This window comes from Melozone crissalis, unplaced genomic scaffold (assembly GCF_028551555.1).
Source record: "Melozone crissalis strain CALT ecotype California unplaced genomic scaffold, PUWL_Pcris_2 ptg000034l_1, whole genome shotgun sequence".
NCBI classification, from domain to species: Eukaryota; Metazoa; Chordata; class Aves; order Passeriformes; family Passerellidae; genus Melozone; species Melozone crissalis.
Window position 1 is genome coordinate 25,354,877 of NW_026535812.1, and position 69,610 is coordinate 25,424,486.

Sequence of the window (69,610 nt, forward strand, 5' to 3'; positions counted from 1 at the left end):
TTTTGTGAGGCTCAGTAAACATAAAGGAAGCAGCATTTTAATCAAAATGAGGAATTGCATCCTAATCACCCCTGAGCACATGCATATTTCATAAGTACATGTTCTGCAGAGCAAAGGCTGTGTAAGGAAGGGGCTGCTGATGCTCAGCTCTCGTCTCTCGGCTCTCTGAGCCCTAGCCAGGCTGGCTCTGCACAAACCCAGCCTGATGGGAGCCCTGTCTGCTCGTGGCTGTGGGAGATGTTTGATAAAACAAAATCAACCAGAGCAGCAGCCGGGCTGTGGGGAGCGATGCTGGGGAAGATGGAACAGGAAAGCCTTATAAATATGATTGTCTGGCAAAAGATTTTGAGAAATGGAGACTATAAGTGAGATTGAAATGAAAGTAAGCTTTGAGATCCCTCAGTTACTGAACAACTGGAAAACAATGGGGTGGCCAGCTGAAGGTGATCCCCTTTGGATGGAACAATTCCCTCTGCTTGCAGACAGGCCCAAGGGTCAGAGCAGACTCTACAGCTTGGCAGAAGGGGCCCAAAGAGGAGTTTTTAGGGTTTGAAATGTAACACAGTGTGGTGATGTAGTGATTCTTATAGGCTGTATGGAAATGCTGTAGGATTTGTGTATTGTACTAGATTGGTTAGTGAGAATTAGAATATTCAACACAGAAGAAGATTTATTGTATTGTAACAGGAACCTCGCTCTCTTAGCTCTTGCCCCTCTTACTCTTTTACCTTTTTTTCTCTCTTATGCTTTGGCTCTCTTGCCTTTTTTGCTCTCTTACCCTCTCGTCCTCTCTCCCCCTCTCTTCTCTCAGGCCTGCTCTGAGCTGTGGCTGCAGCTCCCACAGGGCCCTGCACCCAGGCCCTTTGCAATGAACCCCAAGTTCCAAAACCAGAAGATTTATTGTATTGTAACAGGAACCTCGCTCTCTTACCCTTTTACTCTCTTACATTTTTGCTCTCTTACTCTTTTACTCTGTTACCCTCTCATCCTCTCTCCTCCTCTCCTCTCTCAGGCCTGCTCTGAGCTGTGGCAGCTCCCAGCAGGGCCCTGCACCCAGGCCCTGTGCAATGAACCCCAAATCCCAGCAGGGCCCTGCACCCAGGCCCTCTGCAATGAACCCCAAATCCCAGCAGGGCCCTGCACCCAGGCCCTGTGCAATGAACCCCAAATCCCAGCAGGGCCCTGCACCCAGGCCCTTTGCAATAAACCCCAAATCCCAGCAGGGCCCTGCACCCAGGCCCTTTGCAATAAACCCCAAATCCCAGCAGGGCCCTGCACACAGGCCCTTTGCAATGAACCCCAAATCCCAGCAGGGCCCTGCACCCAGGCCCTTTGCAATAAACCCCAAATCCCAGCAGGGCCCTGCACACAGGCCCTTTGCAATGAACCCCAAATCCCAGCAGGGCCCTGCACCCAGGCCCTCTGCAATAAACCCCAAATCCCAGCAGGGCCCTGCACGCAGGCCCTCTGCAATAAACCCCAAATCCCAACAGGGCCCTGCACCCAGGCCCTCTGCAATGAACCCCAAGTTCCTGACCTGGCTTCAGAGATCTCTCATCTCTGTCTGTCCTGACCAAGCTACCCCCTGACACTCTGACAGAGCAGCACAGAGCTCCGTGCTGCCAGAGCTGCTCCCTGCCCATGCCTGGGCAGGGCAGAGCTCCCAGGTCCCTCCCTGTCCCCAGGTGATGCTCCCAGGAGGGGCTGGGTGTCCCCAGGGATGGGGACTGGCTGTCCCAGGGATGGGGACACTGCTTTACCCACAGTGACACTGATGGACTCCACTCCCCTGTGAGCACAGAGCCCAGCTTGTCATCAGCCCCAGGGAATAAGATGAACACATGAATTGAAAAGATTCAGTGTTTGAAAACACTCTGCCTCCTTCCCAAGCATGATTTCTTTAATCTTTCTCTGAAACCTTCGTCTCTGGGGCAGTGAGCCATGGTTTCCATCTAGGCTGGTGAAGGAGGGTGTTTGTGGCAGGGCTTTCCATGCTGACACACTCTGTCCAGCCTGGGCTGGCACCCAGCCTGGCTCCTGCAGTCTGTCACTATCTGAGTCCCAGAAACCTCACATCAGAGAGGCTGGAACCGTCCCTGCAGCCCAAAGGCTGTTTGCTAAGTGTGATTTTATCGTCTTTGGGACGTTTCCCCTCACAATCTCATTAAAGTATTCATGAGTTCTTTCTCTTGACTGGAATCATTAATAAATAGTTGATGTCGGAGGCATAGCTCTGCACTTCCTTTCTGGATGGATCTTTCTGTATTCCACTTGTTTAGAATCTGACACCTCCTGATCAGGGTGCAGAGCTTTGTCTTGTATATATCATATATATATATATGTATAATTATATATTATATATAATATTCCACATGTTCCGAAGTTGACACCTCCTGATCAGGGTGCAGAGCTTTGTCTTGTATATATCATATATATATATATGTATAATTATATATTATATATAATATTCCAAATGTTCCAAATCTGACACCTCCTGATCAGGGTGCAGACCTCTGTCTTGTATATATTATATTATATATAGTATTCCACATGTTTCGAATCTGACACCTCCTGATCAGGGTGCAGAGCTTTGTCTTGTATATATTATATATATATATATGTATAATTATATATTATATATAATATTCCACATGTTCCCAATCTGACACCTCCTGATCAGGGTGCAGAGCTTTGTCTTGTATATATTATATATATATATGTATAATTATATATTATATATAATATTCCACATGTTCCCAATCTGACACCTCCTGATCAGGGTGCAGAGCTTTGTCTTGTATATATTATATATATATATGTATAATTATATATTATATATAATATTCCACATGTTCCGAATCTGACACCTCCTGATCAGGGTGCAGAGCTCTGTCTTGTCAGGTGTTCCTCCCCTGAGCATCCCTTCCTCAGACACACGTGGAACTCCGCCCCTGCCAGGGCACTTCCCAAGGCACAGATTCCCAGGAATTACAGCTGGGGGCAGCCCTGGAGCCCAGGCTGAAGGTTCCTTATCAAATGCAGGGTGTAGGTAAGAGCAGTGCTAACCAGCAGTGTTCTTACACATGTTCCTGGTTCTCCAGAGGCAAAATTTGATTCCAGACCTTTCAATCTGTTGTTAAAACTCAATTTGATCACACTCCTGGGGCTGAGTTTCCCAGTCTGCTCCCTGTGCCTTGCTTGGAGCTGGGTGAGAGAGAAGGTGGTGGGGGAGTAAAGATGGAGCAATGAGGGGCTGAGACAACCCACGGCAGAGCTCCTGGGAATGCACAGCAGGCAGGGAAATGTGCAGCTTTACACATGGCTCTTGCAGACATCAATTTTATCGTTATTGGAGAAGGTCCCACGTACACAGCTGATTTTCTGCTGCTTCCAGATGGGGTCACAGCTGGGTCACTCCAAGCATATGCCCTCTTCTATTTTATTCCCTCCCTTCAGAAAGGGATAACTGTTTCCTCAGCAGTGTGGATGCTACCTTTAATCCTTCCTGTGCAGTTTCCCACCGTGGTGTGCTGTCACAGACTGCACAGCATTGTCTTTTTCTCCAACATGCCCCAGACATTTTGGAGCCTCCACAGCAGGAGTGGTTCCTGAGCAGTGTGGCATGGCTGGGTTTGCTCAGTGCCGGGTGTGACCTCGCTGCCATCCTGGGCTGACATCCTGGGCTGATAACCATGGCAGTGACATCCTGGGCTGGTATCCTGGGCAGTGGCATCCTGGGCTGCCATCCTGGTCTGATATCCCGGGCTGCCATCCTGGGCTGCCATCCCGGGCTGACATCAGCCGGCATTGCTCGGCGGAGGTGTGGCTTGGCGGGGACACTGATGCTGCCGCTCAGCCGGGAGGGGCCGGGCTGGCAGCGTCCCTGCTGCCGCTCCATCCTCCGGCACCGCTCCATCCTGCGGGCACGGCTGCTCCCGGCACGGCTGCTCCCGCTCCATCCTGCGGGCACGGCTGCTCCCGCTCCATCCTGCGGGCACGGCTGCTCCCGCTCCATCCTGTGGGCACGGCTGCTCCCGCTCCATCCTGCGGGCACGGCTGCTCCCGCTCCATCCTGCCGGGCTGGCAGCACCGCTGCTGCCGCTCCATCCTGTGGGCACGGCTGCTCCCGCTCCATCCTGCCGGGCTGGCAGCACCGCTGCTCCCGCTCCATCCTGCGGGCACCGCTGCTCCCGCCACAGCTCCCGCAGCTCCCGCAGCCTCTCCCGATGCTGCTCGGGCTGCCCCAGCCCGGGCACGGCCGCGCTCTGCCCGCTGCAGCTCCGGCAGCTCCCGCAGCCTCTCCCGGCGCTGCCCGTGCTCTGCCCGTGCTCTGCCCGTGCTCTGCCCGTGCTCTGCCCGCCGAGCCGCGCTCGGCAGTGAGGCAGCGCCTGCCATCCGCCACGGGGACACCCGAGCGGCCCCAGTTCATCTGACAGCACCGGAACGATCTTGAAGAATTCAATTTCTTTTTTTCAGCGCCTTTGCTGCTTCATTGTTGCCTGGCTTTTTGACAGCATGAGTTCTGGTGATTAGGGGTGATGCCACCCGAATATTTCTTCATCAGATGCCGCAGGAGAGAGTCTAGGAAAACAAAGAAACTTGCGATGTGGAGCTGACAGTTCTGGTTTCAGCCGGTGAAAACTTGCAGAATCGGTGAGAAGGCAAAGGAAAACATGCCCAGGACAATGTCAGTGACTCCTGGTAATTTGTCACTCAATGGGACGAGCTTCTTGACGGAGCATCACAGCATTCTGGACAAGCCCAGTGAGCAGAGAACTTGGAATGTCTTTCTGTTCTGCTTGACTCTTGCCATTGCACTCCCAGCCCTTCTGGGCAGCATTTATTCACTGGTTTCCCTGCTGAAGCTGCAGACCAAAAGCACGGTTTCGTGGATTGTGACCTCTGTGGCAGCAGATGATCTGATCAGCATCGTGCCAGTGATTATTTTCATGCTCATGCAGTGGTCAAGTGAAGTCCTCCCCCAGCCTCTGTGCACCACCTCCGCGTTTTTGTATTTATTCCAGGGCATTTCTAGCAACCTGAAAGGGTCTCTTATCGTTTCCTACAACTTCTACACCCTCAGCACGCCGGGGACACCGAGCTGCAGCTCCTCCAGGCTCCGTGTGAGCGCGGCATGGGCCATCCTCGCCATCTGGACCGTCAGCCTGCTGCTGTGCACTTTGCCTCTCTGTGGCTGGGGCAGGTACATCCCCACGTCCTGGGGCTGCTTTGGGGACTGCGGCAGCTCCCACACCCTGTTGGTGCTGGCCGTGTACTCGCTGTGCCTCTCGCTGCTGGCAGCGCTGGCCGTGCCCCTCTCGCTGCAGCTGCTGTGCTCAGGTGAGCCCCAGGTGCTGCCCACCGGGCACCCGCGGGGCTCTGCGGGCTGCGGCTGCCCCGGCACTCCCTGGGGCTGCGGGGCCCCTCGGCTGCCGCTGCTGGACCCTGGGGACAGAGCCCCGGAGCCCTCCCAAGCCTCGGAGGTGGTGTTTGGGAAGGGTGCGGCTGAGAGCAGCACCCAGAGCCGGAGCTCCACCGTGGGCTTGGCCCAGAAACGATTCTCCCTGATCCTGGCACTGACCAAAGTCCTTCTCTGGCTGCCAATGATGGTAAATTCTCCGATGGCTTCACTTTGCAATGCTCACTTACATTTCAGTGGAACGTCACCTGTGGGCCATGGATTGAAACACGAACGGTGGCCAGTGCAGCTGTTCCTCGTAGGGTAGCTGAGCCAGCAGAAGGGCTCTCCAGCAGGCCTGTGTCACTGCAGGAGTTCCACTGGTGCCAGAGGGTGTGACAGAGCCTGGTTCATGGCTCTGACACTCTCCCATCACATCATTCATGTCACAGGAACACCAGGGCAGTAAGGTCCCCCTTGGGTACTGCCAGCTGTGGGACAGGGCTTGCTCAGCATTCTGGGGCTGGGAATTGAGCTAAGAGCCCCTCTGTCCTGTCCTCTGAGACACATCCTTTGGGTTAAAAATAGGAGTTTTGGCAGAAAAATGCAGTTTGGTGGCACCTTTGCAAACCCTGTAGTGCTGGGGCAGGAAGGAGTGCTGCTGTGGGCATGTGTGTGAATTTGGGAACAGGAACCTGAGAAAGGGATCTGCTGGGAATGGGGAGCATGGGGAAAGGGATCTGCTGGGAATGGGGAGCATGGGGAAAGGGATCTGCTGGGAATGGGGAACGTGGGGAAAGGGATCTGCTGGGAATGGGGAACGTGGGGAAAGGGATCTGCTGGGAACAGGGAACACGGGGAAAGGGATCTGCTGGGAACAAGGAACATGGGGAAAGGGATCTGCTGGGAACAGGGAACAGGGGATACTACCCCTGCCCCTGGCTGTGTGAGGCTGGGGCTCCTCGGTGCCACATGGGACTGGCTGGCTCAATGGGGCTCAGCAGCTATATTTAGCTTCAGTGAGGGTTTTTCTGAGAAATGCAGTGTGAGAGGAGAGCAGTCAGTGTGTTTGCTGTCTGTTGGAGCCACAAGTGTTGTCCTCAGCCAACACCAATGACAATCTGTGTCCTACAGTGGTGTCAATCTGCAGCGAGATGTTCTCCTTGTTCCTGGAAGCGTCTCCTGCGCCCAAAGTGATTTACATTTCAAAATGCTCTGCCTTTCAGATACACATGGCTGTCCAGTACATCACTGGGCTGCAGAGCCTCTCTTTTGAGGCCCTGAGCTTCCTGCTGACGGTGCTGGCTGCTGCAGTCACCCCGGTGTTTGTGCTGTCCCAGCACTGGCTCCACCTGCCCTGCGGCTGCATCATCAACTGCAGGAGCAGCTCCCATGCAGTGTGCTCACCAGGGGCCCAAAGTAAGTGTGCAAGGGTTGTTGGTGTGACAGAGCTTGCACACCTGCCCTGGTAACCTTCCTGGCATCTGCTAGAGCCCTGTTTTTCCTTGGGCTTTGTGCAAAAACAGCTGCAGGAACAGAGGGGGTCAGGTGGAAGAGGCTCACAGGGATCATCTGGTCTCAACTGCAAATGTTAAGGGCTAAATATTTCTGAGGATGTGGGAGTTGTTTCCCATTCTCTGGAGTGAAAATCCCCTACCATCAGTGGACAAATTTCTGACTTTCCCTGCTTGTTCAGGGAGAAAGAACTCCTGAATCTTAGAGAAAAGCCATCCCCAGTGCATGGCTTTCACCTGCTTTAAACACATCTAGGTGCAGAATGGCTTGTGCTGCCCCTGCTGCCCTTCTGGCCACTTTCCCAGAGAGAACGACTGCAGTTCATCTAGAAGGCAGCTCCTTCTCACAAGTCTTTCTTCTCAACAATTCATTTTTGTAATGGAGGGAAAATTGCCTGTTTATTCCATGTTTTAACATGTCATTTGCATTATGTTTGCAATCTCATTTTTCTTTTTGATCCCAACTCCTAATGCAGTTCCTCTCCTCCCTGCCTAGGCAAGCGCGGCGGTTTTGAGTTCAACCTGTCGTTCCAGCAGGGCTGTGGCATCTACAGGATTTCCCTGGAGAGCCCTCCCCATGCCAGCAGGGGTGGCAAACACTCGTCCTACCCCAGCCTGGTGGGCTCTGCCTGCGGGGAGCCGGGCAGAGGCAGGGACAGCCTGGGACCGACAGGGACAGGGGCACAGGGACACGGGCACCAGGGCACCAGGGCTGGCACAGCGCCCTGCCAGGGCACCAGGGCTGGCACAGAGCCCTGCCAGGACCAGCAGGACACCAGCCCCGGCCCGCTCCCTGAAGAACCAGAGTGGAGGCTGTGCCACCAGGAGAGCCCCACGCCCGAGCTCTCGGACTGGGAGTGGTGCCGGAGCAGATCCGAGAGGAACCCTCGGCAGGTAAAGGAGCAGTTTTCTTCTTTGCTGATAATAAGGGTTTCCTTATGAAATAGTAATGATTTTCACTGACACTGATACTTCTATTAATCCCATTTTTCAGTAAAACTCATACATGGCGCTGAATAATGTTTAGTCACCACAGACCTATTTGCAGGTGTTGATCCTGCGATAATTTCTCACTTGTCTTCTTAATCATGGGGTTTTCTTATTTTGTGTGCACCTGCATGATTTGTGTATGGTAAGAAGTAAGTATGAATTATGTTACTTTAATGAATAGGAAGTTTCTCTCCAAAAGATGATATTTTCCAGAGAATTCCACTGTGGAATTCAGTGGCCATTGGGCATTGCTGCAGGTGGGAGTGGGGTAAGAGCCCAGGTGAAGTCTGTGAGACAGGAGCTCTGGAAGGCTTCATTAGGAAGGGATCTCTAATCACCTAATCCAAGCAGGGTGATTTCAGAGCCAGATCAGCTCATGCTCAGCCTCTGCCAAGCACAGGAGATGCATAAGGTGTGTTTTGTATTCAAATATGGGCTTCTCTCTCCATCTGATAAACACAAGTTTATCATCTGAGTCACAGGAGGAATTTGGCTGATATTTCAAATGGGACTGATCATCCCTTTCATAAAAACACCACTGCTCACTCTGTTGCAGTGTGCAGAGAAGAATTCCTGCGTTTGGGGGCAAAAGGGAGTGGTGACTCAGCCTGGTTTTAATCTACCAGTCCTTGCCAAGGCCTCATGTGCCACGTTCAGCTTGGTTAATAAAATCACTGTGTCAGGTTCATAGCTCCTTGTAGGAGTTTCCAGATGATTTAAAACAAAATTATAAAATTCCTTTCCCCGTGTGCCCTGGTGCCAGTTCAGCTGCAGCCGTGGGACTGCAGCAGGTGTGAGCAGCTCTGTGTGAGCTGCTCAGTGACCTGGGGTGCTTTATGTGCCCTGGGGCCTTGTATGGCACTTTGGGACATGCTCTTCCCTTCCTGCATTACAAAGAGTCACAGCTCATCCACTTCTGACACCCTCCCAGGCATAGCCCACTGCCAGGCACTGCAGCTCCCGTGGGGTGAGAGCTCCAGGTCTGCAGGCACAGCTCTGCTGGTTCTGGCATTCAGCAGGAGCTGCCGGAGCTTCACAGCTGACATTTGCTTTGCAGCTGGGAAAGGGCAGGGCCTGAAACCCCTGCGAGCTCTGTAAAAATAACTTTAATGCATTGTTCAGGTTTATGCTGGATGAAAGATCAATTTGGGCCACACATTGATAAGCTGAAAACCATCTCCTTTATTCATCATGTCTGGAAGTCCCAAAGTCTAAGAGAAGTCACTCTGTTCTCATCACTCTGCATTTCCTACATGTGTTAAAGTGGGAGACCTCCAGCATTGACTGGCCTCATCCTTCTGCAGGAAATACAGGGGTTCTTCTGAGAATCCATAAATACAGGGGCTCCTCTGAGAGCCCATAAATACAGGGGCTCCTCTGAGAGCCCATAAATACAGTGGTTCCTGCTGGAGGGCTGCTGATTTTCTCATCACGAGGAGGAGCTGTAAGAGCTGGCAGCAGGAGGGGATCAGCCATCCCCACAGATGTGGGACCAGGCAGTCTGATGGGGTTTGGTGTTTGAAGAGCAGGTGCCAGACAGGACCCGGCATGGCTTTGGCTCCCTCTGGAAGCTGTGGGCCTGGAGAGTGGCACCTCCTTGGGGTGGCAGCAATGACTGTGGAGCTGGTTGGCTCTTCATTGCCTGTTCTGTGAGTAAAGAGCTGCTCCAGCAAAGTGTTTTCTCTGGAATAAAAGTGGCATGGGAGAATGAGGCAGCAGGGTTTATTGAATATATGATAGGATGGCTGTTATGGAGAGGGAGAGAGAAAATTGTACTTGTCATTTCCAACCCCTGCTCGGCTGCAGTTTTGAAAAATACCTTTAACATCTCATAAAATACCCGTGTATCTCCCTTCCTAAAGAGATTGAGTGTAAATATGTCTTGTCTTATTTTGTCTGTGCTTCAGTGCCCTCAGGCAACAATAATTTCCCAGGCTGGCAGTTTGTTCCAGGCTTGCTGATTATTTTTCTCTACCTCATCTGTGGGTTGCCTCGAGGAAACTCTTTGGAGAGGCTGCACAGGACCCACTTATGTGCCCTGCAAGGAAAGAGAGGGGGAGGCTGTGCAGGTGACCTCACTGAGGAGGAGCAGTGCAGGCAGGAGTGTTTAACATGAGAAACACACAGCTTCTCCCTGGCTGCAGGAGGGTTGTGAGCATTCCCTGGAACGCCAGGCACAGCACAGAAGCTGAGTTGGGGATGGCCTTGGAGGTTCCCGTTGCTGGTGGGAATCTGCACCACCTCAGCCCTGCTGGTGTGCTGAGCTCTGCCCAACAGGGCCCTTCCTGCTCAGCTGCTTGGAACGTGTTCCTGATTTCCACAGAGGTTCCTGTGGCTGGGAAATCAATGTCACATTCACCTTCACCTCCCCACCCTGCTCCGAGGCACGTGCCCTGTGCGTGGTGCTCCTGCTGCCGCTCCAGTGCCCCTGGCTCTCTCTGGGGCTGCAGAGGAGTGCTGAGAGCAGGGACACGTGCCCAGGAGGGCAAGGCTGGATAGAGCTCCCACAGCCCTTCCCTCCAAGGCGTCCTCACCCTGGGGCTCTGCTGCACCCCCTGGTACTGACAGACACAAATCCAGCTCTGTCTGCACCAGGCAGGCCGTGGCAAGTGCTGGGCTCAGCCCATCTCAGGTGAGCTTCTCTCCTCCTGCCACACCCCCGGGCTCTGCATGTGCTGCACCCAGCCTCAGAAAAGGCAAATCATTGCAGCAATTAGTTTCACTGCAGCTAATTTGCACTCTTAGGGAAGTGGAAGGCGAAGCCTCTGTTTTAAAACAAACAGAAAACTCATTGTCTCTGGAAAGGAAAAGCCAGGATCCTTACTGAAGACATTCTAAAAATAGACCTTTTCATCTCAAGCTGTGTTTGACCAGAGTAATTAGGAATACAAACTGCCCAGAGCTGTTTCAGATTGCTGGATTTCTGTTTGGGAGGGCAGCAGGGCCCAGGGGAGCAACAGGCACAGGGCACAAGCTGAGGGTGCCCTTGGTGCAGAGCCCTGTCCCAGGGAGGAGGAACAGAGTCCTGTGACCTGTACCTCACTGGGACACTGCTGGCATCCCTGTGCCTCACTGGGACACTGCTGGCACACCTGTGCTGCACCTGTGCCTCACCTGTGCCTCGCCTGTGCTTCACCTGTGCCTCACTGGGACACTGCTGACACACCTGTGCCTTGCCTGTGCTTCACCTGTGCCTCACTGGGACACTGCTTCACACGGTGTACCAGCAGAGTCTGGTCTGCTGTTTATTCCTATTTACTGCCATGGATGTGTCCTGAGAAGCAAAAATGGGTAATTAATAATGGGATCAAGGACAAGATAAAGGTCACTTTCTTTTCTCATTAATAATAGTAATTCCAGTAATAATCAGTGCTACTTGGCTGTACCTAAACCCAGGATAAATGCATTTATCCCTCCCTTGGGCCCCATAACCATGGGTTTAGTCCCAGCACTTTATCCACAGTGCTCCCCAGGGCACAGCATTGTGGTTTGCACTGATAAATGGATTCTGTACTTTAGAAACAGGTAAAGGTGTCTGGAATTGAACATTTCCACGGAGCTGTTCAAGTGGGAAATGACAGCATTCAGTGAGTGTCTCCCTGGTTACTGACTGGGCAGCGACAGAGGAGCCTTGATGGATCGTTTTCACTTTAACAGTAAATACTGATTTCTCAAGAGAAAGCTTGAGAAGACTTTCAGAAAGAGGCACTTTCAGAAAGTGATTGGAAATGTCTCATTCTCCAGACCTAGAGTGCTCATTCCAGCAAGTGGAGATTGCTCATTCTCCCTCCAGGAGAATGTTCAGTCTGGCAGATCCAAGAGTTTGATTAAACCAGACATAACCGTGCACTGAAGGAATCAGCTTTTATTTAAACTCTGGTTTTCATATTCTGTAGATTTCACAGTCAGTTACAGGCACTTGGGACTTCATACACTGAGGTGTATAATACCACAAAAAGCTTTTCACTACTCTTTCAAGTCATAATACCAAGTGTGTAAAATTCTTCAAGGAGCAGGCAGTGAGAGGAGCTAGCAAATGAGCAGACTGGCTGATTGGTGCTGGATTTTGGGCAGTCTCAGCACAGTGGCTGATTTTGTCAGATTTTGGGTAATCTCAGCACAGTAACTGATTTTTGCTGAATTTTGGGCAGTCTCAGCACAGTAACTGATTTTGCCGGATTTTGGGCAGTCTCAGCACAGTAGCTGATTTTGCTGGATTTTGGGCAATCTCACCACAGTGCCCCATTGGTGCTGGATTTTGGGCAGTCTCAGCACAGTAACTGATTTTGCCGGATTTTGGGCAATCAGCACAATGGCTGATTTTGCAGGATTTTGGGCAATCTCAGCACAGTTGCTGATTTTGCCGTATTTTGGGCAATCAGCACAATGGCTGATTTTGCCGGGTTTTGGGCGATCTCATCACTAACCATGTTGTTCCCCGCAGCGCACGGGCGGAGCCCTGGCCGTGCCCCTCTGCGCCTTCCAGGGCACCGTGTCCCTGCAGGCTCCCGGCGGCAAAACGCTCTCGCTGTCCACGTACGAGGTGAGCTCGGAGGGGCACAAGATCGCGCCCGCGGCCAAGAGGATCGAGGTGCACCGCTCCAAGAGCGTCGGGCACGAGCCCAGCCCGGGCGAGCCCGGCTTCGCGGACGCGAGCGTGAAGATTCACCTGGAGGTGCTGGAGATCTGCGACACCCCCGAGGCGCTGGACACCGTGTCCATCGTCAGCAGCATCAGCCAGTCCTCGGCGCACGCCCGCTCGCCCTCGCTGCGCTACTCCCGCAAGGAGAACCGGTTCGTGAGCTGCGAGCTGGGCGAAAGCGCCTCCTACTCGCTGCTGGTGCCGTCCAACAGCGACTTCAGCATCTCCATCCCCGACACCGTGGAGGCGCACCGCCGCAACAGCCAGCAGCAGGGCTCGGCCCGGGCGGGGTACCAGGAGGAGATCCAGCTGCTGAACAGAGCCTACCGAGAGCGGGAGGGCAGCAGCTAAAACAGCGTTTGATCCACACGCCCCGGCTGCTGTGACAGGCGGTGCTGCTGTCCGTCACTTACCCCAGCAAATACGGTATCAGCTGGTTTTGTCCTATCATGCAAATTTTGTTTAGGTGCACTGTTGAATCAATTCGAACTCTTAATGCTGTATCAAGGGGATAACAAATACTCAAGTGCTTTACAGCTTTCCACAGTGGATTTTAAGTTATTTATTTATATACCTATTTATTTGAGGCACATGTGTGTCTAAATGGAATCCTAAATAAAATCTCAAACCCCAGCTTTGGTGTTTGTTTGCACTGGGTGGCGTGTCTGCAGGAACCTGTGGAAACGAGGGAGCAGCTCCACATGTGGAAGGTTACAGCAGTTTTGATTCACTTGCAGTCCTTGTCAGTATCTAAATCGACATACTACTAGAAATACTTTTCTAACACCTGGACAGCACTGGCTGCTCTTTGTTTCACGGATTAAATCTGTTTTCTTGATTAGGCCTGAAAGTATACGAATTCAAACACTAAGAAAACGACACAAATTCCCAATTCTGCAACACAGCGGCCGGTTGGGGACTCGAACCCGGGTCCAGCGGGGGGGGTCAGGGTGAGGACTCGAACCCGGGGTCCCACGGGTGGGTTCGGTCGGCTCGGGACCCGAACCCGAGAGCCGGGGGCTGGGTTAGGTGGGGCCGGGACTCGAACCCGGGGCCCCGCGGGTGGGTTAGCTCAAGCCGGGACTCGAACCCGGGCTCCGTGCTCTGCAAGGCAGCGGGCGGAAGCACGGCGGCGGATGAGGCGGGCGGTGCCGGCGGATGAGGCGGGGCCGCGCCGGGCCGGGCCGGGCTGAGCCGCGCCGGCACCCGCGGCCATGAGCTACGAGCAGCGCCGTGACTGGGGCCGCGGTCGCGGCCGGGGCCGGGGCCACGGCAGCGATGGCGGCGCCGCCGCCGCCTCCTCCGCGGCGGGCGGCGGAGGCGGGCGGGGACGGCATCCCAGCCACCTGAAGGGCCGCGAGATCGGGCTGTGGTACGCCCGCAGGCAGGGCCAGAAGAACCGGGACGCCGACCGGCAGCAGGTGAGGGACGCGGGGACGCGTTCTGGGGCGGGGGCCTGTGCCTCTCCGCGCAGGCAGAGCCGGAGGTGTCCGGTCGTGCCCGGAGCCCCTGGTCACAGCAGCGGTGCCCGGAGCCCCTGGTCACAGCGGCGGGCCGGTGTGTGAGAGCTGCCGCAGCCGTTGTTGGTGGTGCCCGGAGCCCTGGGCACAGCAGCGGTGCCCGGAGCCCCGGTCAGAGCGGCGGGCCGGTGTGTGAGAGCTGCTGCGGTCGTTGTTGGGGTGCTCGGGCTCCCCGCCGATGATGGACCCTGTGCTTTCTGCCCTAGAGAGCTGTGGTGCGCATGGACGAGCGCCGGGAAGAGCAAATCGTGCAGCTGCTCAATTCTGTCCAGACTAAAAACGACAAAGAGCAAGAAGCCATGTCCTGGTGGTCCGGGGATGAAGAAGGGTAAAGAGATATAATTACCAGTTCATTTATTTACTTTGAATTGCACAAACTTTCCATAAGCTGTCAGGAAGATGTGTCAGAAGTGATTTCCCTTTATTGAGTGTACTGGCTCAACAAATATCCTCCAGTTTCTCCACATGTATTGTCACACTGAAATGGTTGTAGTCATTGCTGTAAAACTCTTTAATTACTGCTGAGTTTAGGGTGTTGAATTTCTACTTAAACTCATAAAACTTCTAACTCATCTCAAGGCCTACTACAGTAGATGCATGGGACTTTTCAGCTCTCTTGGCCTCTGGAATTACTCTTCCAGAGATGGATTTTGTCTTCTGTTTTCAGTTATTGTGCAGTCTTGGAACATTTTCGCAGGGTCTGTTCTGGAGTCATTTAGGGTTTGCAGGAATAGCTGGAATAGGCTGGTGTGCTGAATGAGGGGATTGGGGCTCCCTTTGGTGAGGGATCCAGTTATGGGGCAGTGGGTCAAGCTGTCCTTCTCTGATGATGCTTTGTTGCTTTGGGGCTTTGTTTGGTACAAAAGAACGTGTTGTTTCTTAGATCCTGATGTCAGGGTTTTGGTGGTTGGTAGTGTGAGACTTTATTTTGGTTTAATGATTTTCGCTGCAGTGACAGACCCAGAGCAACTGGGGCTGCCCATGGATCCCTGGCAGTGCCCAAGGCCAGGTTGGACATTGGAGTTTGGAGGACCTGGAGCAGTGGAAGGTGTCCCTGCTGTGGCACTGGGTGGGCTTTGAGGTCCTTCCAACCCAAACCATTCTGTGGTTCTCTGTTCCCATGGACTGTTAGTTCATTAACTGCTGGATGTAATTACCTGCACTCTGCGTGTGGCCAGGCACAGCTGGGGGAATCTGAAGTTCCTGTTCTGTCATTCCAGCCCTGCTCCAGAGCAGCCTGCCAAAGTGAAACCAGATGCTGAGAAAGCTCCTGTGAGACAGATACCAACCTGGGAGAAAACATCCCTGGATTTGGATGTGGAATTCCTCTGTGAAAAAACCGAGCAGGATGCTGATTTAGACGAACAACTTAAAGAAGACTTAATGAAGAAGAGATCTGATCCCAGATATATTGAAATGCAGGTACTTTTCCCTGTGTTAAGTTGAAAACTTTTAACTGGATTTTTTTAAATTAAGCTAACCTCAAAATGTAATCCCTCATAATTTACTAGAAAGTCGTCATGATGTTACTTTTGCTAAAAATTATCTTTAGAATTCATAAAATTCGTACCTATTGATAGAACAGTGGTTAAAAATTGGAAATGACAAATTTCAGAAACAGTTAGAATCTGGAATTTGAACCTGACATGTTGTTCTATTGGGTGGGTGTCTCTTTCTTTTATATGGATTGTGTCCCTGCAGTTATGTCTGAAACTGAAAGCACAGCACTGGGCTCTGAAGGAATGGCCTTTTGAAAACAGGGGTTTTGTTTTCAACAGCCATGTACAGAAAATTGTCTTTCCTTGGACACCAGTTCTCTCTTCCATACCAGGCCCTGCTCTTGCACCTGTATATACCTGCCTTGTTGTGTACTTAACTGTTGGGCTGAAATAATTTTTCTAAATTGAATGAAACTGAAACAACACATGGAATTAAAGTTATTTCCCATGGGCCTGTGTTTATACAAGTGTGGCCAAGCAGTTTGTCATTATTTTGTAGTTTAGCCCAAACTAAAGGGTGAAATCTAATAGAAGTGAAATCTATTCTATTGCTTTAGTGTTGAAAAGATGTTTAAAGAGAAACATTTTTTCTTTTTCCCCAGAGATTCCGAGAGAAGCTGCCCTCATACGGGATGAGAGAGGTGAGTGTGCATTGAGAGAGTCTCTGTGGTGCAGTGCTCCAAAGCAGGGGCTGTTATTAATTGATGTTAATTCTTAGGCTGATATCCCCTGCATGCAGTAGAAATGGAATATTCTGATATGTTTGCTTTTGCAGGCTCAGTGGGTGATCAGTGAGCTCCTTCCTGCAGTCCCTCTATTTGCCATAATGTCCTTGCTGTTAGGATTGGTTTCTTTAAATAGTCATACTGTCCTTAACAGTCCTTGGGGTGGGGAGGATGAGGCTGGGAAACTTCTTCTTGGTACAAGAAATGTTAAAATATTGTGCTGAAAACCTTTAGTTTGTGCAGGCTTGGAGTCCAGCAGGGCAAATTCTTGTGTTCAGCCTCCAGAGATCTACAGGAGCCAAGCAGGAAGCAGAAAGGTTAAAAATGTATTTCAGGCTTTCATTTTAGTTCTTCTGTGATGCTTTCATACAGGGTCTAAAGCATTTGAAGCTAGTGTTGAGGTTGAGCATGCCTTAAACCCTACACACGTGAAGTGCAAATGTGCAGAAATGGCTTCTGTGAGATTTAACGTTTTGGGTAGCATTACAGGAGGCAGCTGAGCACGTAGACACTTTGCTGAGAGTTCATCCCACAGGAGCAGGGAATTGTGAGAATCCTCCGCAGTGTGTTTGCAGCAGCAGAGCAGTAACAGCTGTGTCTCTGTGTGGCCAGGAGCTGGTGAAGCTGATCAACAGCAACCGCGTGACGGTGATCAGCGGCGAGACGGGCTGCGGCAAGACCACGCAGGTGACACAGTTCATCCTGGACGACCACATCGAGCGTGGCCTGGGCTCCACCTGCAGGATCGTGTGCACACAGCCCCGCAGGATCAGCGCCATCTCCGTGAGTGCCCCTGCCCAGGCTGCTGCAATAACAGTGCTGGTAACCTGCACTGACCGGCTGTTCACACGGTTCGGTGTCTGTGGAGCACTGGCACTGCAGCCTCCTTCTTCCCTGGCTTTAGTCATGGGGTACATCTGTGGGTTTAATGGATTTGGGCAGTGCAAATGCCCACTAAGATACAAACTAATGCAGTGTCAGGCCCTCTAGAGGTGTGTTAATGAGCAGGAAAGAATCTGGCTTTCAAATGCTCTGTAGTTACTCTCCTTGATAGTTCAGTGTCAGATGGCCAAGCTCTGAAAGGGGAATGGGCTACTAATGCCCTGTGTTCCTCTAGTCTTGTCCCTGGGTTGCTGCTCTCAGGGGAGGAGAAAAGGTGCTCTTCAGGGCATTTCTTTATTTACAAACCTCTCAGAATCAGGTGTTCCTATGGTGAGCAGCTCAGTCAGAGATCAGCCTGATTTTCTTTGTCCCCCTCAGGTGGCTGAGAGAGTGGCTGCAGAGAGGGCAGAGAGCTGTGGCAATGGCAGGAGCACGGGGTACCAGATCCGCCTGCAGAGGTGAGCAGCTCCATGGCAGGGGCCTCTTGTTATCCAAAGGAGACCATTTGAAAAGTACTTCTAAAAAGAAAGAACTGCTTTCCTGCTGGTATTTTCCCCTGAAGGAATTCCTGCGAGGAAGGGATAAGGTTTTTGAATTTTAGGAAGAGGTTTGAGTGCATTTACTATGTTTTATGTGACAGTGACTATTCTAAGTTAGGCTTTGTCTAATACGTCCTGTTTTCAGCTCTTGTAAAAGGTTCTGCTGTGGGCAGAAATAAAACTGATGTCCCTAATCAATGAATTTCAAGAAAAAATGAAAATGCTAAAGAGGAGAATGCTCCAAACCATATTTCTGTGGAAAGCCGTGCATTTGCTACACGTATTTATAGACCAATTCCCTGGGACCATGCAATAGGTGCAGGGACAGGAGCTTGCAGAGCAAAAGCTTTTACGTTTGTCGTTGGCTATAATTGAAAAATCTGAAGTGGTACCAGCACGTAAGGGAACCCATTTGTTGAAGCAAAACTGCTGGTGAGAGAGGAGAGCTGAGCCCTCCCAGCATTTTACCTGGGGTTCATAGAATCTCTGCTATTTCTCTTTGCTGCCAGTGCTGTGCGTGTGAGTGCCCTCTGTGCTGAGCCTGGAGGGCTGCAGGAGGTGGGCATCAGCACCTCAGTGTGCAGGGGATGGCACAGGGTGCCTGGAAGCCAGGGCCTCTCCCTGCTCCATTCCCCAGCCACAGAGGTGATGCAGCAGTGGCCCAATTCCTTGTGCTGTGAGTGAGGGAGGCAGCGAGGCACATTGCATCATGTCTGCAATGGCACCTGCAGCTGGGGTTTCAGGTTTTACAGCACTTTGTTAAATACAGAGGAAAACTGAGGAGTTCTTATTTTATTGTGTCTCTTTCAGCCGCTTGCCAAGGAAACAAGGTTCCATTTTGTACTGTACCACGGGAATTGTCCTGCAGTGGCTCCAGTCAGATAAGTAAGAGCTCCTGTTTAATGAGACACTGAATGCAATTATGGAATGAGTCCTGAGCTGTTCCAAACAGTCATGGCTCTGCTTTTTATTTTTTCTAAAAGCAAAAGTTTAACTTCTTCCCCTCCTCTTTTTAGGCACTTGTCCAGCATCAGTCATGTAGTTCTTGATGAAATCCATGAAAGAAATCTTCAATCAGATGTTTTAATGAGCATTATTAAAGATCTTCTGAATGTTCGGCAGGATCTGAAAGTCATACTGATGAGTGCTACTTTAAATGCAGAGAAGTTTTCCGAGTACTTTGGTAGGTGAAATGCTTCCTAGAAATGTTCTTCTTAAGTAATTTAGGCTTCTCAGAGTATAGTGCAGTTCTTGAATGATAGTATTGATTTGTATCAAAGGAAGAAATTACTTCAGTTTTACAAATACCTGCCAGCTGCTGGAGATGCAGTTTCTCTGTTTTATCTCATTGCTTCTGGTTTTGCTTTTCAGACACCTTATGGAAACAGAATCCACAGAGTGTTTTCCTAGTAAATATTTACCACGTTTAGCATTCTTGTTCTGAGGGGGCAAGCAGATTGAACTTTGAGTTGTTCAGTCTCCCAGCTTTTTCCAGTAGCTGGAACCAGTTGAACATCGTGGTGTGCAGAATACTGCCTGCTCCCTGTCCTTTTTTTATTCAGCAGCCTTACTTGGGGGTGAATGTGACACCTTCCCTGACAACTGGAAATGTCCTGTAGACATGGCAGCTATATTGCAGAGCTAGTGAGGAATGTTTATTGCTTCTGTTCATTCAGTGCAGTATTTCATCAGTGGTTTTAAAACTGAGTTCTGCCTCCCTCCACAGACCATTGCCCAATGATTCACATCCCTGGGTTCACTTTCCCAGTGGTGGAATATCTGCTCGAAGATGTCATTGAGAAGTTGAGGCAAGTGTTTTTTCTGAACATCATTTCAGAGAGTATTATGGGGGGGCTTAGCTTAGTGTGTGTATGCTCAAAGATTAACTTGGCATAAAGAACAGTTGCCTGTATTTTTCAACAGAAAACCTCCTAAAGGGTGCCCTGTACAGTAATTACAGGTGGCACACAGTTACCTGGGAATATTGGCTTGAGGGGGAGAACAGTTTCTCTGTTGCTGTGGTGAAATTTCAGGTCTCTAAATCAAGCTAGTCTTTGTTGCTGTTCACTTTTTTCCCCTACATGTTCTCATACTTACTAGGGTTGGTCCCTGCTTTTGTAAGGTTTCTGTCAGAAGAGAAACTGAAGATTTTTACACATGATTTAGCTAAAGCACAGCATACTGTCCATGGTTTGAGAACTGTGCAGCTGCTCTAAATTCCCTGTTTCAAATGGAATTGTGTTTGCTCCTGCTGTGCAAAGGTACACCCCGGAGAAGACGGACCGGCGGCTGCACTGGAGGAGGGGCTTCATGCAGGGCCACATGAGCAGGCCAGAGAAGGAGGAGAAGGAGGAGATCTACAGGCAGCAGTGGCCGGGCTACCTAAGGCAGCTGCAGGGCAGGTTGGGCCCAAGTTTCTCTTCTGCTTCCAGTTTACAGGCAGCTCTGAAGTGACAACCATAAATTAGTGCTGTATTGTGTTGCTGGGCTTTAATAACAGTGGGATAGTGGCTGCTGTGGAAAATGGTGATGGAATTGTCTCTACAGTTGTCTGGCAGCTACTGAAGTGCTTTAGAGACAGCAGGATTAGCTCCCTTTGCCTCTGAGTTGTTCAAGTTAAATTTCAGTTCGTTACCTAAATACAAATTGTCAGTCCCTGGCTCATCAGTGAGAAGGAGGGAGGTCATGCAAGTGCTTCAAAACAGTTCAGTCATGGCATGGTAATTCCTCAGCAGTTCTGAACTGACGATAATCACACTGAACTAAATGCGGAGAGCCCTTTGGAGGTGCAGGAATTGCTCAGAGAACTGAGCTGATTGCAGGTGGGTTCATGGCTGGGTGGCTCACTCAGAGCTTTACATGTCTGTGCTTTCCCTGCTGCAGGTATTCAGCAAGCACAATCAGTGCCTTGGAAATGATGGATGATGACAAGGTGGACCTGGACCTTATAGCAGCACTGATCAGACACATTGTGCTGGAAGAGGAGGTACAGTGGGACTGAGCTGGGGCAGTGCCAGAGCTGGCAATGGCTTTGGCTGGTCACACAGAAAGAAGAGAAGTTTTTGTTTGCTCTTCTAAGTAATTGAACAGTTTTGAACTACTCTTATGTTCAGATAAATACATGGAGGTAGCTCTTTTCTAGAAAAAAAAACAAACCCTTGACAGACTGTACCAGGCTGGGTCAGTGAGGTTTCAGATCTCACATGCCCACCATATGTCAGTGTGCAAGGAGCTGGCTCTCTGTGCGGTGTGTGATGTGTTCTGACCTCTCTTCCCTTCACTGCCTCTTTTCCCCGTAGGATGGTGCAATTCTGGTGTTTCTGCCAGGCTGGGATAACATCAGCACTTTGCATGAGCTCTTGATGTCTCAAGTCATGTTTAAGTCAGGTAAAACCCAAACTCTGTGTGGGACTTCTGGCAGTGGCACTGGGGGCAGACTCCTTTTGCATGGGGTTGCTGCAGTTGGGCTGGATTCATTTTTTCCCTTGTCTCCTCTCCAGGGTGTTCAGCAGTTTTTGTGTGTCTGGTGTCCTTTCCTCTGCCAACAACAACTCATTATTCTCACTGTGGGAGTGACAGTCTGAAAAACAACCTGACCTGCATCTTCTTCCTCTTGTCCTTTCCTGCAGCTGGGAGAGCTCCCATCCAAAACTAAACTCCATTCTGTGTGTGCTTCCTCTGTGCTTCATCCTTGAGCAGCTTCCCCTGCTTTGCTGATCGTTCCCTTAAGTCCTGTTGATTTGAGAATTTCTTACAAACTCTCGAGTACTCTGTGCCTGTCTGACACATTTAACTTGTCCTTTTGCATCTCTTCTATTTCCATCTCACCTGTCTTAGCTGGGCTCTTGGCTGTTCAGATGGTGACTTGCAGTGTGGTTGTGTACATTCATAGGTGCAGAATTCCAGTTCATTGGAACATTGTGTCAGTTTTTGTATTAAACTTGACCAATTATTTAATAACTACAGAATTTAAAAAGGAAGTCTGAATTACTATACATAACTTCACATATTGTCTCAACTCTTCATGTTACAGCATCATAAAAAAGGCTTTATACCTTTTTACTTTAGAATTTGCTGTTATGATACAAATACCTGTGATCTCAGAGCAAGAAGCAGTAGCCTGACTTGCAGCCTATTTTCTCTGTTCTGCATGGTTGATTTAATAGATTTTCCTGTAAAATTGGAAGTTTCTGTGCTTAAACCATATCTTATACTGATTTTTAACTTTCAGATAGGTTTATTATCATCCCTTTGCATTCACTGATGCCTACTGTTAACCAGACTCAGGTATGCTTCTCTTTTATTGCAATTTTTCACAACTACAAGAAAAAAAAAAAAAGAATGAAGCGCATGTTTGCTTTTGGCAAAGACATAAATGGGCCCTGGATAATTACAGGTGTTCAAGAAGACCCCGCCAGGAGTCAGGAAAATTGTGATTGCAACCAACATTGCAGAAACCAGGTAAGTGCCTGGCTGCCCAGAGCCAGGAAAGCTATGTGTTTAACAAAATAAATGGAAGTGATGATTTAAAGTATAAGCCTCTTTGGTGTTCCTGAAAATATGTTTGTGTTTGTGCCATTAGTTTAGAAATATTTATAGACTAAACAGAGTTTTCCTATAATTGTTTTAAACAATCCAGCCAACTCTGTTGTTTTGAACAGTTAAACTACAGGAATACTAAACAATTGCTAGAATGATTTGTACAGGATAATCTGAGCTGCCTGTCCTCTGTTCAGAATGCAAGTGGGAACTTCTGCCAGACCAAGGAGAATAAATCAGTAACATAGTTCTTAATGAAATTCCAAAGACAGATTTTTTTAATTGCTGACTCTGTTTGGGAGGGAATAAAGAGAGGCCAAAGCCAATCCTAGGTCACACTTGCAAAGGTGAAAAGTTGCTTTTTTCCCCTCTTTTTTTCCAACAGCATCACGATTGATGACGTGGTGTTCGTTATAGATGGGGGGAAAATAAAGGAGACTCACTTTGACACCCAGAACAACATCAGCACCATGGCTGCAGAGTGGGTCAGCAAAGCCAATGCCAAGCAGAGGAAGGGTCGAGCAGGAAGGTAGGAGCAGGGGGTGCTTAGGGAAGTTTGGGGATGTTGAGTTTCCCACAGTGCTGAAGGTTCTTTATTATTTGCATGTGCTGGCACAGCTGGCTCCTGTTCCTGGGCAGGGAATGATTTCCTTGCCTTCCTAGGAAGCTGAATTGACTTGTGCTGTGTTTAACTCCACAGTTTCCCTCCTATACAAGAGTGTCCTGCATTTTGTTGTAATTTTTGTCATTGCCCTCACACCTGATTTATGAGGCTGATACAGTAAAGTGGAAATGGTGTAAAAATTAATTTCTGTGTTCTCTATGCCTCTTTCCTGCTGATGGGTCTTCAGAAGACTGAAATGGGTTTTACAATTGAATACACTTCAGTTCTAATTCCTGGAGGAGTTTTGGGAAGCTCTTTGTAAGAAACAGACCCATAATGTCTCAGTTTCATTGGTAAAAAACCCCAACAAATGCCCAAACCCAAAAGAATAGTTTCTTTAAATCATTGCAGGGTTCAGCCAGGCCACTGTTACCATCTGTACAACGGGCTGCGTGCCAGCCTGCTGGATGATTATCAGTTACCAGAGATCCTGAGGACACCCTTGGAAGAACTCTGCTTACAAATCAAGGTAAAGGCAGGAATCTTCAAAAACATTTATTACCTATTTTTCCATTGGGATAAATGGTGAGAGAATAAGTTAATCCAACTGTGAGCCTAGAGTTGTTCATCCAAAAGAGTGAGAATGCCAGTGAGTCAATTTATATGGTCTCTTAAAAGAATTTTACTACAAAGTCGTTTTAGAACTGGTGTGAATTTCCTTTTTGGCAGTTTGCATTGAATTCCTTACAAAAGCAGAAGGATTGCCATGTGTAAGTGAACTGAATGAAGAATAGATTCTTCTGCTGTAAATTCCATCACTAGTAAATTTTTTGTCCTTGGTTCTTAACCCAAGAAATTCTAACTGGGGCTGTGAATTACTCACACTACTTCAATGAGCGTGGTTACTGCTAACCAGTTTTAGACAGCCATCTTTCTCCAGCTGCTGTAGGCTTTTGTTGTGATTTTTCTTTCAGATCCTGAGGCTTGGTGGAATTGCCTATTTTCTGAGCAAACTGATGGACCCCCCCTCTCGTGATGCTGTGATGTTGGCCATAAATCACCTCATGGAGCTGGTAAAGTGTTGCTTCATCTGTTCAGAGCCGTGGTACTGTGGGTGTCACCAGGCAGGGGTGCCTGCACAGCTCTGGGCATTGCAGCCCCTTCCCCTTGCACAGAGCCTTGGACCCTCACTGCACAATCCATGGTGCTTGGGGCCCTGCAGAGTGCTGCAGAGGGGCTTTGTAAAGGACTCCAGACACACACGTGGCCCTGCACTTCAGTGAGGAGCTGGAGACAAACGAGCCCGTGGGAGGAGCACCTGGTGTCATTGTTCCCTTGGCTGCTGGGGAGGGAGAGGTTCATGGCACGTTTGTTCTGCTGGCTCCTTGCTCTGGTGGTAGTTGTACAGATGAGTTGTAGCCATAGATAGGAACATCTGGTTTGGGTTTTAGTGGGGGATACCTGTGCCCCAAGGAAGTGCTCCCCGTTTCACATGGCGTGTTTTTGTTCCCTCTCTGCCCTCGTGCTGGCAGAATGCTCTGGACAGGCAGGAGGAGCTGACTCCCCTGGGGGTGCACCTGGCACGGCTGCCCGTGGAGCCACACATTGGGAAGATGATCCTGTTTGGAGCCTTGTTCTGCTGCCTGGACCCCGTGCTGACCATTGCAGCCAGCCTCAGCTTCAAGGACCCTTTTGTCATCCCTCTGGTAAAGTCTCACAGACCACAGTTACCTGTGGGAATTTAAGAATCTCAGGAGGATGCTGGGACTCAGTGAGGTGTTATAGTTTAAGAGCACTTTCGTTAATGTCATGGTAATTACATTTTTACTAGTGAGTTGCCTTTGTATACTATGAATTATCATTTTTCCTGTGGAATATTTGAAATAACTATAATTTTCATGTGTTACATACAAGGTACTGCTGTACAGATGTACCTGAGTTTGGAGAAGAGAACTGTCATGTCAGTCTAGGTATTATGTAGGTTCTGATTTTTAGGGCAAAGAGAAAATCGCAGATGCAAGAAGAAAGGAGCTGTCAAAGAACTCGAAAAGCGACCATCTGACTGTGGTGAATGCCTTCACTGTAAGCATGCTTTCATGTGGCTTTTTTCTTCTAGAATTTTAATTTTAATAATATTGATGATCCTAAGGAAAAAGCTGATCAGCTTATGCTCTGTAGGCTTTCTTGTTTGGCTTCTACAGAAACATAAAACCAAACTGATTTTCACCCTTCTAGTGTTGCATAATCTGTCTCCAGGCTCAGTAACCTGACTTCTGGAGGGCAAGTCTGAAAAAGACAAAGGAAACACAGTACTGTAGTTACCTTGCTGAAATTGTTCACTCTTGGCCTCTACAAGAGGCTGAAGCCAACTTCAGAGTGTGGGATGTTGTGCTGTACTGTGTTGTGGTGAGGAGAGGAGGAAATAAACAGCCTGGAAAACCCAAGTTACTGCCCAGAACTTTAACTTTGTTAATTCCATCAAAGGGTGGGTGCTGTGGCAAACACAGCCAGGTATCACTGCCCACCAGGGCAAAAGGAAGGCTGTGATTCAGCATGTTGTGCAGTTGTGTTTCTCTGCACTGTGGTGTGTGCACACATACAGAGAGATCAAAGGAGTTACTTTCTCCCTGGTAGGGAATATGTGACTGTTTGATGACCTCCAGTTTTGGCTGTCCTTAAGCCTGTAGGTTCACTTACAAACCCCTTACACCTCTGGTTTTCATTCCCAGGGCTGGGAAGAGGCTCGGAGTTGTGGTTTCAGGAATGAGAAGGACTATTGCTGGGAATATTTCCTGTCCTCAAATACCATGCAGGTAACAGCACCTGCCAGGGCCACACAGGATCCTGTGTGTGGGGAGAGCAGGAGCCTTTGGCACAGCATCATTCTGTGCAATGTTTGTTGTTTCCTAGATGCTGCATAACATGAAAGGGCAGTTTGCTGAGCATCTCCTTGCAGCTGGGTTTGTGAATAGTAGAAACCCCAAGGATCCCAAATCTAACACCAACTCAGGTAACCATGGAGGGAAAGGGAGCATTTATCCCAGCTGAAATCTCAGCTTGCAGAAGTGCCTCACTCACTTTGCTCTCTCCTGCAGGTAATGAGAAGCTGCTCAAAGCAGTCATCTGTGCTGGCCTGTATCCCAAGGTGGCAAAGATCCGGCCCAGCTTCAGCAAAAAGAGAAAAATGTGAGGGTTTGCTTTAAAGTTGGTTTGTATTCAGGGTGTTTTCTGCATGGCATAATTTGGCAAGGTGAAGCAGTGGCTTGAGTGAATGGCATGAATGAATCTCACTTTAGAGTTGGAGTCATGGTTGTGCATTCCTTCCTCTGAGAAGGGTGGGATTGTTGATTTCTTAACATCTGGATTCCTGCTAACACCTGAACTAACTTGTGTGACCTTCTCAAGCCATGCATAATGTTACAACACCTCAGTAGCACTGCTCTAAAGGGGTTCCACAGCAGCACTTCAAACACTGCCACTCCTGGTTCTTTGGGAAAAGAGACCCCAGGGATCCTGCTCTGTTGATTTATCACTTCTTGTATTATCAGACTCTTTTGTTGTTGTTGTTTTTTCTTTGAAGGGTGAAAGTTTGCACCAAGACAGATGGATCAGTGAATATCCATCCCAAATCAGTGAATGTGGAGGAGACAGAGTTCCATTATAACTGGCTGGTGTACCATTTGAAGATGAGGACCAGCAGCGTGAGTCAGAGCAGTGCTTGTGGGGTTCATTTGTTTTATTATCCCCTCTTAATGAGAGTGGGTCAGGGTTCAGCCTTTGTTGTGGGGCCTTCCTGTCCTAGGCCATTCCTTGTACACACCATCAGATTATTTCCTTTGTGATACTGGGGTATTGTACCACAAATAATCAACTTCTGTGGTTTAGTTCTTGGGGTTTTTTTGAGGATTTGGGTTTTTTAAGGTCTGGCAGTAACAGGTGTAAATTCTTTTAGTGTTTTTTTTTTTTCTTTTAATTTCAATACAGTCTTAACACTTCTCAATATGCTGATGTTTTTTCCTCTCATTGTTTGGAGCATCTGGTTTCATTTCACCACTGTGTGAAAGACTGAAAGACTTGGGACCATTTTTGCCCTTGTGCAATCTGATTTCATGTAACTTCTTTTTAACTGAGTTGCTTTTCTTTAGAATTTGTGAGTAACTGAGTAAGGGTCTTCTGGAAATCTGTAGGAGTCTCATTAAGGATTACTGATGGCACTGGAGATAATCTGAGGGTGATCAGAGAATTCTGTTGTTGTGCAGATTTACCTGTATGATTGTACGGAGGTGTCCCCATACTGCCTCTTGTTCTTTGGAGGGGATATATCCATTCAGAAGGATAAGGACCAGGACACCATCGCTGTGGATGAGTGGATTGTTTTCCAGTCTCCAGAAAAAATAGCAAACTTGGTCAAGGTAACTGTTTCAAAATCATGTACCTGGAAGGCTCAGTGTAACACTGGTTCTGCTTAGGGATCTCTGGATTCGATATTCCTGTGGGCCTATTGATTTATCACTCAGGGAGATGATGTTAGAAATGCACTCCCAGCAAGCAGTTCTAGCACACAGAGTAAGCAAAAGAGATTTAATTTTGCACAGATAGTGTGGGATGACTTGGTCAGCACAGGAGATATCCACACAGATGTGGGAACAGGAGAGTGGGGCTCCTCAGTTAACAGGAAGGGGTTCCATAGAACTCTTTAATATTAGATCCCAAAAATCATACTGGACTCTTTTTTAAAATTTTATTTTTATTTTAAAGCAGCCTTTTTAATCCTGAGGTGGTTAGCTAAGTGCTGGGTGGGCTGTTAGAGGCATCACTTCCAGAGGTGGTCACCTCTTATCAAAGAGCCTGGGTTTTGAGAGTGTTTGATTGTGAAAATAGCAGTGTGGAGATGAACTGAGGGGAGAAGAGCAGGTGTAAAGGTTGGGAGAACAGGGGCCCGAGGCACTGGAACCTCTGTGTTGATGCTGTGTGTAGCTCTAACATCCATCTCTTGCCTTTTTCCTTCTTTTCCTTTGTTACAACACTTCCCAGAAACTGAGAAAAGAACTGGATGACCTTCTACAAGAGAAAATAGAGAGCCCCCATCCCGTGGACTGGGATGACATCAAGAGCAGGGACACAGCGGTGCTGACAGCGATCATAGACTTGATCACCACGCAGGAGAACGAGGGCGTGCGCAACTTCGCGCCGCGCTTCCAGGGCGAGCGCTACAGCTGAGCCGACCCTGAGCGGGCTGCACGGCGCCTCCTGTGCACGGCAGCTCCTCAGCCAGACAGCCACTGCTGCAGGGGCGCTGCTGCTGTCCTGTCCTGAGCAGCAGGACCTGGGGCTGGCTGGCAGTGTGTGTATGTGCATGCGTTCTGTGCTCGCCGTGGCTTCCTGAGGGACAGAGAGGCAGCTGCTGGATGGTGTAAGGTTCTTGTCCTGCTGTAGCTGTTTTCTTTGGGATTTTCACCCATCAGGTGACAGATATTTAAAAACCCTGCTAAAATACTGCTTAGTAATACCTAAACCTAAACTGTTTCTTTTTTTTTTTTTCTTTTAATGGGGTGTGGTGAGTGATTACACTTGCTGTGTTATTCCAGCTGTGCAGCAGTCTGCTCACCAGTGTTCCACAGAAGGTAATTACAGCTTAATTTAACTAAACTTGAAAACGCTTGTTGAATTTGTATGGTGGGAGGAAACAATCTTTAGAAATTCTTCTCCTTTTCTGCATTTCATCCCATTTAATTAATCTTCGTTTTCTGTCCCATCCATCATCACTACTGACTGAAATAGCAGATTGCAGAAAGCATGGTTAGATGAAAGTCACGTTGGGTTATGTGTTAAGGTTTCATTGCATTGGAGGCTTTTTTTTGTTTTTTGTTTTGTATTTTTTTAAAGAAGTTCATGTATGGGTTATAGTATTCCATTAAGAGTCTTTTTTTCAACTCTTCTCGATGTTTTGAATGCTCTGTTTTGAATGGTCTCCAGCTATGGAAGATTATTTGAATAACAAAGTTTGTTAAGGATTTTGAGGTTTATCCTTGAGAAGAAAAACCTGGAAATACAACTTTTCTCCCATCTTTGGTGTTTTGTTGTTTTTTTTCTTTGCAGACATGACTCTAATCATCAGGTTCATGGGGATTTATGCTATATTCTGAGCAAAGCAGAGCAGCTCAGGTGAAACAAGTCAAAGTTACTGGCTGGACTGTGCTTTTCACTGGGTTAACAAGGGATGGAGGGCGCCAGGCTCCTCATTGCCACTGCCAGCTGCACAAAACGTGGTTTAACCTCCTTCCCCAGCACCAACTAACCGTTCCACCCTCAGGTGTTCTAAATGAGGAGGCAGAGGAGGAGAATCAGCCTGCCCTGGGGCTGGGGATGCCAGAGGGAGCCTGAGGAAAGGGAAGAGAGAGGAGGGAGCCCGAGGAAGGGGAGAAGAGCCCCGGTGGCTGCAGGGAGGGAGGAGCTGGCCCTGGTGCATTCTCTGGGGGATCACCACATCAGGCTGGACCCCAAGCAGCGAAGGGCACTGAAGACTTTTCCCATCTCCCTCTTAATGTGCCTGTCCCAGGCCATTGCTCCAAGTCCAACAGGTAAATGGGATCTATGACATGAGGTAGGACACAAGAGCGTGCTATTTATCTTTACAGAACAGGAAAATGTAAAATGCCAGTGTTTACTGAAGAGATTTACTTTCTCTGACAAAAATGACATTGTCAACTGGTGGCTTTATGGCATTTAAAAGAAAATCAAAACTTTTTTTTAGTAAGGATTTAAAAGCACTTTATTGATTGTTGTCCTATAAAATCATAGAAGTCTTTTAATTCCTGAAGAACTGTGTCCAACAATAGGAAAAATGAAAAATGTCTTTACAAAACATTACAGCATTTTTTGAAAAACTAGGTATGAAAAATATATACAGTGCATTAAAAAAAATCTGAATAAAATTAATGCCTGGATTTATACATTCAGTTATGTGTTAAACATCCACATGTATACAGTAAAATTTGTTAAAACAGTAGCAGTGTTTTTACTATGTTAAATAAGTCTTTGTTCAATTTACAGTTTCTCTCATTACTATTCTATCAGTCCACTTATAAATTAATTTGCAAGGCTGTATAACCACTGTCACACTGTCCAGATAAGTATTTTTGTACAAAATTACTGCCTTCCTAATGTAGCTTAAATTCTTAGAGCTACACATCTTTACAAACAGTTCACTCCCCACTCAAATCAGCATCTTACATAAAAACCAGCAGAGGCTGGGGAAGGCAACAGAAGGAAGCCTTGGCAGTACAAGTTGTCCCCTGGTTTCTACACTGCTGAGGCAGCAGCTGGTCCTTAACAGGGAGGGTTTTTCTCACTCACACTCTCCCACCTCTCTGCAGCCACCTGCCCTGAACTCCGCTCAGCCACGAGTGCACGTGTTCCCAGAGCAGTGAGGGCAGGTCACGTTCTCATCACCCCTGTTCTGAAGCACTGAGTGATGCAAGACCTCAGACGACAGCTGAGGAAACCAGAAACAACTGCCCCCACTGCCAGCACTAAATACCTGTGACTCTGCAGCAAAATCCCTGTGCTAGGAGGGAGCAGCAGCACCTGCTCTGCAGAGGGCGGTGCCTTTATCCAGCTTGCAGAAATCCTTTGCCCACAGCAGAACCTGGAGCAGCCTGTGCAGCCCCACGCAGGAGCAGCTGCAGAGTCCTCACGAGGTGGTGCCAGCTGTGCCTGTGCCAGGCCAGGGCCAGCCCTGCACTTGCCCTGGAGAGGTAGGTCAGCCTTCACAGAGGCCAGAGCTGGGCACCGGAGCTCAGGGAACACACGGCTGCTGACACAAAGGCAAGTGGCCCGTGACACAGGGCCTGGGGCTGCAGGACAGCCGGCACTGCTGAAAACAACTTCAGGTGCTCCAAAGCAGAAGGAGCAGGAGCGCAAGGAGGCAGCGAGGCAGGAGCTGCAGGAGTGCCCAGCCACTGCTGCAAGTGCTGCAGCTGCTGGGGCCAGGGCCCAGCCCGGAGCTGCCAGAGCAGGGATCCCCAGTGTCAGGTGCTGCTGGGCTGTGGCCCTGCTGTCCCTGTCCCAGAGCAGGGATCCCCAGTGTCAGGTGCTGCTGGGCTGTGGCCCTGCTGTCCCTGTCCCAGAGCAGGGATCCCCAGTGTCAGGTGCTGCTGGGCTGTGGCCCTGCTGTCCCTGTCCCAGAGCAGCCCCAGCCGGGGGGAGGCACGGCTACACGTTGGTTTCCAGCCCCAGCAGGCGCCCCATGCGCTCCATGTTCTTGTCCAGGGTGGCCCTGCAGGTGATCTCCTTGGCACACTCCGAGGGGAACCAGCCCCTCTGGCCGTCCCGCAGCCGCTCCCCCTCGTACCAGCCTGCGGGGAGGGACAGCAGTGACACCTCTGCACCGACCCTGCCCTGCCCTGGGGGCACTGAGGGGCATTCTGCCTCTGCCTTCGCTGGGGATCACGCACCAGGTCAGGAGAGCTTTGGCAGGTGTTTGTAATCCAGCCAGACCAGGTAAAAAATAGTATGTGCAAAGCATTGCACAATTTCACTGTCTTTTTTGTCATTCAAATATAGTTTGAAGTAATGCAATAGTACAGTGACAGAATCTCTGATTTCCCAGGTAACTGAGCAACAGCAAGTTAGAATTTAGTCCCTCAAGTACTGACTTGGGCAGCACTTGGTGCTATCGATGCCGTTGTGGGCAGGTCTGGGCAAGAGCCACAGTGATCTTGGGACACTCGACCCTGTGTCAAACCTCAGCAAGCACCCCGTGCCAGAGCTGCAGCAGGAGAGCCCAGGCCACGGCACGACAGACTGGGGCTGTTTCTCTTGGACAACCCTGGCACTCACCAGAATGTCTGAGCTCTGTGGTTTTAGACTAATTCAATTTCCTATTTGTGGACACCTCCCATGCCAATGCTGGCCAGCAGCCATGTTCTACAGCTGGTTACAGCTGCTGCTTCCTTCAGAAACCTGAACCCAAATGCTCACGTTTTCCTTGGAAGCTGAACTGTTACTCACTGCAGCCCTGTGCTAATAGGAAACACGTTTTTGTAGCTGGATCCCCCTGCAGAGGTGACAAATGGTTACTGACAGAAAATCCTCACTCACCGTCATTCACTTTTTGATAAACCAAAACCACATCAGCGACTTGGAGAGAGAGCTCATCGGCCTGCTTGGCTGTGTACGTCCTGATGGTCTCCACCTGAGCCAGGGCTGGGGCAGGAGAGAGCCAGGCTCAGTTAAAGCAGTCACAGGGCTTTTACTACAACACATCACCATTCCTTTAAAACATTTCCACTCTACACCTTCCCCCATGGCTTAGGGCAGCCCGGCCCCAGCGAGGGCAGTGCCCTGCAGAGCGCCCAGGAGCCCCAGCATTGTCACTTACTGGTCCTGTCCGTGTGCTGCCTGTCGCTGTCCTGGCCCAGCGCCGTGATCCAGCGGGCTCTGTCGCTCCTGCAAAGCACAACCATGGCCCAGCTCATGCCCCGGAGAATGCTCAGCTCTGAGGCTGCCCCTGCTTCTTCCAGTGCCTCCAGCTCTCCCTTCAGCCCCTGTGAGTAACCCAGCACCTCTGTGTAGGCTCTGCCTTCTTCACAGGGCCATAGAAAGCTCTCACCTAACACTGGTGCTTTTCTCCTTAGGACCCAATGCCACAGGAGGTGGTGAAACATGATCAAACTGTGCTGGAAGTCTTTGGTTCAGAGAAAACATTTCAGTTTTACCTGCACAAAACTACTCTGAACTCTTTGGCCTTGGAAATTCCCCTCCCATCCTTCTCAAAAGATAAGACTATAAAAATAGGTAAGTTAAAGTACAGGAATTCCTTTCAGACTCTTGCTCTGAGCGATGATCAGCTGGACTGCTATTTATACTGCAAACGGCACAGAACAAATCAATAATAAGTCTGCAGAACAAGATGTCTTTTCATACAAAGCCCAGACAACTAAAAATGTCCTGCATTTTTTCCCCAATAAAATTGCATTTCCAAACAAGTCTGAATCATCTCCTGCTTTCATAATGAGATCTTTAATAGAAAGTACTGATGATCTTCAGTTCCTTTCATGGTTATTCTAAACTTTGAAAGCCAACCTAAAACTATCGATTTTTCCAGGCAGGGACATGTCTGGAGCACTCCCTTTCATGCCTCTGTCCTGCCTCCAGCTTCCCCCAGAACAAGTGAACTCTTTCAGCGCTGGGAGGCCGTGCGGAAGTTGATGGCACATGCACATCCCAGAGCTGGCACTGGGTGCTGCTGCTTTCTAAGGCAGGGCACTCCTGCGGCACATGCACATCCCAGAGCAGGCACAGGTTTCTAAGGCAGGGCACTCCTCAGGGTGCCCCAGAGAGAGGAGCAGAGCTGCTCCGGCTCCAACCCTGCTGCTCCATCCACCATCAGCACATCCCAGCGCCTGCTCAGGGCCCCGAGTGCTCTGGCTGTGCCTGGGACACTCCTGTGACACACTGTGCTGTGCTTGCAGTGACAGCCCCGCGGTGACAGCCCCGCGGTGACAGCCCTGCGGTGACAGCCCCGCAGTGACAGCCCCACAGTGACAGCCCCACAGTGACAGCCCCGCGGTGACAGCCCCGCGGTGACAGCCCTGCGGTGACAGCCCCGCAGTGACAGCCCCGCGGTGACAGTCCCATGGTGACAGCCCCACAGTGACAGCCCCACAGTGACAGCCCCGCGGTGACAGCCCCGCGGTGACAGCCCCACGGTGACAGCCCCACGGTGACAGCCCTGCGGTGACAGTCCCACGGTGACAGCCCCGCAGTGACAGCCCCACCTGGCAGCACCGACCCTCGGGTGAGGCACCCAGCACAGGGCTGGCCCCCACAGGAACCTGCCCGAGGCACAGCTACACTCATCTCTGCAGGCAGGGTAATCGAGGCCTTACCCAGCAGTTTAAATTAACAACCCAGAAGAAGTAATAGAAATAAATAAACAAACAAACATGTACTACTCTGGGCAGGGCGGGAGGAGCTGCTGCGGACACCACCAGGTGCAGAAAGCCCTCAGCAGCGGTACTCACGGCGTGTCCGCCCCCAGGAGCATCTCCACCCTGTCCCCGGCGTGGTTGCAGAGCAGCAGGAGCCTGAAGAGGTGCGAGGCCGCGCTCCGGCCCGGGTGCAGCATCCCCGGGGCGCTCCGGCCCGGAGAGGAGCCGGGCCCGGGCTCGTCCCCGTCGCAGGGCAGCACCAGCAGCTGCTCCCGCAGCGAGTAGCCGGTCACGTTGTAGCTCTCCTCACTGCGGGGCACAGGGAACAAACCCCGGTCAGGGCTCGGATCCCCGCTCCCTTGGGCTGCGAGCAGCCCCAGCCTCGGCCAAAGCCAACGCCGCGGTGGGGACGGCTCCTCCAGCTCCTCCCAGCCCCACACAGCGGTGAGCAGCTTCTGCCAGAGCTCTGAGTAACACAAAGCCCCAGCCGAGCTCCCAGGGGACATTTTCAGACATTTTCACGGGGGTTCTGGGAAATAAACACTGACAGGGCTTTGGGCTCTTTCTGCAGAATGACTTTGTGCACTCCCAAATGACGGACACACAACATGCTTCTAATGGAACCAATCCTGCTCGGATGCTCTGAACAGGGAAAGGGTTGGTTTGGGCTTGGCTTTTTCGGGTAAGTTTGGGGATTTTTGGAGGTGTATTTTTTTTTTTTAAAGAAGTCAGTTCAGTATTTTAGTCTAAATAACTCCTTAGCCAAAGGAAGAACAGGCAATCCCAGCTGGGAGTGCTGCCATCACTACATGGGAATCTTGTGTCTGAAAAAGAAATGTGTCTATGCATTTATGCAATGAATAATAAATGCATTTCTTATGAATTAATCAACTAGTCTGTACATGTGCACAGCTAATCATAACAGAACCTCTTACTAATTAATCAGCAGATAAACCTCTACAAATCCTTCCCACTCCTCACTTCCATCCCACAAACGCGCTGGATCAGACTGCTGCTGCAGGGATCCAAGCACAAGCAGAAGCAGTGAGTGCATTTCCCACGAGCCCTCGGGGTGAATACTGCACTGATTTCAGCTCAGGCCCTGCCCCAGCCCACAGCCCGGTCTGTGTGAGCAGGACTGGGCTGACCCTTCCCGAGCCCCTTGGCTGAGCCTCTCCTCAGGATCCGGCACCCCCACACCTGCTGCCACTGGCTGCTCCTCTCAGGACACTGCATTAGTGCTTGGCAAGAATTATGGCATTTAAATGATTAAAATAAAAAAATCAGATTGTATCTACACACAGCAGGGGCTACAAGGACAACTGGCAGGAGAAACATTCCCAATAAATTAAAATCTGGACAGTGGGGAAAAGCAGATTTTTATCCCTCTTCAAAGCCTTGCACACATGCCAAATCCCTGTGTCCCCTCCTGCCCAGCCTTGGGGAGCAGCCCTGTGACTGGAGAGCCCTTGGGCTGCTCCTCTGCAGCATCTCCAGCAGGTCAGAGGCACAGCCCAGCAATGGAGCCAGGGCTGGAGATGGACTCTGGTAAAGCCCCGTGTGCAGCCTCAGAAATGCCCATTTTTAGCTCCAAGTGAGGAGAGGTGTCTTGGGGCAATGTTAAGGATCTCCTGAGATTCAGCTGCTGAAGGAAAACCACAAACGTTCAAGTCCAACAAACATTTGTGTCCATGCTGTGGATCCATGGCAACGCTGTGGTGGGAGCAGGGCTCACCCCGAGCTCCAGCACTGCTAGTGAAACCAGGGGCAGCCTCATGCTCCTGCCGTCCTGGCAAGTGTGCAGGGAAAGGACAGCCCCAACACTCCATCCTTCCCAAACCTGTCTTTGCTAGGGCATAAAGAACCATCTTTTTAATTCCTCTGACAATTTGGAATCTTAACTGCGTTTGCCAAAAGTAAATCCTGTTTAACAAGCAGTTACTTGTTATTGGTAACCCATGGCAGAGGCTCAAATAACTCCTGAACTCATTCCACACCGGGATCACGTTAAAAGTCACTGTGATTCGAGGACTGAGCACAGAAACAGTTTTATACTGGGGAAGCTCTTACCTCTTCTTCTTGGTGATGATGAGGACATCATTGAAGAGGAAGAAGTACACCTGCTGCTTAGAGGTTCTTTTGGAAAAAAGTCCAGTGTCCTCTACATATGCTGTTAATTCACCCCTTTTCACCAACCACCGAGAAGAGGAAACCAATGGAAACGGCTGCAAGGCAAGAAAATCATGTTGTAATCCTTACAAATTAAAAAAAAATTAAAAAACAGAAAAGAGAGTACAATTTATTTGGGAAAAATGCTTGAATAAACTCGAAGCTCAGAGATTACAAACACAAAGAGGTTACCAAAGTTCAAGGGACTGCATCGTTGCTACAACACACAGGTAACAGCTGCAAATACCTGGGAACCACTGGGGCACCTGTCATTGCTGCTCATGGAAAAGAGAAATGAACAGACCTGACTGATCTGCTCCCATGGGGCTGGGACAGGCTGTGAGAGCTCCTGAGGGCACGGAGCAAAGCCTGCCCTCAGCAGTGTGTCTGCAGGGTGAGAGCAGCTCCTGGAGCAGAGGGGACATGGGAGTGTCCCTGGCACCTCAGGGCTCCCCTTGGAGCAGAGGTGACACTCCCTGTGCCGGTGTCACCAGGACAGGTGGGCAGGGTGTACAAACAAACCCTCCTCACCTGGGAGTGCAGGTACAGCCTCCTTCCTTCCCCACCTCTGTGTGCTGTCCTTGGCAGCACCAAGGGAAGGCTGCCATGGCCCTGCTGTGCTCCTGAAGTGTCTCAGTCACCTGTCAGGCTTTGCTGAAAATGCTGAGGAGGGATCCTACAGCTGCTCTCTTTATCCAGCTCGTGGATGGGGCAGGAGCTCCCTTTGCCCCAGGTGAGGGCCAACACCTGCAGCAGCTGCAGCAGAGGACCTGAGCTGCCTGATGTGAAGCCTTGCCTTCATGAACCCACATTATCCCCAGCTGCAGGAGACACAGAGCCCGCAGGAGGCCCTTTTGTCCCTCTGGGCCAGGAAGGTGGAGGGAGGGAGATGTGGGACTGCGCTGGTCACACAGACCCTGCGAGGCTGCCCCCAGACAGACACTCCAGGCACACCAAGGTGATGAGCACAACTGCCTGTTTTCCTTCATTTAAGCACCTTTCCCACACTTTGAACAACATCCCTTCATGCAGTTTGTCAGCTGCCTCCCCCATTCTGCAGGAGTTGGCTTTTCGTCTCTGTTAATCCCTGGCCAAGCCAACTGCAGCCTGCCTGTACCTGCTGAGCCAAACCCAAACCCAGCGCTGGGACTGAGACCTCACTGCTGGAAGAACAAACATCGACTCCCTAAACAAACCCCACAGCTTCTCCCGTGCAAAAGATACAAAATTAAAGAACAAAAACTGCTGAAACTTAATTAAAAATTGAATTCCACAGTTGAGCCATGTACACAAGCACCAGGAGGTTTGAGTCACTTCCCTTGGTTCCCGTGAAGCTCTCCACAGTTACATCCAACTAAATAATAAACAAATCTCCAAAACTCTGTGAGACTGGGCAACAACAGAACTACTTTAACTAATTTATAATGACCATAAAACAGAATTACAGTCCCATGATGATTAGTTTACAAGCAAAAAATACTTTTAAAAGTTCTATTTGAGGATGAACAAAAAATTCCTCTAATCTGTACTCCAAATGAGTTCATCCCATTTTCCTAATTGACTCTCTTCCAGAGACAGCTTGGTTTAAGTTTTCCTGAATTGCCAAAGGAGCAAATCACGTGCACCATGTCCCTGCTGCAGAAAAGAGGCTCTCAGAAGTGAAAAATGCCTTGAACCAGAGCTGGGCTCCCCTGCCCTGGGGCCTGAGGGGCTGCAGGGCTGGGGCTTGGATGCAAAATGGGAAATCTCACACAAAATCGGGGAAAGACAAAGCCCCAGGGCAGGTGGGGTCACCCAGAAGCCACAGAGCCCGAGGGACAGAGAGGGATAAATAAGGGACAATAATAAACAGAGAGGGATGGGCAGGACAGAGAGATGGGCAGGGCAGAGAGGGATGGGCAGGACAGAGAGGGATGGCAGGGACAGAGAGGGATGGGCAGGGACAGAGAGGGATGGGCAGGACAGAGAGATGGGCAGGGCAGAGAGGGATGGGCAGGACAGAGAGGGATGGCAGGGACAGAGAGGGATGGGCAGGGACAGAGAGGGATGGGCAGGACAGAGAGGGATGGCAGGGACAGAGAGGGATGGGCAGGACAGAGAGATGGGCAGGACAGAGAGGGATAAATAACGGACAGAGAGGGATGGGCAGGACAGAGAGATGGGCAGGGCAGAGAGGGATGGGCAGGGCAGAGAGGGATAAATAAGGGACAGAGGGACCCCAGACCCCGAGGGACTCCTGGGATCTGAGGGAACCAGGGAGCAGCCCAGCCCCCACACTGGGCTGGACTCATCAAGATTTGAGTCTGGTACCACCCATCAGGAAATGCTCTGGTGTCACTTGCCCAGAAGTGTTGTGTTTGTTGTTGCTGTTGCTATAAGCAAATATTATTACCATCAATTTTTAGACAAAATTTGAGAATAAAATACTTTATGCAAGTTGAAAATGTCTTTTTGGAGGCAGCATTTGCCCCAAGCTGACCCAGGGCCTTTCAAGAGCTGTGCTTTTAAAACCATGAACCAGCCTCCACTCACTACATGCCTGATAATGAAACAATCTTCTCCCAGAAGAATCCCCATTGTGTAATGGTATCAGACATCAATTATAGAAATGGGATTGCAGCAAACATTGAATAGAAACAATAAATGTACTTGAACAAAGTCCAATAAGTATCCCCTACCTATGACTGGGTCTGCTGGTGTTTCCTACAAAAGACTGATAGTACAGGAAGTATTTAATAGAAACCTGTGATATCCCACCCTTGAGGGGAAGGACAAACACCCCCTGGATCCCTCCCTGGCCTGGAAGTGTTTTCCCAGGCACACCTTTCCCATCAGGTACATAAGCAAATCTGAGCAGCGAGCAGCAGCCTTTGGCCTCTCTCCTGATGCCAAAATCTTCACAGCAGTTTTATCTTTACAGCAAAGAATACTCTACACTCAGTATTTATTCAAAATCCCTTGTGCTGTAGCATCACCTTCTAATAAAATTAAAATACTTGACCAAAAGTTTTAATTTCTGTCATGCCACAACAGTTCACTTTTCCAGAATCACTGTGCGATAGGACCATGCTGGTGATGCTCCCCTGTTCACTGTCCTGGCCGGTCAGGACCACGCTCCTCGTCCTACCTTGATTTTGAATTCCAGCTGGGAGTTAATGGTGTACATCATCTCCGTCCTCTCCATCTTGCGGGCGCCCTCGTTGCACAGACGCACGAGCTGCAAACGGGACAGGGCTGAGCAGGGCCTGCAGCACAGCCTGCTGCTCCTGGGGAGGCACTGCTGGGGCACGGGGGCAGCAGGGCACGGAGGCACTGCTGGGGCACGGAGGCACTGCTGGGGCACAGAGGCACTGCTGGGGCACGGGGGCACTGCTGGGGCACAGAGGCACTGCTGGGGCACGGGGGCACTGCTGGGGCACAGAGGCACTGCTGGGGCACGGGGGCACTGCTGGGGCACGGGGGCACTGCTGGGGCACGGGGGCACTGCTGGGGCATGGGGGCACTGCTGGGGCACAGAGGCACTGCTGGGGCACGGGGGCAGCAGGGCACAGAGGCACTGCTGGGGCACAGAGGCACTGCTGGGGCACGGGGGCAGCAGGGCACAGAGGCACTGCTGGGGCACGGGGGCACTGCTGGGGCACAGAGGCAGCAGGGGCACACACCCCAACAAGGGCACGGGGGCAGCAGGGGCACACACCCCAACAAGGGCACGGGGGCAGCAGGGGCACACACCCCAACAAGGGCACAGAGGCAGCAGGGCACAGAGGCACTGCTGGGGCACAGAGGCACTGCTGGGGCACAGAGGCACTGCTGGGGCACAGAGGCACTGCTGGGGCACAGAGGCAGCAGGGACACACACCCCAACAAGAGCACAGAGGCAGCAGGGCACAAAGGCACTTCTGGGGCTCACATCCCAGCAGGGGCACACACCCCAACAGGCGCACTGCTGGGGCACAGAGCCAGCAGGGCACAGAGCCAGCAGGGCACAAAGGCATTTTTGGGGCACAGACCCCAGCAGGAGCACATCCACCTCACCGTGGTGTTTGCAGGGCCACAGTGACCAGGGCTGGCCCCGTGGCTGCACTGCTCCCAGCTCCCCCTGACCCCAGTGGTCCCACAGGAACCCCATCATTTGTGATTCTCCAGCAGGAACAAAGGTTCAGCCCCATTCTGGCTGAGCAGGGCACTGCTCTGACCCAGGCTGATGATCAGCTCCACACACACACCCTCCTCCCAGCTGGATTCACTTCCCACGCTGCTCCCCTCACAAACCCAGAATCTCCACAGTATCACCCACTTTGGGATCCCTTCCCAAGTAGGAGGCAGTAATTCTGCACAAACCCAATCCCCAGTGCCCTTCCTTAAATACAGCAATGCAGAGCCTTCAGTGCTCCTCCCGTCTGCAGTATTTATGCATGGAAAACATCCATTTTTCCCTGGAAGTACTCAGGAATTACTTGAGAGCATACCTTGCTGACTTCCTTCAGAGCCTGCTTGCAGTTCTCGTATTTTGCTGAATCCTTGGGAGTCTTCTGGCAAATAGTCTGGAACAAAACATCAGTTACTTCAGAGGACCAAGCAGCACAGACTGCAACCCACAGAGATTTCACATCTTAACTGAAATCCAGGAGCTGAATCACAGCTGTGGACTGAGATAAAGAGGGATCTCCGGTCACTCAGTCACACCAAGGAAAGCCTCCCTGCAAAGGTTTGGGAACAAAGTGATGAAAAACCTCTCAAGATGAGGTTTATACAAAAAACAAAACTGAAAGAGTGGGAAATAAAATGCTAGATCTGATTGTTTAGATTATTTCAGCCAAAGAGGGGAAGGAGGTATAGGAAAAAAAACCAAGAAGGGGAAGGCACCGCCAGTGACACTCTGCAGGAATACTGGATTATTATTCCATTTTTTACCTAAAAACATACTGCAGAGAAGAGAGAATCCAATATCCATGAACGAACTAACTGTCCAGGTGATCAAATTACTCAGTGCTCAATTTAAAAATATACAAACAAAATTATCAGTTCTGTTTGTGGCTCCCACCAGTGCTGGAATGTGAGCCTGATCACAATCTGCACTCCTGCTGGTGATTCAGCTCCTCACTTAGTCCTGGCACCTTAGATGAAATACCCCTTAGTCCTGACACCTTAAGTGAAATACCCCATCTCCTGGTGTGAATTGTGCCTGCCAAACACTCCATGATGGCACCCCCATCACTCTGAGTCCCTGGTCACTGCACAGGAAGGGACAGCTCAGTGCCACTCAATGGAGTTCAGCTTCCCAGAGTATTCCCTGCCTGAGGGCCCTCGGCCATCCTACAGGACAGCAGGTCTTGTTTTTCAGCTGCAGGGTGCATTTCAATCCTAGCACCACATACAATTCCTGGGCTGGTTCCTCCTGAGTTTCAGAACCATTCTGACCCTTTACTGTACAATTTCCCACTAGAACATCCAAGCATTTAACTTGTGAATGGGGGAGCAGGAAGGCCCAGTTCCAGTCAGCAAAAAATGCAGCAGGAATCCACAATCCACAGCCCAGGAGTGCTGTAAGGGAGAAGGCAGGAAGAGACTGGAGAGACCCAGAACTGAGAGAATGTTAACAGTGTGAGAACAAGCAGCAGGAAAGAGGGAAGCAGGTGCTCTCACATCCATCAGCAAGGGCAGACGAGTGACTCTCTGCATGGGGAGGATGAGGAAGGAGATCATGGGCAGGTTCCTGCAATCCTCGTGGGACTCGATCCGGGACAGCACCTCCTTAAACGCTGGGTTTGTGGCTCTGGGGGAAAGAGGACGGAACAATTCAATGGGATGTTCTCCCAAACGATTATGAGAGTTGCTACATTTTAAAAAAAACATGATTTTATAAAAAGGAAGTGTGATTTGCAGGAGTCAGACCACCCCAGCCTTCAGCTTTATTCTCTCAGATCCACCAGCCCCAGCACTGACATTAAAGCTCAGGAGCTGCCACCCCTGACGGTGAGGGCAGACCCAGGTGTGCCACACAGGGAGGGCCACTGTCCCACTGTGTGACACTGAACTGAACTGACGGAGGAGGGGAGTGTGAGCCACGACCCGGCAGGAGGAGGTGCCCAGCAGGGCCAGCGCAGCCCGGCTGGGAGCTCCCCCAAAGGGGTGTACCCACAAAGGTGCACGCAGAGCCCCCCAGCCCCGGGAGCCCTGCAGGGGGCTCTCCGTGCTCACAGCAGTCTCTGCAGGGTGCGCTGCTGGTACACCTCGTTGGTGCAGTACTTCACGTAGGGGTCGAAGGTGGAGCCCGCGTGCCTCGCCACGATGTCGCTGATGTCCTCGATGAAAATGTTGTTCTGGTGCCTGGCCTCCAGCTCTTCAAAGAACCTGGGGGGTTAACAGTCACTGCTCACTTCTACATGCAAACAGCATCTTCCTCTCGCAGCATTCCCCTGACACAGCCCTGTCACCAACCCATGCCAGCTGGGCTGGCCTTGACAGGGCGAGGCCGCCCCTCCTTTGGCAGGGCAGCGAGGGCAGGGCTGGCAGGACACGGCCCCAGGGCACGGCCCCAGGGCACAGGACACGGCCCCAGGGCACGGCCCCAGGGCACAGGACACGGCCCCTGGCAGCTCAGCAGCAGCGCTGGCACAGCCACTTCCCACTCCCCCATGCCACAACCAAACAGCATCACTGAGCTGGTCAGACCAGAATTTCCAGAAACAGGGTTGGAAAAGAAATGAAACGACTTCATACCCACATTAACACATTTCCTCTTGCAATTACAGGCAGCACAGCAGCAGAAGTGCTCGATGGAGCACAGGCATGTGGGGCTCTGAGCCATGTGGTGGTGGAGCAGCACACGGTGCTCCACATCCTGCAGCCCTCCACTGGAACCAAACAGGGACTGGAAGCACTGAAAATGGGCACAGAACCCAAAATGCTGAGCTGGCCCTTCCCCTGACCATGCTGTTCTGACAGCTTCCCTGCTGTCTCTGTCCCACATGTGAGTGTGGCCACTGATGCCTCCCACTGCCTTCTGCACTCCCAACGCTCCCAAAGCACCAGCCCTGATTTCCATGGTGCCCACTGGAAATGCCCCCCTGCTGGGGTGGAACAGCTCACAGAGCAGCTCTGCAGGTCACCCCTCACACATGAAATGCTGTCCTGGCTGAAGCCTTTGTACATCAGCATTCACTGCAAGAACCCTCAACTCCCTGCAGTCAACAAGTTCATACAAAAATCCTCATACAGCACAGAAAATATCAAGGAAATACTCAGAACACATGAGCTCACATTAAGCTCCAATATTTTGAAATCTGTTTTATTTAATTTCAGCCCTTCATTCAATATTTTAATCGCTAACACTGGCTCTTCAAATCTGCCACTTTTTTCAAGTGATGCCCTCCACAGTTTGCTTTACAAACACACCTCAAACATGCTAGAGGAGCAGAACAGGCTGAGCAGCAGCTGAGTGTGTGCAGCAACAGAGCTTAACTAAATGAAGGCACCCTCCAGGTGTGCTCAGAAGCAGCTGCTGCACGGAGTGGCCGCCAGGCTCTCGGTGGGGCAGCAGAGCCACCACAATCGAGTGGATTTTGGTCTGGTTTTGGGTTTTGTGACGTTGTGACACAGGAACTGCAGATGGACTGGCAGACTAACAGGCTCAGCCTGCAAGCACTGGGCAGGGTTTGTTACAGCCCTGTCTCTGCAGCAGGCAGAGCCCTGAGCACCTCCCGTGCCCCACGCAGCCCCTCCAGGGCACAGCACCTCCTGAGCTGCCACAGACCCGTCCTGTGCCGTGGGCTCGGGTTCCGCGCCAGGGCCAGCCCCAAGGGGCACATAAATAATAAAATCACAGAAAAAAGAGCCTGCAATATGGAGCCTGCAGTGTCCCAGGAGGCACAGCAGAGCCCCATCCCACACTGGGATTTGTTTCTCTCTGCTCAGACATGTTTATGGCTGGGAGAACCTCCCACTGCTGCCAATTCACTTTGCTCAGGAAATGAGGAAATCCAACATTTCCTGCTGTGCTATGGCACGCTGACAAGGTGTTGGACCCTGCTGGGCCACAGCTTCCACCTTTAGAATTTATCTGGTGCTTCATCAGTGACATCAGCACAGACAGTCCCTGTAAGAACAGTGAAGACATGGGAGAGGAGAAGACAGAAAAAAAAAGAAAAGCAAAAAGGGAAAAGAGAGACAAAGAGGAGCAGTATATCAAAGTCCCATCTCCCAATATGTCCCATAAGGAAATCCTGCATTCAAGTTTGAATCAAAAGCTGTAGTTTTCCATATCCAATCTGCTAATTATTGGATACAACCAGTGAACCAGACACATCATAAACCCTTTCACTCACAATTTTAGGATAGATTCTGCCATAGAGCTCAAGACTGAGGGATGGAATGATTCCATTCAATTTAACCAACAAGGAGTTTGCTGTGATGTGTGCAGCTATTTTTGCTGAATGTCAAGAATTATTTACTTCAAACATCTCTTTGTTAAATCCAGGACTTTTCTGGTTAAAGTTAGATCCAATTCAGAGAAAGTCAAACAGCATTGTAGGACAGAATTTGATTTCCCTCCTCTTGTCCTTACACTGTTTAAAGAACCATCCACTCTGCAGCACTCCTGAAGGCCAAATTCAAAACGCCGGTTTAGCTCCAGGGTGCTGCAGGGACAGAAACCAGGGGAGGGGCAGCAAGCAGAACTCAGCCTCTTCCCCCTGGAGATAGGGGCTCTGATATGTGCAGCTGTTACCAGAGCAACAACTGTCACCTTGAGATAACTTCAGCCAGCAGTAACAGAGATTTCTGATTAACCTCTCCAAACCTGAGCCTTCTCATCAGGGACAGAAGCTGAACATCTGCAACACGACTGTCATTTAGGGAAGGGGAGGGGGATTTAAAATAGTGAAAATAGGAAAAATAGTCTTATTTCCATAGAATCTTCATGCTGAATCAAAATAAAAAAGGGCTGGAGAGAGGGTTATTAAAGTGCAGAACTGAAATCAGTTTGAGTTGCCACAGTCTCAGCAATGGAAGCCAACACACAGCTACACACACAAATGCAACACCTGAGCCCACAAAGCTCCTTTCACTGGGCAAGGGCCAGGCAGGAGCAGCTGGCCCTGCAGCCTGGGTGCCCCCTGGGTGCCCCCTGTGCCCAGCCCAGCCCCAGGCTGTGGGAACATGGAATGGGAGTGTCTGCGAGTCACGAACCCAGCACAACCAGAGTGCTCAATCCTGTCCCTCTGTGACTGAAACAGAGTTTTAAACCTGACAGAATCTGTTAAAATGGTTTTGTTGGGATCTTTTTCTGCCAATGCTGCTCTGGTATCACAGAATCATCTGCCTTCTGCTGGTCTAATGGCAGAGAAGGCACAAATTGCTAAAGCTTTCCTTCTTCCTATAAACTGGGGATGTGACCCTGCAGACCAACTGCTCCTGAAGACCAGAAAATTCCCTCATTTCCCTGGGACTCCTCTTTCCCCAGAGAGGCTCCTGGGGGGCTGTCTGACCTGACAGTGCTTTCTCAGGCTGCATTCCTGGCTCAGCTGCTCCCCGGCATCCCCACAGCCCAGCCCAGCAGCTCCTGCCCAGGCTGCAGCAGCGAGGGTTCCAGCACATCACACAAGGGTCAGTGCGCTCCAGCCCTCTGAAGCCACCTCCCAGGAGCTCCCACAAACACACACAGCAGGTGCTGCACAGGTTATTCATCCCCTCTCCTCTGCCACAGACACTCCAGGGAGCTCCCACTGTCACAGACAGTCTCTGCTCTCTGCACTCTGCTCCCAACAAAGGCAGCTTTGTTCCCCCAGGAATGCCCTGTCAGGCACTGCAGGCCCATCCTGGTGTTACTGGAGAGTTGCCATTAAATGTGTTCCAAGTCAAAGTTCCTAGACAGAGGCTTTAAGCAGTTTCAACTAAAGGTTTTTATAAAGTATTCCCATCAGCTCAGGTTCTTCAGCTCACCAATCTTTTGTCCCAGCAACCAAAACCACTGGTAACTACACTCATACTCAGGTTTTGTACTAGGCAAAGGCTGCTTAAAAACCAGCAGAATGGGAGAGACTCCACTTTAAAGTGAAAAGGTGGATTTTGTTACTTTGAAACCCCTTGAAAACAGAAAGCAGCAGTTTGGAGATACCAAGCGGGTATCTGGTTTAAAATCACTTCCATTGTTTACAGAAATGACGTTGCTCAAAGCCAGCACACAGTTTTGTTTTAGTTTAACAGTATTGCAAAACTTGGGAGATAAATTATGTTTTCATTTAGGTTTAAAAAGGAGTTATGACTTCTGATTTTACCCCAAGTCATAAAAACCCAAGTTCTAAAACCATGAGACTTCACACACAAGAAAGGATAAGATTCCAACTCTAGGCTAATGTGGTATTTTTCCATCCCTTTTTTTCCTCTCCCTCCCACTTCCTTTGAAGACTATTAATCAAAAGGGATGTTAGAGTTCCCCTAAGAGCATTGCTCTCCCCATCCCCATTGTCCTTTACTTTCACACCTCACACTGTGTAAGGAGCACCTGTAAAAGGAACTTTTCCTGGAAAATGAAGCCTTTGATGAGCTGCACTCCCTGACGCCAGTGCCACCAGACTGGGGTGGCTCTGGGGCCACACAACCCCAGCCTCTGGCAAAGGGCTCAACTGCAAGAAACAAAGAAAGGGGTAGGGAGGGAGAAAGGAAGGGTCCCCAGCCAAACCCAAACATTCTCCTGCTCTGTAGTTCCTGAACTGGGTTTGCACTTGACACAGAACATCAGCCTCCAAAAAACAAGATCTTGCTGCTGCATGAACTTCAGAAGAAAAAAGTCAAACTGTTGCACAACAAATGTTAAATTCCACAGACTTTGTGGTGTCTCAGAGAAAAAAGCCAAGAAATGACTTTACTGTGACTGGGGACATGGACCTTCACAAGTTTCACCAAGGTAAATGAGGGTTTAATGCTAAAGAAGTCACAAAGGGGACAAAAGAAGGGGGAGCAAAATAAAAAACCACTCAGAATCCTTGTTCAACCCTCAGCCCTTTTCTGAAAGGAGCCCAATATTTCTCTGTTCCACAGGTAAAGAGATCCATGTAAAGCTGTGCAGAGCCACAGCTGTGAGCACTCAGTACCTTCACCAGCCACTGCAGCCACTGTGCTCACTGCAGACTGCAAATCAGGGACAGGAAAAGCAACACAGACAGGCTGATGCTTTAGTTATGTGGAATACATAATCCACCTGCTGCTGTGAACAGAACAAATGGCAAGGAAGCCAAGCCACTTCCAGTAACTTTGTGAAAGAGAGTGCGAAGTACTCTGAGAGCACATACATATGCATGTCCTGGATTAAATAACACTGGCAGTAATTACCAGCCAGCAACAAGACTCCTCTGCACTTGTATCTTGTAAGATCTGCCATTTCCTCCTCTCCAGGCACTATCTGCAGCGTCTGTTTGCCTGGCTGCAGACTGAAGGAATGTGCCCCAAAGCAGCAGAGCAGAGCAGAGATGCCCCCGGCAGCAGAGCCAGGCCCTGGTGCTCACACAGGGGTGGGTGAGAGTCCCAGAGATGCCCCCGGCAGCAGAGCCAGGCCCTGGTGCTCACACAGGGGTGGGTGACAGTCCCAGAGATGCCCCTGGCAGCAGAGCCAGGCCCTGGTGCTCACACAGGGTGACAGTCCCAGAGATGCCCCTGGCAGCAGAGCCAGGCCCTGGTGCTCACACAGGGGTGGGTGACAGTCCCAGAGATGCCCCTGGCAGCAGAGCCAGGCCCTGGTGTTCACACAGGGGTGGGTGACAGTCCCAGAGATGCCCCTGGCAGCAGAGCCAGGCCCTGGTGCTCACACAGGGGTGGGTGCCAGTCCCAGAGATGCCCCTGGCAGCAGAGCCAGGCCCTGGTGCTCACACAGGGTGACAGTCCCAGAGATGCCCCTGGCAGCAGAGCCAGGCCCTGGTGCTCACACAGGGTGCCAGTCCCAGAGATGCCCCTGGCAGCAGAGCCAGGCCCTGGTGCTCACACAGGGTGCCAGTCCCAGAGCACAGCACGCCTCAGGACAGACCTCTGCACCCCCTGGCACCAGCCAGCTCTGCAGGGCAAGCATGGAACTCCAGCTCCAGTTCCACAGCTCAGCAGGGCACACTGAGCTTTATCTGATGCCCTGTAGGGACCAGGTCTGAATGCCTGAGCAGCATTTGGCCTAGAACTGCTCACATTTGAAGGATGCTGATCCCCACTATGATTCACTCTGTGCTTTCCCTTCCCTCCCATTTTCAGAGACACCAATCCCAGGCCAGCCCTGCTGACACTGCTGTGCAGATCTCTGCCACTTGTACTTCCCACCTGCAAACCAGCAGGAGCTTGGGAAGAAATGCTCACCACTAAAACGGATAACTCAGCATCCAAAGAGAAACCTGCTGCTATGTTTAAGGACGCACAGCTCTGGTAAGTACAGAAATGCCACGCTCACTTTTTGCTTGCTTCATAAACATCCGTGATGTTGGAGAAGAGGTGGTGGCTCTCTGTTTTGGTCATTGTGAGGCTCAGTTCCCTGGAATTTTTAAACATCCGGATCAGAATCTCCAGGCTCAGCAAGTAGGAGTGCTCAGAAGAGATCACCTCAAATATTGCCTGCAAAGTGAAGGGGGGAAAGAAGAGACTTACTAGTGATTGGGCTTTTTTCCTTAAAAACAAAAAGAAAATGTTGAGCAGGAGTGCAAAGCAAAGTTTTGGATGTAAACTAGAGATTATGACTTAAATGTTCATCTCTATAATAGTTGCATCATTAATTATAAATAAGTTATTTGATACTAAGAAAAAAGTCTTTGTTAACAAGTCTATATTCAGAGTTTTCAGTGCAACTGCAAACAGGAGACGGAAGAGAATTCCACACAGGAGTGACCCAAGAGCACAGCAGTGAGGCTGGAGGGAGCAGGCTGAGGCCCCTGGTGGAGCTTTCCCAGGCTGGGAACAAAGCCACCAGCACAGCAGGGATGGGGCAGACACTGCTCCTGGTGTGCAAGGAAGGCAGAGACAATCACCTCACCATGGCCCCACCACACTGCCGAGAACAAACTCCAGAGCAGGGTGCCTGACACACGGCCAGGGGCTGGGGCAGCTCCCTGGTGCCTGCTGGCACTGCTGGGGGGCACCTGGAGCCACACTGGGGCTCCTCTGCACAGACCAGGGTCAGGGCACCCTGGTGCAAACCCCAAGGACAGTTTCACTCTCAGGGGGCCAGGGGCACCCTGCAGCTGCTACACACACAGGATCTCAGGCTTGCACGGAAACACCTACTGAAAATAGGCCAAATCAGTCTGTGACACATTTTCTTTAGCCAAAAAATGCACAGATACCCATCTCACTAACAGATTCTGAAAGATGGGATGTGTATGAAGACAGGACATGGACATTAATCAAGGCAGAAGACAAATATATTTTTCTGCAGTGATAATGTATATAACTATAAAACAATCTAATAGGCTCTAAAAAGCAATTCAAAGAACGGATAAAGAATACACGATAAAAGGCACTTTAAAAGAAATACAGCAAAAGCATGAATTGGTAATGTACCTACAGCTTAAAAATATTTATTTAGGCTCCCACTGAAAGAACTGGCCTCTAAAATTCAAATTAAAAACCCCCAGGCATGAAAACATTTTTTGGTAACATTGAAGACTTTACATTTAAAAGGAATCCAAAGAACTTGTTCTTTTTGAAAGGATGCAAGTATGGCTCCAGGAAACACTGACTAAGGGCTCCTAAAGGATATCACTGAAATACATGCCTTGTCTCAGAAGCTTCCCAGCAGGAGGAGGCTGAGCAATGCCCTCAAGAGGAAAGAAGGCACTGGGGCAGATTGCCACGGCAGGCAATGCTGCAGGGCTCCTAGCCAAGCCCTGCTTGCTGGGAAGGACACGCCTGGGGAGGAGCTGCAGGGACACAGCTGCCCTGGCCAGGTAGGCTTGGCAAGCTCCCCTTCCCTGGGACACAGCCCTGCAGGGAGGAACGGGGGCACAGCACACGGACAGGACACAGGAGCAAAGGGGACAGGGAAAGGGGATGGAGAGGACACAGGAGCAAAGGGGACAGGGAAAGGGGATGGAGAGGACACAGGAGCAAAGGGACAGGGAAAGGGGATGGAGAGGACACAGGAGCAAAGGGACAGGGAAAGGGGATGGAGAGGACACAGGAGCAAAGGGACAGGGAAAGGGGATGGAGAGGACACAGGAGCAAAGAGAAAAGGAAATTGGATGGAGAGGACACAAGGAGCAAAGGGACAAGGAAAGTGGATGGAGAGGACACAGGAGCAAAGGACAGAGAGAGAACAGACAAGCACCCTGGTGCTGCTGCTGCCATCAGGGAGCCCCTGCCCTGCTGCAGGGCTCAGGGACCAGCTGGGCTCCAGCAGGCACACCCCGTGCCCAGCACTGCCCACAGGGGTGGGTACAGCTCTGTAGAAGCTGCTCTTTGCTCCCCACTGCTATGGAAACTCCTGTGCCACATTTCCTTCCCCTCTGTGAGCCGGAGTCCCTGTCACCCCTTCCCTGGCACAGCAGCGACCCTGGCGCTGCCAGGCTGGAGCAGCCCAGGAGCCCCTGGCATGGACACAGGCACCTCAGCACACTCTGGGCTCATTTTTTCTCCCTGGGGAGAGAGGAGACTTCACTGGAGAGCAGGAAGCCAAGCAATGAACTCTTATCAACAAGCAGAGCTCTGAGGCAGGCGTGCAGTGCAGCCCTGAGCAGCAGCCCCAAAACACAGAGTACCTCCTGTCTCTTCCTTTCCTCCTGGCTGATGGCTTCTGACAGGCCGTTCTTCTTCACCTACAAAGACAAATCAATCGATGTTTTAATACCTTTTGTGGGGAAATGTGATTAAAAAGAGAGACAGGACTACCAAAACCTAGAGAGCAAAGCACCAAGGAGGGCCTGGCTCTACAGGAGTTCTAAACACAGGACCCAGGTCAGGAGGGACACCAGGGCAAGGGAAGGGAAAGGGCACAGCACCACGCACGTGGAAAGCCCTGCTCTCTTTGTGGAGCAGAGGCACATCACAGACACCAGACCCACACCCATTTCTGTCAGTCTTCTCCTAACATGTTATCACCAACAGCTTTCTCTTCTTGCTCCACCTGCTCCCCGGCATTTTAAAGGATACATTATTCCTCATTTTGCTCCTGCCCAGCAGGCCCCACAATGCTGGGCAGCAGGAATAAGGAGGTGCCACACTCTGGTCTGCACACCACAGCACAGAGTCACAGGTAAATGCCTGTGGGTGTTACAGCAACATTCCAGTGTGGGAGGCACCAGCCTCTGGAACACAACTCCCAGACCCCCATAGCACCACGGGCAGACACTTCTGGATGCTGAGCAAGAGCTAATTAGACGGCTTTTTATTTAACAATTAAAGTACATCTTAATCAGGAGCCTGAAAGCTTCAGAGCATTCCTGAGGAAGTGCAATGGCACTGAAAGGCGCAACGTAACTTTTTTCTGGATGCCGTGGAAGAGTTTTCTAAAAATGCACAGCACAGGAAATAGCTAGGAACACATCCCCCAGATTTCAGTGCTCCCTGTTAACACAGACAGCGCCAGAGCGCAGGGAGCTCCACGGGGCACCTGCTGAATTCCTGCTCCAAACTGCAGCTGGCACACACGGGTGTGTCCCACTAAGTACACAGCAATTCAGGGCACATGAACTCACAGCCAAGGGCCCAGCCTGACACTCCCCACCAACAGCAATGCTTCCAAAAGACAGAGACCCAGACGTGGAGACTGCTCTGGCCATTTCTGCCAAAGAAAATTCAATACCTAATTTTGATGTGTCCAAAATGTTTCAGCTGAAGTAATCTAAAAAAACATCACATGTGTGATACTAAGCAAAAAAACCCCTTTATTTACACTAAGAATATGATCAGAAGGAACAAAAGAGGCCCAACATCACTGCTACTAACACTGGAGTGACTCGTCCCCACCAATGGCTGATTCAACCATGGAGGTGAGAAGCAAAGGATGAAAGGAGGACAGGTGAACTCCATTCAGGGACAAAAAGTGCCTTCAAAATGAGGAGGTGCTGAAAGGGGGAACTCAACAGGAATCTACTAAGTGGCTGCACCACAGCCAAAGTGACCACAAACCCTTTAGTACAGGGAGAGAAAGGTGCAGACATCAGCCCTGAAGGCCCCAGAGAGCCACACCAGGGGTCTGGGCTGGTACCACGGAGGGGAGGCAGCCCTGGACAGTGACCCTGGGCAGTGACCTGGGAGTGGCTCCCTAAAGCCACTCACAGCACCTGAATTTTACATGAATGAGAAACCAGTCACATCTGAGGTCAACACGTGTGAATTCACTTCAGGAAGACAGAAACACCCTTTATATTGCTGTTCTCATGAAGAATCTGAGCACTCCATGCCTGAAGGGCACTACCCTCAGGCACAGCGCGGTGGGAGCTGCAGCAGTGCCAGGGCAGCCTCCTGCAGACAGGGGATCCTCTGCCCCTGCCCTCGCTTTCCCAGCACAGGCACTGCTCACAAACACCACAGGCATTCTCCTCCTCCTTTCCTAGCATATGCTGAAACCCAGGACTGACATTTTCCAGCTGACTTCCTGCAACAACTCCAGACTCACTTTTTAACTTCTTAATACACATTGACAGCATGTAATTTTTCCAGAGTTATGAACACAGTCACTATGAGTCTCACGTTCCCAGATTCTGTTTTCTCCATGCACCACCTTCTCCCATATACTCCCCACTTCCAATTTTGCAAATCAAACACAGACAGTGCACAAGTTTGTGTGTGAGGAGCAGTAAAGAACAAGCTGGTTTCTGTAAGTGAAGCACAGCACAGTTCTCCTCCTGAGATGGTCCTCATGCTATTTCTGTCTCAAAGCAAATTAGTGTTTTGAAATTATCATTATTATTATTACTAAATAGCGTTCCTTCCAAAATACCTCAGCTGTTGAACATTTAACTGCTAGTTCCCCCAGAAGGCAGAAAAAACAATTTGACTTCATTATAAACACTTTTTTTTTTTGCAACATGAAGTCAATGAACTGTATTTTAAGTATTTGATTGTTGGAAAAAGAAAATTAAAGCACATATTTACAAAACCGCATTGTCTTGCCTTCATTATAATTACTGAATCAGAGAGATTCATCTTTCAATACTTTAAAGTGCAAAGGGTCATCAGCATCTGTAAGACAGCTCTGCTAATCAGACCATCTAACCAGCCTTTGGGGCGCTCCCTGAGGCTTAATCCCTCATTTATTGGTATGTACAGAGCTGATGGTCAAATACTGCAGGTGATCTTGTCATGGCAGAATCTCTCTAATGCCTGAGATGAGCATCTACAACATTCTACAAGTTACATTAACAAAAAACAACCCCAAACCCTTCATTATAGGGATATCGCTCCAGAAGGCACAGAAATGGCCCAGAATTTTTATGGTTCCTTCGGTCCCAAAATCCCATGTACGGGAAAGAGCTGTGGCAGTAGCAGCTGCTGTCAGTGATCTGCCAGGTTATGGGCAGGGAAGGCAGTGAGACCGCAGCCCTGGGCAGAAGAGCTGAATTCCCTTTGTTTAACGATGCTGCTCTGCCAAGGCCCTGCAGACACTTCCCAGCCTGTGCAAGGGACAGCACAGCACCGGCAGCTCTGCTCTGCACTTCTCAAAACGCTTTCCATTAAACACCTGCACTCGAGCCAGCCTAAGAGCTGCTGGGCACTGATTTAGAACAATTCAGCAGCAACTTGCTTGTAACTAACTGAAGCCTTTCTTTAGTATAATTCACCCTTTTAGTGAACTCACACAACTCTTTTTTTAATGAATCAGTAAAGTTGTGCCTTTGCCAAGTACAGGCCTCTAAAATGAACTTGGTTTAATTGTTTTTTATGTGAAACAAAGACCAGTAACTGACTGGGACCTCCATGTCGTTGTTATGATGTGACAAAGATGATGACAAATTTCAGCCAAAAACTCCAGCAGCAAGTAAGAGAAGACTTTGCTTCTGCCCACCCTGAGATGCTGTCTGTGGCCATACAACTCACCACAGAGAGCTGGCTCCACGTCGACCTCAGGGGCTTATAGTGAAAAACAACCTTGTCATCCAACTTCTGCTCTTGGGGCTCAGACTCTTCATCAGAATCTATGTCCAGAGCTTTTTCCTTATAGTTCTGATATAATACAGCATTTTCTGTCAAATAACAACAGTACGTCAGTCATTGCTAGAAAGTTAGTTTAGTTGGTCTCATAAAAATTTAAAGTAACATTTAAACAATGGAAGAAACCAAAGTGTCACTGTGCTGCTCACACTCCACAAGACAAAGATAGCGACTGATTTGGGCTGGACAATGGTGCAGTACAGTGACAATGGATCACTGTACCCAAAGATCCTCCCAGACCGAATTAAAGAACAGATGTGGCCTTTGTCAAGAAAAAAAAATAGCAAACAATTTTTTCTTCCTTGGTTTGCTGTACCCAGTTCTGTAATTAACCAGCAATTAGAAAACAGGATTGCGTGTCAGTGGAGCAGTCACTGATGTGCAGGTCTCACTATTTTCATGTCCAGGAAAAGCACACTGCCCAAGCCAACCCTTCTTCTGTCAGCTCTAAATACTGTCTTCACATTTCACTGTTTCCCAGTTTCAGAGATCTGAGGTCAGAACTATTCCAAATAGAAAGTTAAAAGCCTGTCTGAGTAAGCAGGAGACCTATGAACCTCCAGACCAAATACCCTCCTGGTGTGTTTGAGTTGTGCCATCATTAATTGAGAACTATCAGCGGCAAAGGAACACAGGCGTGGAGCACTCTGCTGCTTCCCAACCTCCCTGGCCACACACCCCTGGCAACAGCAGTGAGCAAGGACAGAAATTCTACACCACAAAAACCCACAGGCCAACTCAGCCATTAAGCAGGCAGGCTCTGAAAGGTACTTTTAGATGGGCCAGGCTTTGGAGAACATCCAATCTTCCCCTACAAGAGAAGGGGGAACTGAAGTGGAAGTTTGGCTGCTCCAGGCAGGGCCCCACCTCCTGCGGCCCCTCACCTGGCTGGGTGGGTCTGTCCCCCCTGCTCAGACCAGGTGTGGCCTTTGGAGCAGCTTTGGGGCAGGGCCTGTTGAGTTTCTACACTTTCAACTGAGGAAACTGGCACAGCAACTGAACTGGGGGAGGCATTCCAGAGAAAGTTATTAGCTGGGATCATCCCAGACAGACAGGATCATTGAAGAGAATCCAGAAAACATCATCAGGAGATAGCGTGAGAAGAGATAAAAATAAAGAGTAGGAAAGGGGATGATGCAAAGAGAACACAGTGGGAAGCTCTGAAAACAGAAACAAGAGGAAGGTAACACAGCTGAGATGACCTCAAAGAGGCATTAAACAGGGAAAAGCCACGAGAGTAGCAGTTATTGCAACAGAACTTCTGTGGACTTATCATAGATGTTTTCTTGTTGAAATATTGGGAAAAACAGCAAACTTGGCAAACCCAGAATTAACGAGTACCACAAAAATACAGCTCCACAGACAGTGTTTTCCTGACACTTATATCTGAAGCCTAAGCAGCAAGAAATGAAAATGCTTACAGAGCCCAAGGGCCGAGCCCAGCACCCCGAGCTGATGAGAAGGCACAAACAGCTGTGTGACCCCCCAGCCCAGGGTAACGACTCAGGGGCGTGCTGCAGGGAGGGCCCAAACCCCCGATGGATCAGATGTCCGGCCCCTGGGCACAGCCCCACAACAGGCAGGAGGGCAGTCCCACCTCGAGGAGCTAACTGTGGAACTGCACAGAGCTGACAGGGCTGAGGCAAACACAGCCAACAGCTCCGGTTTGGGGAGGGACAGGAGCTTAAGCGGAAAAGAAGCCCTTGACACACCTTTTTAGTCTGCCACTTCATAGTCTTTAAAATAGCCCTAAGGTAGGTCTAGTGCCAAAATTATAGTCCCAAATCTCAGCTGCATTACTGAAAAAGAAGGCACTGAGTCTTTGACTCCGTACAAAGGAAGTGTGCAAAACGATCCTGAAGTTCATTTCCCTTGGGAGTTATTAGCAAGTCTGGACAGAACAGGACTCACCTTCCCCATCGAACGTCCCTTGTCCTTTCAGCATCTTCTGCGGGTAATTTTAAGAGAAAAGAGAGATATGTTAGAAGGAGGAGAATGCAAAATAATCACAGTAACAAGAATGTCTGTTTTATTCAAGACTTGGGCACCAAATCAACAGGGCCTAATCTGTAAACTTCATGTGTTGGACAAGAGTTCAGTAAAAACAACTGTGTCACGAGAGAAAGTGAAAAGCTACCCTAGTTTCATGTCTCTCATGCCTTGTTTAGATGTGTTTTCCCTGTGTTTCAAAAGCAGACTGCACGGGCTGCAGAGGGGTTCAGTGAACTCGGCTCATCCCTCTGTCCCTGGGCTGCCTGCGGAGGCGCAGCACTGAGAGGCCGCCCTTCCCCTCTGCAAGCAAAACCACTCTGAGCACTTTGCAAAGGAGCCTTCCGAGAGCACAACAAACCCCTGAAATAAAACAGCTGCTCTCGTGCAACAAGTCCCAGGGCCAAGAGCCTATTTCATAAAACACCACAGTTTCATGTCCTCCTATCTTAAACTAAACTCACTGTTTTAAGTCTACTACCAAACCAAACCACACTCTGCAGCTGTTGACAAGTTCACCAATTTCTATTTCGCTGTTTGTAGTGTTTTCACAGAAGCATCCACTACCATAATTTCAAACTGGCTGAAAACTGCGATAAAGCTGATCATTATTTTAAAAGCTACAGCATCAGCTCTTGGATGTACTTCACTACACAGAAATCTGTGAATACATTTCATACAGTAACAAGTTATATCTAAAATAAGGAAATACAATATTACATTATGATAAGTGAAAGAACACTATCAGTATGTCTTTAGAATTTAATACATTAACATTCAATGTAACTCTACTACAGGATTCTAAGTGATTACAGCCAAGATTTAAAAACAGGCATGCTGCTTTTACTTTCAAGCATTAAAATACCTGAAGTGATTTCTATCAATTTAAAAATCACTCAGTGATTTAAAAAAATACTTTAAAAGTAATGTCTCAGAGAAGTGAGGGAGGAAGTTCATTTTTCTGTCTCTATTCTAGCACACAGACTTTATTAAGATAATGTCCCTTTTTTTTCCTGTTTACTCCTTTCTGGGACACAGGTTTTAAGCCCGGGGTTCAGTTGTGAAAGCTGGAGAATCCAGCAGGAAAGGCGAGCAGGAGGCAGCTAGCAAAGGCCCTGAACCTCCTGGGTTTCAACAGAGCCCGCCATCTCCAACACCTCACTTGGAAAACAGCACTTTTAAAACTCACAGTCACATCAAAAGTTTTGCGTTAGCAAAAAAGCAATCTGAAAGCTCCCAGCATTTATGGGAAATGCAGGATCAGCAGGGCCACACTCCCACGGAGCCAACACCTTCACCTATCAGCACACCTTACCTTTATCCTCCCCAGGCTCGAGAACTTCTCCTTATCTTCAACCACCGCTTTCAGGACGGGCTGGGACATTCTGTTCTTCTTCTTGCACTCGGCGGAGCCGTCCAGGTCCACGCCGCTGACCACGGCCCGGCGGTAGGACGTGGAGCGGAGCCCGCGCCGCAGCGCGCCCGGGCCGCCCTCGGGCTCGTCCTCGGGGTCGCTGCCCAGGGCCGGCCGGGGGGTCTCCACCAGGCTGCGCGCCTTGAGGCCCCGCTCGTGGCCCTGGGCGCGGCCCGCGGGCCGGCCCTCGGCCAGGCTGCGGGGGATCAGCTGCTGCGAGCCCACCCTGCGCGCCGCGGGGCTGTGCGTGCTCAGCAGCGCGGGGGGCGATCCGCTCCCGAGGGACCCCGCCGGCTCCTGCGGGGGCGCTCCCGGCTCCTCCGGGGGCCCGGCAGCCCGGGGGCCGCGTCCAGGGGATCCTCCCGGCTCCTGCGGGGGCCCGGCAGCCCGGCCGTTCCTAGGGGATCCTCCCGGCTCCTCCGGGGGCCCGGCAGCCCGGGGGCCGCGTCCAGGGGATCCTCCCGGCTCCTCCGGGGGCTCACCAGCCCGGGGGCACGGTGCGGGCTGAGCGCTGGCTCCGAACACGATCCGCTCCTGCTGCGGGGCCAGCGCGGGCAGCCCCGCTGTCCTGGGCGGCCGCGGCCGGCGGCCCTGCCCGCTGCCCGGCGGGGAGACGGTGCCGTTGGCGGTCGAACCGACGGGGCTGTCCGGTGGCAGGGCGAGCAGCTGGGAGCGCCGCTCCGGGGACAGCGCGGGGGAGCCCGGCGGCCGCACGGTCCCGTTGGACACCGATCCCATGGCGGGGCTGCCGGTGCCGGCGGGCCGAGTCGCGGGGAAGGCGCACCTGTCCTCCACGGGGAAGTCGGTGACGAGCACTCCGCTGGGGCTCTGGTACGACTGCGGCCGCGGCTTGCTCCAGGCGAGCGGCAGCGGGCGGGGGGTCGCTCGCCGCCTCCAGCGCGGCGCGGCGGGGCCCGCCGGGGGCTGCCCGTCCATGGCCGCCCGCCCGGCGCCGCTCGCCAGGGAGGCGGGCGCGGAGCGCGGCTCGTCCGCCGCCACAGCCCCGCCGGGCGCGGGGCCAGCGCGGGCCGGGCCGGGCGGGGAGGGCCGGGCAGAGCCGCACCGCCCGCTGCCGGTGCCGCTCCCGCTCCCGCCCCACCTGCGGCTCGGCTGGGGGCGGGCGGAGCGGCGCTTCCGCCGCCGGCACAGCCCCTGCCCCGCCTGGGCCCTCCCCTGGCCCGCGCAGGTACCGCGGGTCCGGCTGTGTCCCGGCTGTGCCCGGGCCCGCGGGGTGAGCTCTGGGCAGGAGCCGGCCGCGTTACCGCCACTCGGGTGAGGAGAGCCGCGGGCAGCGCTCCCCGGCCCCCGGCTGGCGGCAGCGGCAGCCCGGTGCTTCCCGCGGCGGGACCCGCGGGTGTCCTGCCGGGAAAGGTGCTGGACTCCGCGCTTGTTACTCGGCAGTGCCACCAGCCGCGCCTCAGCCGTGCGGTGGTGCCACCATCGGGAACCCCCGGCTGTGCCCCCTCACCTGCCCGTTCTGTACAGGCACCTGGCCGGCTGGCGCTGCCGTACTGCCGGCAACGAGCTGGGAGAAAGCTGCGAAAGGAACCGCTTCGTGGTAAAAAAATGGGGCGTCGACAAAGTAACTGCTGGGAATTCTGACAGACTACATCACCCTGAAAAACCTGTGTCTGTAAAAATGGTGAAACTTGGCTGCGACTTTGGGACAACATACAACTTCAACATATATCAGTGGAGAGCAAAGTAGATTTTAAAAAGGAAAACAAAATATATGCTCGTTTCTGTGCCAGGGCAGGAGTTCTGTCGACTCTAGCAGCCCAGGCAAGGGTCTCGGCACTCTCAGGAGGTGAGAGCTTCAGCACAGAGTCCTGAAATAAAGAGACACGGGCATTTTTCTGCTCTGTTACATGCAGTAATGATTACAACATGCCCTTATTTTGCTCTCTGCTCCTCTACAGTTAAAATCTGCCTCTGCTTCCACTGGAAAAAAATAAGGAGTCCTGTGTTTTAAGAGCCATTTTGTCACAGCACAGGGAGCATCCACATGAGAAATTAGCTCCAATATTAAACGCCACATTGGCTAGGAATCTAAAATACAATATAGAATGCTTCCCTAGTACTGAATCACGAAGCTGGATTATTTGTCTGTCTCAAATGCACGAAAGGCAAAACCTAGGTGTGATTCTGCTCCTGTGTAATTGGCAGAGCAGAAATAGCTGGAATGTTTGGAGGTGCTGGAGGGCAGGCCCTGCCCGCACAGTGACAGCTCTGCCGTGCAAAGGGTACTCAAAAAACCACTTGCTTATTTACAGATGAGCACCTGCTTAGGCTCCTGGCTGAACTTGAAGGGAGAAGGGACAGAAAAATATTGTTAGATTTGTAATTGTCCTCTCCATACTTGCAAGACTTGAATTTGCCAGATTTCTTATATCACTGAATAGGATACAAAATTGGAGTAGATTGAAAGAGCTTTCTTGTCTTTTTAAATATATGAAAATTTAATTTATACTGAGTCTGTTAACAATCAGAAAAAAATATAGAGGAAAATGTAAGGACCAGACAACTCTGTGTACATCCACTTAAACTTCAGATGTATTATTAATTCTTCTGCCAGAAGAACCCAGTAAAACAAAAAATCTTGCTAAGAATCCAATTAAGCAATGCAGAAAGAAATTAAAATGAACAAATGTGTATGTCCACAAATGAGACAAGACTGCAAATTGCCACTCCATCTTCAAACAGTCAGAGCTGAAGGGAGAAGCCACAGGCAGAACCTAAGATGCTGGTTTAGTTGTCACTTGGGATTTCCCAATGAATTATTTCTAAAATTATCTCTCAACTTTCCACATGCAATTACCAAGGTGTTGGATATAGTTGCAGCATATTACTTAACTCATAAATCCTAATTATTAATGACTGAGGTAATCAGCTTTTACAAGATTATTCTCTTGCACATAGTTATTCACTGCGCTACAATTACAGGAATAATTTTGATTCTTGAACAGCCACCTCAGTGTTCCATTTCATGCACAGTGAAAGAGAAACAAAACCTTACAATAAAATTGCCATCATAAGAAAAGTAAAATCAACTGTGTAATTTAAGAGAAGAAAGAAATGTACACGCTGTTATTAAACCTTCTGACAAAGGCAGGGATTCACTGAAATCCCAAACTCAGGGCCCAGGCGGGGCAGCGAGTCCTTCCCTGGGGCAGCTCCCTGCCCAGCACACAGTGCTGCACCCTTGGGATGGGGGCAGGAACCTGCAGGGCAGCTTTCCACCCATTGCACAGCACTCCAGGTAACCCCGATGTGGACCTTGAGCATCTGTGAGGGAGAGCTCCCATTTACCGGCCACAGGACCTGAAAGCTGGTGTCAGGAATCGGCACCTAACCAGAAGCATGTCCATACCTGCCTGCAGGCAAACACTCTGTGATACCCAGAGCCCGTGTTTATCACAACCAGCATGAGGCAGGTGTGCATAGATATGTTCAGTGGGGAACATTTTTATTGCCTGAAAATCTACCAAGGAAAATGGAGGATTCTTCTTCTTCTCCCTACATCCACATCAAAAGCACACTTTGCCTCTCTGTGCAATCAAAGAGCAAATCCAGCAGTGAGACCTGGCTTTATTTATGAGCCAAATGCTTCATGTCTCAAGCACAGTGTCCTGTAGGACGGCCCTGGCCATGTCCTGCTGTGCAGGTGGCCCTGGCTGCTGGCTGGGGCCCAGGCCCTGCTGCCCCTGGGCTCCCCAGGGGCATTCCAGCACATCTGTCCCCTCTGTGCTCCCCAGGGCCATTCCCAGCACATCTGTCCCCTTTGTGCTGCCCAGGGGCATTCCCAGCACATCTGTTCCCCTCTGGGCTCCCCAGGGGCATTCCAGCACATCTGTCCCCTCTGTGCTCCCCAGGGGCATTCCCAGCACATCTGTCCCCTCTGGGCTGCCCAGGGCCATTCCCAGCACATCTGTCCCCTCTGTGCTCCCCAGGGGCATTCCCAGCACATCTGTCCCCTCTGTGCTCCCCAGGGGCATTCCCAGCACATCTGTCCCCTCTGTGCTGCCCAGGGGCATTCCCAGCACATCTGTCCTCTCTGGGCTGCCCAGGGCCATTCCCAGCACATCTGTCCCCTCTGGGCTGCCCAGGGGCATTCCAGCACATCTGTCCCCTCTGGGCTGCCCAGGGCCATTCCCAGCACATCTGTCCCCTCTGTGCTGCCCAGGGGCATTCCCAGCACATCTGTCCCCTCTGGGCTCCCCAGGGGCATTCCAGCACATCTGTCCCCTCTGGGCTGCCCAGGGGCATTCCCAGCACATCTGTCCCCTCTGGGCTGCCCAGGGCCATTCCCAGCACATCTGTCCCCTCTGTGCTCCCCAGGGGCATTCCAGCACATCTGTCCCCTCTGTGCTGCCCAGGGGCATTCCCAGCACATCTGTCCCCTCTGGGCTCCCCAGGGCCATTCCCAGCACATCTGTCCCCTCTGGGCTCCCCAGGGGCATTCCCAGCACATCTGTCCCCTCTGTGCTCCCCAGGGGCATTCCAGCACATCTGTCCCCTCTGTGCTCCCCAGGGCCATTCCCAGCACATCTGTCCCCTCTGTGCTGCCCAGGGCCATTCCCAGCACATCTGTCCCCTCTGTGCTGCCCAGGGGCATTCCAGCACATCTGTCCCCTCTGTGCTCCCCAGGGCCATTCCCAGCACATCTGTCCCCTCTGGGCTGCCCAGGGCCATTCCCAGCACATCTGTCCCCTCTGTGCCTCCCAGAGAGGGGAGGGCTGCAGTGGCTCCAGGACAAGTGCCCAGTTGCTGGTTAATCCCCAGAGGAATTGCCTGCATGTCCCATCGGTACTGACTGCCAGCTAGGGATAGCACTGTAAATTAGATTCTTCTGAAACTCTCCTGTTTCCCTGGCCTGTTCACAGGCAGCTGAAGAGGCAGCGTGCTCTGCTCAGAGCATTCCCTGTCCCAGAATTAGCATGCAGGGCATAAGGCTCCCTCTGTCCCACAGAAACCCTTCCCAAGCCCAGCAGTGACAGGGGTCACCCCAAGCAAAGAAAAGACGAGGTGTCAGTGTGACAGAGCCAGCACTGGGGACGTCCCTGTCACTGGTTTCGCTGCTTTTCCAGGGACACGAGCCAAGGCAGTGGAGCCTCCTTCCAATGCAAGCAGCAGCATTTTCCCAAGGAGGACACGGTTACTCCAGCAACACAGGCAGTCCCTCAGCAGTGCCAGAGCTCAGGGAGGGTCGAGCCTTCCGACCTCCTGCCCCCTCCTTCTTTTCTCTACAACTGTACGTAGGCTGTGAGAGACTTTACTGTGAACACTGCTCAGCCAAATTATAACTGTAAATCAATCCAAGGTGGCAGAAGACATTTAATCATTCCTATTTTCCTCTTAATTGTTTTTTTTTTTTTTGGTGTTGCTAAAATACTCAGCAATAATAGAAAGCTTTGCAGCATTCACTAAAAGCTTTAGGGGAAAAGCACATCTCACTGTGCTGCAGGAATAAAGGACCTGGTAATGCCCATGGAGCATCAAAGTTGAAACAAGATGCTGTTTTACTGCTGAACTGGCATGAAAGAAAAAGAGTAAGAAAGAATGTGTACCCAAGAAACACAACTGAGGACTGAGGTGCTGCTGTCTCTGTGACTCTTGTCACGGAGGTTACAAATTCTTGTCTACGATTGTAAAATGAACTTTGTATTTGCTGATATTTAGACTGATATTACTTGTTTCCCAGCTGATTTCCTGTCTCTTCCTTTCCTCCTCAGAGGTGGGTGCAGAGATTGTCTCCTCTGTGAGAGAAGGAGGGAGCCTGGCAGCTCTAACATTTGTAGAGCTGACAGGGAATTTTCCAACTGGAAGTATTTGAGATTTCAATATGGTAACTGTATTTTGTGTGTGTGCATTTCATATTTTGATGTGAAAAACATTTCCCACCTCGCTTGAATTATATGTTCTTCTTTGGTTTTGCTTTTAATTTTCCAACACAGTTTATATCTCCCAATACTTTCACCAGTAAAACTCCCAGAGACTTCAAGGTAAATAATCATGCCCAGTAAAATTAGGTCAGTGTAACATTAAAGTAGGTGATTTCTGTCAAAGATTATTAAACTTTCCAAAAGTTACACCTATTTCTAATTTCTGTTCAGTGAATATGAAATGAATCTGAATATTAAAGAATTGTGAAACTGGGAAGTGTGTCCCTTCATCTCCAGTTTAGTTAAATACATTCTTTTTTCCAGTTTTACAATTCCATTTTAAAATTCTGACAGTGAATTTCCCCTCAGTAACTCAAAGACCATTCTTTCCATAGGAGAACAGTTAAGAGAAAGTCCTAGAAAATGCAGATAAAAGCTCTTTAATCTGATGACTGTACTTCATAAGATGTTGCTATTTAAAGAGTTTGCAGGATTTCAAACATGACCTAACAAAAGGATGGAGGCATTGCTTGCCATAGCTGAATAGTTTTTGTGGTTGCCATTAGAAACTCGAGCAAGCTGGGAGCCGGCACGGACAGTGAGTGCAGCTCAGGGCTGGCTCTGCTTTGTTCTCCCTTTGTCAGCTGTGCACAGAAATGCCTCAGCAAGTGACAGGGGCAGGTCTCCAAAGGGCTGCTGCTTATTCCCTAAGTTTGGTTGCTGCTGGGTTTTTTGGTGTGGTTTTTATTTTTTTTTTCAAAGGAATGAACATTCTGCCCATACAGAAATCAAAACCAAAACAAAACAAAAAAGGAGAACTCCGATGTTTTTTATTTGTTTCCTTGCCAACAGATAGCCCTTTCTGTGTGTGACGCATCAGTGGCACATCAGTGGCAGAGCAGTCAGCTGTTCTCAGCCCCTCTCGGGCTGTGGCTCCCACCCTGCCCTTGCCAGCAGGTTCCAGGTGCCCCGTGCTGCCTGCCTGGGCCTGCTGGGGCTGCACAGCCCCTCTGGGCAGCTGCTGTGAGCAGGGGCTGAGGCTTTCCAAGCCCCCCTCTCCCAGGTGAGGTACCTGAGCCCCAGGAATGGATTCCTGGCCTGCATGGCTCACCTCTGCTCCAGCTGACAAGGCAGAGGCTGAGCAAAGGTTGGGCTCCATCATCCTAGAGGTCTTCTCCAACCTAACTGGTCTTGTGATTCTGTAATTGGGGTGAATTTAGAAATGCTGAACCCAATTTCATTTCAAACAACTGATTAACCTGCAGTTATGTGCCAGATTTCCTCGTTGCTGCATTGAAATGCTGGAATTTTATGAATGCCATAGCAACAGAATCAAAGCGAGGAGATCTGGAGTGCGAGGCAGGGAAGCTTGTGTCTGTTTTTCTCTAATGAGCTGGAGCTCTGAAGCTTGCCTTTCCCCTTCAGTTCCAGTTTCCCATTTGTGCTCCCCACAGCCAGGCTCCACGCCTGGCTTGGCTGCAGTCCTGCAGTGGAAACTATGCGTGGATGGATGCATGCAGAGCCTGCCTGCCAGGGGCTGGGGACCTTCATTCCTGCCCCAGCAAGCCGGCCTTGGGGCTGCACCGGGCCTGATTGGACCCAATAACCACGAGTTTGACCCAATTCCCTGATCTGCTCACAGAGGCCTCTCTCACCCTTCCCCTCCCCCTGCGCCTTTCCTAAACATTCTGAAAAATTGGCACTTCTCTTATTATCTTTCCTCTCCAAGCTATTAAAAGTGTTCCTAATTCAACTCTGATCCTACTAATTAGCTCAAATATGTTTTAATTAGTGGGATTTATTCTGCTGTTGGACGTGCCAAAATTCAATTCTAAGGTTTCTCTAAGCTCAGTTTCTCGAGTTGTCTCCTTTCCAGTCAGATACAAGCTCTAATTTTCTAGCAGTCGCTTCAGTGTTCTTCTAAATTGGAAATAATTTCTGTCATATTATCTAAGTTCTTTTTTCATCCTTCACCTTGCTCTGACTTATTTCCTGACCTGTGACCACACAGAACAGAGTTGAAGTTCTGGACCTGGTAGGTGCGGTCCTGAGGAGGACAAAAGGAGAGTGGGTGTGTAAATGAGGATATTGCAGGAGAGAAAAGCCCTTCAGCTGGGACAGCAGCAGGTCAGGAGCAGTGAGAGTCTGAGAATTCATACAGCACTTCTAACAGGACTGAAAAGAGAGAGACTTGGGGGTAGAGACACTCACTGAGCCAAAAACAGATTCCCAAAAGAAAGGAACTCTGGTTTCAAAAGGAAGGGAATAAAGGAGTGGATAGAGCAAGTCCTGCTTTGCCAAGGCCTCTGATGCAGCGGCATGGCCAGTGAACTCTGCCTGTGCAGCAAATCTGGCTGAGACCGTTCCTTTTATCAGAGAAACAGGTCCCCACAGACAAAACAATTTTATTGCTTTTTAGTTGGTTTCAAAATTAGTCATGGACTGATTTCATTCCTTAAGTCAAACTGAAGGTGATCAAGACCTTGCAAAAGGCTTTCTTACAGAGAGGCAGGGCTGGACCCAAAATAAGCAGAAGCCTTGCCCAGCATCACTGCCATGGAGAATAAACTGGTTTATGAATGTTAATAAAGAGTTTAAATGCTTTTCAAGTTACTCTAACAAAACTTGGCATCAGAGCAATGCAAAATGATTTCTTCCAGCAGGTCAGCTGGCCAGTGTGAGCCCTGCACGGAGCAGAGGCTGGGCACGATCCTTCCACATACTTTACCTAGTTGGGAAGAGCTGCAAAGGCACGAGCGTCTCCCAGAGAGCGGGGACACGCTGCCCCGAGCTCCAGCGGCTCTGCCAGGACCGCGCAAGTACCCGGAACGCGAGGGGAGCGCGGCAGCGCCGTGGTGGCCATGGAAGCAAAGGAGAGGCTGCCCTAAGGGCCGGGACAGCACCCAACCCTAAGGCAGGGTCCAGGGTCCAGCAGGGCTGGCTGTGCTCTCTCTATGTGCAGGATACAGCAGCACTGCTCTCTGTGAGTGCAGGATACAGCAGCACTGCTCTCTGTCCCTGCAGCGCTGGCTGTGCTCTCTGTGAGTGCAGGATACAGCAGCACTGCTCTCTGTCCCTGCAGGGCTGGCTGTGCTCTCTGTGAGTGCAGGATACAGCAGCACTGCTCTCTGTGAGTGCAGGATACAGCAGCACTGCTCTCTGTGTGTGCAGGATACAGCAGTGCTGCTCTCTGTGTGTGCAGGATACAGCAGTGCTGCTCTCTGTGTGTGCAGGATACAGCAGTGCTGCTCTCTGCCCCTGCAGGGCTGGCTGTGCCCTCTGTGAGTGCAGGATACAGCAGCACTGCTCTCTGTGTGTGCAGGATACAGCAGCACTGCTCTCTGCCCCTGCAGCGCTGGCCGTGCTCTCTGTGTGTGCAGGATACAGCAGTGCTGCTCTCTGCCCCTGCAGGGCTGGCCGTGCTCTCTATGTGCAGGATACAGCAGCACTGCTCTCTGCCCCTGCAGGGCTGGCTGTGCTCTCTCTATGTGCAGGATACAGCAGTGCTGCTCTCTGTGTGTGCAGGATACAGCAGCACTGCTCTCTGTGTGTGCAGGATACAGCAGTGCTGCTCTCTGCCCCTGCAGGGCTGGCTGTGCTCTCTGGAGAGCTGAGAAAGCCATCAGCAAGCACTGAAGCCCCAGAGTGCCCCCACAGCACAGTGACAGTGCTCTGTGGCACACATCTAAGTGATGACAAGGAGCCTGTGGATTGTGATTCCTGTTTCAGCACTGCTCACGTTTGTACATGGCCTTAGCGTGCTTTGCAGCTCATTTTTACGGGCTGCTATTGTATATTTTGTAAGGAGGGTTTTTTAGTGTTGAATTATGGTCCTCTGGGGTATAGAAGACAAAAGGTAGCAGTGGATTAAGATACCAGGCATACAGCAAGAACATTTCTTTCTCAGAAAATGTTGCCTGGCTTCTTCCTAGCAAGTTCTGTGCTGTTGAATACCTCCGGATTCATCTGTGGTGGTAAAGTGCTTTTGTTTCATTTACAGTTTACTCAGTTTCTCAGGAGATGAAAGAGAAATAAAGTGACTGAAAATGTTTTCAAATGCAGTCTGAAAGCAAGAGAAACCTTTTGTTTCATTGCTTGGAAACCCCAAAAAGAGAACTGCGAGGAGCAGTTTGCTGTGAGACTCAGTGCTTCCTGTTCTTCTTGTTTCTGCATGTTCTTTCTCTCTTCAGAATTCAGACAAACGAGCAGAGGGACACTCAGCCGCTGGCATGCTGTGCCCCAGGGTGCTGAATTCAACTGGCACTGCCCAGCCCCGCTCAGCACCTCCCCATGCAGGGGCAGGGCAGCCATGGATATCATTCCTGGGAATGCTGCCATGTACTTTGTGATCCTGTGTTTTGCAGAGATAAAAGCCAGACACTGGAAGGAAATAGAGAACATGTTTTTCCCTCTAAGAAGGGGAGAACATGTGTTACCAGCCAGTTTGCTCTGCTCAATACCTACTTGCTCTGTGTCATCATTAATCAATTCTTCAAGTAGCAAGATAACCAAAGTACATGATTTAGTCATCTCACTGTGAGTTACATGGGCTCATTGAACAGACCAATTTTTAAGCTCAGAGATGTTAAAAATCAGATAGAAATGCTTTCATGAGGCGAACCGTTGTGTACTGGGGGGAGAGAATGTTCATTTTTATCAAGGAAGATTTTTTCCATTGGTATTTCTATGGATTGCCCTGGGTGCAGCTGTGCCTGTACCTTGTGGACTCCTGTGACGTGGCAAGGACTGCACAATGAAGCTCCTGGGAATGGAATTTGGTCTGAGAGTGCAGCACAGCCCACACCTCTCCAGTTGTGCAATGAGAGATTCACAACTTCCCAGCTCCTTTGCAAATGCTCCTAAAGGAGTGTGCTGGCTTAGAATTCGTTTTTGAGCTAATGCCAAATACAAGTTTAAATCAGTATACAATAAAAATGAAGTTCCTTGTGCCCAGCTGGGATGTGAGGGGACTCCTTCAGCAGCTTCAGCACTGACCTTGGGCCATCGAGGGAAATGGCAAAGGGCAAACTGTCACCCACTAGAAACAGTGAAACAACTTTTTTTAATAGCTTCATTTTCTTAGTGGGATAAAAATAAACATTTTCTTAGAGGAACTAACGATCTGAAGAACAAAACACTAATTAAATGGGGTGTTTTCAGACCATAAAACCATGCATATGCCTTAATGAAACAGGCACGCAACAGTTCAACTTGTACCCTGATCCTCTTCACTTTGCTGTTGATGTTTAACTTGATTTCTATCCACAGTAACATTCACTGCAGCACCTCAGGGCAGGAGGAAACTGGGTCTGGAACAGCCATTTTTTGCATTGCTGAAAGCCCTCAGCCCCAAAAAGTCACAAGAACTGGAAATGCTCTGGTTCTATCTGAAGGCAAGGCAGAAACACTGACCAGTGACAGCACCAGTCCCTGCTGTGCATTTTAACCATTGCCCAGTGTCCCCAGTGTCCCCAGAGCTGCAGGGCCCAGCACAGCACCCAGCTGCCTCCAAGGAATTCAGCCTGTCCAAGGGCAGAATCCAGCTGCTCTGAGGGAGGCTGCTCAATCATTTTAACAGGTTTTGTCTGTAGCACAGGATACAACAGCCTGCTGGGTGTCCAACTACAGCCAGGCAGGGATTGAGAGTTTAAAAAACCATTCCCAAAGCTCCTGAGAATTCCAAGGGAAATATTTAAGGCAGAAGCAAGATACACACAAAAGGACAGCCAGCTGCAGATGCTCTTATCCTTTGCATGAAAAGCTAGGAATATTTGAAATACTCCAGATAGTTATGATTGGGCAGCAAACACCACAGCAAAGATCTCTTTGTTTTAAGTAAACCATTAACAGAGCAGCCTAATCACAATGATAAAACCCATACTGATATTCTTGGACTAAACTCCCTCACTGTAACTGTCCATCCAAAAGTAAAGCTGCAAATTCTGAGATGCTTCCAACAGGGAAAAAAGCGCATAAAGAACAAGCTCCTGGGACACAAAGATTGGAAAGCTGATCTTTCAGGAGGTTTACTAGAAGTATGATGTATTATAGCAAAGGAGGTCTGCTCTAAAATTTCAGTCCAAAAATAGTTTTTCTCACAGAGACCTACTCTGAGCGAATACATAATATTAATTTAATATAATTGGAAACCTTTCTTTGTCCTTTGCACAGTTAAATTCCAGTTCTTAATTACCAAATTGATTTAATCCATGGTTATGTTTTTAGAAAGAAAAGTGTGTTTTAACAACAG

At 50.3% G+C, this 69,610-nt stretch overlaps 3 protein-coding genes across 3 annotated transcripts; 2 read left to right on the top strand and 1 right to left on the bottom strand.

The window, feature by feature from the left end:
• Positions 1–4,673: 4,673 nt before the first annotated feature.
• On the top strand, positions 4,674–12,895 carry GPR149 (G protein-coupled receptor 149). Its single transcript, XM_054282717.1, has 4 exons — positions 4,674–5,609; positions 6,625–6,817; positions 7,409–7,806; positions 12,347–12,895. The coding sequence occupies exons 1-4, from the start codon at positions 4,674–4,676 to the stop codon at positions 12,893–12,895; spliced, it is 2,076 nt and encodes a 691-aa protein (XP_054138692.1).
• An 863-nt stretch (positions 12,896–13,758) lies between these two features.
• Positions 13,759–28,072, top strand: DHX36 (DEAH-box helicase 36). The gene is made up of 25 exons (XM_054282716.1): positions 13,759–13,965; positions 14,271–14,392; positions 15,285–15,486; positions 16,166–16,204; positions 16,901–17,071; positions 17,549–17,628; positions 18,520–18,594; positions 18,726–18,892; positions 19,436–19,517; positions 19,971–20,111; positions 20,593–20,695; positions 21,009–21,096; positions 21,941–21,996; positions 22,106–22,170; positions 22,634–22,777; positions 23,264–23,381; positions 23,827–23,925; positions 24,385–24,558; positions 24,848–24,934; positions 25,582–25,665; positions 25,763–25,862; positions 25,948–26,038; positions 26,433–26,553; positions 27,112–27,264; positions 27,887–28,072. The coding sequence occupies exons 1-25, from the start codon at positions 13,759–13,761 to the stop codon at positions 28,070–28,072; spliced, it is 2,955 nt and encodes a 984-aa protein (XP_054138691.1).
• Positions 28,073–31,063: 2,991 nt separating this feature from the next.
• On the bottom strand, positions 31,064–58,414 carry ARHGEF26 (Rho guanine nucleotide exchange factor 26). The gene is made up of 15 exons (XM_054282666.1): positions 57,843–58,414; positions 57,380–57,755; positions 55,987–56,023; positions 53,962–54,107; positions 50,682–50,738; positions 48,383–48,543; positions 42,157–42,309; positions 41,602–41,731; positions 40,425–40,499; positions 39,083–39,172; positions 35,857–36,011; positions 33,880–34,095; positions 32,235–32,302; positions 31,955–32,059; positions 31,064–31,209 (listed from the first exon to the last, which is right to left on the bottom strand). Exons 1-15 carry the CDS (start codon positions 58,412–58,414, stop codon positions 31,067–31,069), a joined length of 2,484 nt encoding a protein of 827 aa, XP_054138641.1. The 3' UTR covers positions 31,064–31,066.
• Positions 58,415–69,610: the final 11,196 nt, after the last annotated feature.

Coding starts and splice junctions, on each gene's coding strand:
- ARHGEF26 (XM_054282666.1), bottom strand. CDS start 58,414: ATGGACGGGCAGCCCCCGGCGGGCCCCGCCGCGCCGCGCTGGAGGCGG. Junction 57,756..57,842: donor GCCGGGCCCCCGCAGGAGCC/GGGAGGATCCCC, acceptor GGGGTCCCTCGG/GAGCGGATCGCCCCCCGCGC. Junction 41,732..42,156: donor CGCACCCTGCAGAGACTGCT/GTGAGCACGGAG, acceptor TCTTTCCCCCAG/AGCCACAAACCCAGCGTTTA.
- GPR149 (XM_054282717.1), top strand. CDS start 4,674: ATGCCCAGGACAATGTCAGTGACTCCTGGTAATTTGTCACTCAATGGG. Junction 5,610..6,624: donor TTCTCTGGCTGCCAATGATG/GTAAATTCTCCG, acceptor TCTGCCTTTCAG/ATACACATGGCTGTCCAGTA. Junction 7,807..12,346: donor CCGAGAGGAACCCTCGGCAG/GTAAAGGAGCAG, acceptor TGTTCCCCGCAG/CGCACGGGCGGAGCCCTGGC.
- DHX36 (XM_054282716.1), top strand. CDS start 13,759: ATGAGCTACGAGCAGCGCCGTGACTGGGGCCGCGGTCGCGGCCGGGGC. Junction 21,997..22,105: donor CTACTGTTAACCAGACTCAG/GTATGCTTCTCT, acceptor GGATAATTACAG/GTGTTCAAGAAGACCCCGCC. Junction 23,926..24,384: donor TAAATCACCTCATGGAGCTG/GTAAAGTGTTGC, acceptor TCGTGCTGGCAG/AATGCTCTGGACAGGCAGGA.